Consider the following 72089-nt stretch of genomic DNA (forward strand, 5'->3'; position numbering starts at 1 on the left):
CACTAGACTGTTATCAAAACAATTCAATATGCATGACCCAAATCTATTTGTGGTTAAATAGTAAGGTCTGGAGGTTAATAAAAAGAACTGCGGCAAGCTGCTCACAAGATAATTCAAGAAACTTATAAAAGATCACAGAACTCCAGTCATTTTCCCATTAAGCTTAAGATAAAATGTCAATTCAAAAGGAAGGTGATTCATCTATATTATACATATTGAGAGACATTCCGTTGTTTTAAAGGTTAGGTGAGAGAAACAGGAACTGTGTGCAGCTGGTAAAAAGTTACTTTTTTCCAAAATTTAGCAGAATGTTTTTTTCTTCTCTCTTCTGGTAACTTTAAAAAACAAACAAACAAAACCAACCAACCAAAACCAAACCAACAACAAAAAAACCCACCCTGTCCTTAGCCTTGTGAGTGTGAATTGCTGCAGTGGGAAGGGGACATAAATCAGCTTCCAGTTCAGCATTTAAGCAAGCACAGTCACTTCTCAAGTGCTGCTGAGTGTCACAGCAAGACAGGGAAGGGAAGTGGCACTAAACGGCTCCTGAAAAGTCAGTAGGCTTATTAAGTCTTACTTAAAAAGTTGATTGGGGAGCTAATTTAGAGCTCCCCTGTCCTGCCTTTTAAGTATGATGAAAACCCTTAAAAGACTCTCAGTGGTGCTAACAGATTCAGAGTGGCATTGAGTGTAGACGTGAAGTGGGAACAGGGAAACACAAAGTTAGAAGAATTGGTTGCCTTTAGAGTCCATGCCTGTGCATTTTTCCTGAAGGAAAAGTGGCACGTGAGGGATATTTTACTATCTGTTGCTGACATTAATATCTTTTACTGAACAGTGGGCCAGAGTCCTGCCATCAGAAGCCTCTTTTCATCCTCTTTGTCTGTGTATAGAAACCTAATCTGGGTCTAAATGGCATGGCTGCACACTCTGATTTCATAAGCGGTATAAAGGGGCTGTGGGGTAAATATTAATAACAAACCGTGATGTGTGTAAGGGGCTTTGCTGGTGATAATGCATTCCCTTATTGTTCGTGTGGCACCTGTGATACTATGTGAAGAGCCAACCAAGCTATGAAATGATGGCATTGGAAACTGTTGTTCATGCTCTAAATTGCTTCTAAGCTGAGCCTTCAAAACTGGATGTCATTTAATAGCGAACTGCCTGCCCTTTTAATGGAAATGTCAGTCCTTTCGAAAGTTCTTGTTTAGAGGAACCATGCGGTAGACAATATTCCTAATGAAGATCTTCTTCCTTTGTCTCTGCACTTGCCCTCTCTTTTATTTTGTTTCATAAAGATCCCAGCCAGGACTCTTCAATTATGGGAAACGCTTCTCATTTTAACAACTGTTTTGTAGACATTCTTGCTAATGCATTTTGTCCGCCTTTGTTTTCCAGCCTCCCATTCTATTGTCATCTTTCAAAATGACAGGAGACAAAGCTTTTTCATTAGGAAAAGAGCTAAGACGAGACAGTACAGCTCAGGCTGTGCTTGGAAGAAAGAACAAAGGCTTGACTATTTAATTTTAAACTCACTACAGGTGCATATTCAACAAGTTATTATTATCTTATGGCCATTGAAAGTGTACTAGTTGGAATATTTTGAGAATATTTTTTTAAACTATGAACTCAATAATGTGACCCTCAACAGCATCTGAGATTATTTCATTATCTATGGAGTGTATACATGCTTGCTTTTATTCTCTCCCAGTCCAGAGTTAAAATACATTGTTAGTTTGAACTTCAGGGAAAGAAGATTAACATTAAATACAAGTGGTTTCCGCCTTCCGAGTGGAACAAGCTGAACAGTACATGTATAGGTAGTTATGGTACCTCTTGACTTCCTAAACAGACACAGGTGTTGTGCATCCTGTTGTGTTTCCCAGCACCATGGCAGCAGCAGTGCTGATGTTGGAGCTGACTCTGCTGTTAGAGCTACGTGCCTAATATTCATTTAGGCTAAACATTCGCTTTTGGACCCTGGAAAGACAGCAGCGTCTCTATCCTCACATGTTTCCAGATTTTCCTCTGTTTGTGATTTCAGCTTTCTTAGAATGCATCTTGTGTGGATATTTGTAGGCATTCTTGTCAAGTTTCTCCTCTCCTCTACCACCCTTTTGTTTTTTGTTCTTCATCAGCAAGTTCTGGGATCTCTTTCAGGCTGCTGTCATGGCCGCTGCTATAAATGGACAGGATAATCCCCTTTTGGACTCCACAACTTTAAATCCATGTCTTCCAGCAATCAGAAAACACGAGCATTGGTACATATGCCCCAGCTTTTTGTAACATCCCTGGTTACTATTGAGACAGAAAAACAATCCATAAGAGGATATTTCCAAGCATTACTGGAATCACCATCCCCTATTATTAAACAATGTGTTAACTGTCCAAAAGCTTTATTTAAAGAAAATACCCATCTCTGTCTTCCTTTCCCTGAGACAGGAAAAAACCAGCATTAAATTGTCTGTCCATGAGAGCCAGTGAAATGTAACAATGCATGTATATATATTCTTTTATATATATATATGTGGAGGTACACACAGGTATATATTTAGCAAACTTAGTGCTTGGCTCTGTGTTCACTAATGATAAGGCAGAACAAAGTGTGGTGCTATGTGTAATATTCTTGTCCAGTGAGGAATACCTCAGTCTTTAATTCTGAAATGCAGACCACTGTATATATGTATAGATAGTAAATGTGTTATTTAGTTTCTGGGGTACCAATAAGGGAAATAACAGGCTGACTCCTCAGATCTCAAAACACATACTCTTTACAAATAGCCATGTTATTAATGTTACCACTATGTTACCAGTCTTCCATTGTACCAAATTGTGTGTTAAATTCACTTTCTGCATGTCACTTCTGTACTATTATTATTATAATCAGGAAGTTGAATTGACTTAATTGCTCCAGTTAGAGCTTACTTTAAATTTGCAATATTATTGAACCTGCCTTAAAAGGCAGACAAACTAATTGTATTGTTAATGATAGGCTGAAATAGATTAAAAAAAGCGTTATTCTTTTGGTATTTCTAGTTAAATGCTCAGCAAAGTACGCTGGGTATGCAAGACAATCCTCTACCATTGAAAGCGTGGCTTCCAGCTGAGGCCAGTTTAGCACACACTCAACACCTGCTGGCTCACCCGGGGGGGCTCCCTTTTGGCTCCTTGGGCAGAGCTGCTGCCAGGGCACCACATGGATCCCATTCCGAGTGTCAGATGCAGCCGTGCGTAGGACAAACACCCAGCGGGACACCCTGCCAGATGAGGACTCCACTAATTGGTCGGCCTCCCCTAGTTTCTGACCACCCATTGACAGACACAATAACAACATCCCAAAAGGAGAAGTGGCTGTGCCAGGATGAAACAAACTCTGATGGCTCTCCCCAGTGATGTTCTGGCATTGTGGTTCATGTTTGTGCAAAATAATAATGGTTTGTGGACCTGAGCCTATAAAGAGCTGTTAAGCACTCTGTGTTACTGCTAATTTTGTCTAGAATCCAAGTTCTGTCATCGGTCTGAAATAAGTTAGTGCTTCCATGTTAGTTCCTTTCTAAAAGCACCGTTGTGTTTTGGAATCTGGTACAATTTAGGGAGAGTTATTTTGTTACCGGTGCCTGGCAGACTATTGTAGCATATGGCAGAAGTGTATAGGCAAATGTATAGGATATTTCTCCCCACAAAGCCCCAGAATTCTTTTATTATCAAAAGCCTGGCTTGTCTCTTAGTGTCCTTCAGCTTCTTCAGCAGCATCGATTGAAGTTTGGCTACTGGGCACAACAGCTGTTTAACAACAAAATATACTGTACTGACCTCATCATCAGTTTGAACAGATATGTCTCTGTAGGGAACAAAACAACAACACAAACAAACACGCCACCCCCACACAAACACACACAAATTCAAACCAAAACCAACACCAACCAACAACAACAACAACAAGAGTGAGGGTTAACTGGGTAAAGGCAGAAATGAGCATAAGAATACTTAGGTGAGAGACTGAGCATGGGGGAATGGCAGTGCCTCTCAAGAAAACACATTTATGAGACTAAAGGAGCCCGAATGTGAGGGAACTTGGAGCAGGGCAGGAAGAGAAATAGAGACCCTAAGTCAAAGACAGCAAAGAGTAACTGGAGAACTTAACTCTAGACCCTAAGCTACCCCAAAGATGGAATAATTTTCCTCTGTGAACTTTTTCATCTGGGTGATGTGTGGGGTTCTTGGGAGAGGACTTAGCCCTTACCTATGTGAAGAGTAAGGTTTGGAGAGAGCCAAAGCCTGGTGCTGCAGCTGGAGTGGGACTGCAGAAGGATGCCAAGGGAAAGTGTGGATTGCGTAAGGAGACAGTTTTCATCCCTTTCCACATTCTGACTTCGTGCTGTTGCCTTCTGCACTTGAAGGCAGCTATGGGAATTATCTGACAAAGTCAGATCATCTAAAGCTAAAGCAAGATAAAGAAATTGAACATGCCAATATGAAACTGAAAATATTCCCAAATAAAATGCTTTATTACGTTTCCTGATTTATACAATGGTGGCAGTGACACTTTACTGCAGAGGTAGAAACAGGTAAATCTAAGCAGATTCTGTTCTTTGGTCACCAGAGTATAGAAAATAAATATTCAGTTGCATATGTATAGGGACCAGTAGACTTCTAAAGCAGTGGATTTTTCTTATTCATTTATACCTGAGGGCAGACAGCAGTGAGAAAGGACAGTAGAGCAATTGTCTTTCTGGAGAAACAATTTTCAGAATTTGTAAAAGATGCAGGAACAAATGTTGTGTTAACTTTTTCAGGCTTTGCTGCAGTTTCTGTGAGCATTAGCTAAATATTAGCCTGATTACCACAGGGTAGGGTGATAATCTGGTACTGTAATACTGATTTAAAGAGAAGAATGAAACAGAGTAAAAGTGAGAGATGTTTAATATTCAGCATATTCACCAAAACTTTTATCACGGAACATGTGTTGCACAAGTGAAGTGACTGTGTGCGAGCGCTTGGCACGAGGGTACAATTGCTTCCTTCCGAGGTGGATTAGAATCATATGGGTAACTGACTCCCAGCTCGGTGCTGGGCTGTTTTCAATGTCCTCTGGTAGGTAGCCAAAGGAAATTTTCTTGTTGAAATGACAGGAATTCTTTGACATAACATGTTCTGTTAGAGCATATGTTAAAATGTCTATATCATTTCAGAGATGAGCTTCCTTTCTGGCACCTATCAATGTATGTTCATGGTAATCACAAGCAATATCTTGTCAACAGCTATCTACCATAAGTGATCCTAATCCACTTTGCAATCATTTTCAAAACCTCTTCATTTTCACTGAAAGGATTGTTTTATTTAGAAGAATCCTTACTAATGTGCAAAATTGCCCTTAGTTAAATCCATTGTAGGAGCTGAAAAGGAATACAAGTATAAACCTTCACAGCTGGAGTACCGATAGCTACTGTGGATGTAGCTTACGCTTTGCATTTTTCACATGCAGCATATGCTTGGAGAGTGGCAAACAGATGCAGCTAGTTTAATGGGGCAATCACATGCATCTTATTTTCATGACTGTGTTTGGCAAGTGCACTCCCTCTTTACCTATGCTTAATATGACTCCAGATTCATGTGAATAGCTGCGGTAGAGTATTGACATCGCTTAGTTTAAGCTAGGAAATAAAGGTTACATGGCTTTCCTGTTTGAAGTTCATTAAAATAGGCAATATGTGGTGTACAGGTGGCAGCAAAAATGCAGCCTTCAGTGTTTGGCCTGGGTTCAGACTGCTGATGCACAGGGAGGGCTTGGCGTCTGAAGGTGGTCCCTGTTATTATCAAGCAGGGCTGGAGGCCATGGCTTTACCTGCTGGTTTGGTCCCCTGCCAAACTCTATGTGGCACCAGTAAAAGTACTTTTCTATGCTTCTTTCTCCCCTCACTGGCTGGCTGCATTGCTGGGGGAAGATGAAGGCAATTCTGTCATGCTATGTGCAGAAGTTTACCAGTCTGGAGATGAAATAAGCAGCTGTACTGGACATGACTTCTGCTATTTTCAGCATCCTATGTGTGAAACACTCTCCAAACATCATGGCACGTGCCCATTTTCACTCCAGTGATGCCTCTTCTTTGTTTTGCTCATCTGGAGTGCTGGAGAATAAATAGATTTATTTTTTAACATTGCTGCCCTTCTTCCTGCAGTCTAGACATCGCATAGTATTTCTACTGGTGCAAAGACAGAATATCAGCCTTTTCTTAACCCTGTTTGAGATGTAGGGAAGCCAGACAAGTCCGTATTTTAACTTCACGCACTAACTGGGATTAACAGCAAAAAAATATTTATTCAAGATAGTATAGGGCAAACTTAGTGTCCTCTTCCTGTGGGGTTATGGGCTGATTTTACTGGTGCTTCTCTGGATTCTTTTTATCAATAGCTGATCACTGAATTTCATTCCAGCTTCCTCCCCTAAATTAAGATTTGTACTTTCATAAGGAGAGAGGCCAAATGGATAAGGATATGTTTACTAAAACTATGCATGAAGGATGATAAGTTCTAAGGAATTAGAGAAAAACAGATAATTAGAATTTTTTAGCCAACTATTGGTCTAAACAACCACATTTTTCATGGGTATTTTGGATTTAGGTTTTCTCCTATATTTGTTCTTGATTAGGAGCTAGTAACAGTGGAATACTTGAATGCAAAAATATTTTCTTGGCGGAAGTTCAAACATACATCTCTAAAATGTTATATTTTCTCTCATTTTGTCTTCTTTGCCTTCCCTGTTATTGATGCACATAATAAAACACAAGGAAAAAAGACAAATCCACCCAAAAGGTCAAAATCAATGATCCTTTTACAGATGGCACCTTTGGGAATCCTGGGGACTTTACCATCAGCTTGTGTTTGAGACTGTTACTTGAATACGTGTTTTTTGATGACAAAAATCAATGACTTCTTTAAAGAAGACACCCTTGGGGCTAGAGGGATGCAGACTTCGAAATGTTTACTAGTCTGTGTCTGTCTCTGAAATACTAATAAACATATTTATAAGTTTATGAGCTCCTATTTAATTTTATGGATTGTAAATGGTGTATGGTTTTGACAAGAATATTTAAGCTAATGCACCCCAATGAGACACATTCTGTATCACTTTGCAAATTTGCATAGAAGTTCTGATCCTAAACATATTGAAATCAACAGATATATTTACATTAGGTTTAAATTTATCCCTGTGAGAAAGCCACTGAAGTTATTGGAGTTATCTTGTTAATGAATTTGATCCAACAGCCAAATGCTAAATCAGTTCTCAAAATAAAATGACAGAAAGACAACTCACATAAAGATACAAAATCTACTTCTCTTAGCAAAGATTATTTCATTTATTTTTGTATACAAATATGTGTTTATTATTACTCTGAGCTGCATAAAGCATTTGCTTTTTAAATAACAGATACTTTTAAAAATCTTATTTCTTTGCTGTTATTTTAGCATTACTTTTATTTATGGCACCATAATTTACTTTGACGCCAGGGCAGATATTCCTTGATTTTTCTGAATAAGTGGAGCTATAACAGGCTCTTTTAATAGGACACTTGACCCTGTGAAGTGGTGCTGAGGCTCTGGTGCTGGACTCTGGATGATCAGTTTTCTCACCAGCTGTGCAGATACAGACTTTTCCGGGATTTTATTTTCTCCCCCAATTGAAGATGTAGAATTGTTTCAGTCTTGTGTTTTGCAAGTTGGTTTCCGGGGAATCAGCCACAGAAATTACTTTTGAAATAGCCTGGCAGTGAATAGTAGCCATGCAGTAATTAGAAGGACTGATTCGTATTCATTTTCCTTTGGCTCTAGATCTAATCAGTAAACAGAGTGATATAAAATGTCAGCCCTAACCAAACAAGTGCATTGAAAGGATAATAGTAGATAATGTCATTTATGATTTAAAACACAGGAACATGCATGACATTAAAAGACTTGCTGTATTGAAACAATAATTCAGAACTTGCATGAAGAGATGTTTTCACCAGGATGACAGTTAAACATCTGAACAAGCTGCCCAGTTCTGCATCCTTGCGAGTTTTCAGGACTTGAATTAATAAAACCCAGAGCAAACTGATCAGATCTCAGCTGACCCTGCTTTAAGCAGGAGGTTTGACTACAGACCTCCCCAGGTCCCTTCTAAACTGCGTTTTCCTATGATTCCTAAGATTACCCGCACTACAATATAAATCTGTATTGTAACTATGTATGTAGACAGAATCGCAATACAGTTTTGCTTTAGCTATTTTTCTGCCATTTTCCATGACAAGGTTTTGGTTTGGACTGCTACAGTTTTGTGACTTTGTCAAATCCTATGTGTTCGAACTCAAATTTGAGAAGGATTTATTAATTACTTGTACAGCCTCAGTCATCTGAACATGAGGTTATGACAAATACATTTTTGTACTTGTAGTAGAATGCCCTGTGTTCTTAGGGTGATGGGGACAGTAAATCTGAGAACCCTGCTGGTGTCAAGGTACCGTTTGACGCAAGGAGGAGGGTAAGAGCCTGTCTTCAAACTCTTGCTTGGCTTAAGCGTCATTAGCATGGAGTTTTATTTTCACACTTATTGTAAGATGTGAAAGTATAATTTTCTTGAAATACTTTGCTAAAATCTTAGTTTTAAGGGCTTTGCAACTGCAGCAGTAGTCTGTTGGATTTTTTTCAATTTACCATACAAAAGAAAAAGATGTACAGATACTTCTTGAACAGTTGGTAACTCTGATGCTATTTCACTTTAAGAGGAACAATTGGTTGAACTTGTTTAACGTTGGCAAGAGAGTCATGAATCCCAATAAGGCCATGAATACATTTATTATTAATTTTCTTCTCATTCATTTTTAATTTTCTGTCAGACAGAATCAAAGGCTGAATTGGTGACTTCAGTGTTTTCTACCTTGCTCTATTGGTTTCAGAAGTCCTTTAATAAGGCAATTATTTATTCTGGACATCACTGGGAAATCAAAGGTGAAGAAATTGGGGATATCTAAACCCTGTAGTGCATTAATTCAAACAGCACTCACATTGTTGGATAGAGTTCATTCCTTTGGTTCTTTAATGTTGCCTGGTTTGGTACTTGGTTCATTTTAAAATTAGCTGGAATCTGTAGAATGGAGAGTGAAGGGAAAGCACAAAAGGATTTAGCTTATAGAAGCAAGAATTACTGGAATCAGCAGGGGTTCTGGCTTCTGGATCGAGAGTAGGCTGGTTCATTGTGCTAAGAGGAGACAAGCAGAGGATCTTTGAGAAGGATTCAATGCAAGCCCACAAGGCTTTCATTAGGAAGTTGTGGTATAGCAGTGGCTATAAATGCCTATTATCTCCCAAAAACAAGGAGTAGATCTGACTTCACTGCAATTCTCTTATCTAAGGCATGGTATTAACAGTTCATTGAAATCAGTGAAAAAGTTTCCATCCATTTTACTGCATCATGTTTTCAAATATAATATGAAATGTCTATCTAACTGTAGTACATAGTTTGTACTTTTATTTCTGTTTTTTGAGTGAACAGAAAACAGAGAAAACAAAGCACAGGTAAAGAAATGTATGTGTGTGTGATTGAGGAGGAGGACTTACCTGTTCAAGACAGCCATGAGGTAGAACGGCTGAATTTATTGTCATTTAACAGACTTTAGTTTTACCTGTACAGACTTCCAGGTCTCGTACATGTGTGAAACACTTCTTCAGCTCCATGTATTTTGCTTTTTGTACATTATTGATTGGATTACACCACAAGCAGGAGGTAGTGTTTACTCCTTTGTCAGGGAAAAAACCTCTGTTACTCACACTGCTTTGCTATCAAGATGTTACTGCAGTCACTTGCTATTTTGTTTTTGCTCATTCTTCAGAATTTTGGCCTTCTATGAAGCTGACAGAACAAGAACTGAAAAGGAGACAACATATCAAACCTGACATTTAAAGGTTCAAACTTTCAGTGCACTGAGCACATAGTCTAAAGAAAACAGTTATGGAATTTTCTTGCCTTGTATCCTGAATTCTTCCCCAGACCTCCTTGACACTAGGCTGCCTTACCGCAATGCAATGTAGTTTAAATGTGATTTCATATTCCATGCAGAACAGCTAACACTTCGCTCTGGTGCTCTATGTTAAGCAAAGCAACAAGAGGGTATTTGAAAACATTTAGCCATGTGCTTCTCTCTGTCTAATCATTCTGCTGATCAGAATGCTTAAGAAAAGGAATATTGTACAAGTTGCCATAAAGTTTTATGAGCCAATTATTACAGATATAATTGTCCAAGGTTATAGAGGTCTATACATGTCGTATTTTCCATAGGCCAGTGCCCTTTTATGTTCCTCTTTGATAGTTAATGCAATGCCTCATTTAATAATTTAAAAATAATTTATTGGATTTAAATTGCTTTTTCAGAAGGCATAATCTTATCATTCTCATTTTTATAAGAAACTCATTTTAATTTGTTTGCTGTGCTATTCTCACATGAATTTAGGAATTTAATGGAGTGAAAATTGAAGGCTGATGGCATCAATGAAATTATTAATTTGGTAACTGAAAGATTTATTTGGTTGATTTAGATGGAATTTTCAATACCCAATTATCTTTGGACTGTGTTAAAGAATGAAGCCTCCCCAAATAACGGTTCTCACTCAAAGTTTCCCAGTTTGAATTGAAAAGGACATCTTCATTATTGCTATCGATGTTAATGTGGAAATCACTGTTAATAATCCTGAAGGACAGATAAAGGCTTATTTTTCCCCTCAAGAAGCTAGGTTCCAAACCCTAAAATGTTATCTTAGTGAATAAATATTACCTGCAGATAGCAGACTTAGCCATGCAGAATATTTTAATGGTTTACTTTTATCTCTACTAAGTCCCATTAGAATAATTTAGTAGAGGAAACTATCTATCAGTCATGCAAATAAGCTTGTCTGTTTTTTAATAAAGGTGGCAATATAACTATATAAAGACACTATCTGCAAACCTAGATATAAGCATACAAAAGAAATATTTAGTTTCTATTCTATTCCATAAGCCTTTACTTCTAGGGTTTTGAAGAACTCTTCTGTAAAACCACCGTTTCACAGATTCAGGGTTTTTTAGGATGATTTTAGTAGTACCCTTCACTATATAAACATTTACGTAATCAGCATGTGTTGTTTCCTGAAGAGAAGCAAAAAAAATCTCCAAAGAAACAAACTTTCTCTGAATGCATAGGTATGGCTTTCCCAAGGATTTGAAACTGTGTGCATATTTCTTGTTTATATTTCACTTAAGCAGCTACAGGACCATTGGCATGATATTGTCTATGTTTAAAACTACAAAATCTTTCAAACAACAATAGCCTGAGGCTTTTAATGTAGTACATACTACTTTTACTATTCAATGAATATCACTTTTACACAAAGTATAAATGTCAAAAATCAAAGGGACCAACTATTGAACAGATAGGAACAGAACTGCCATCCTGTGGACTCAATACAAGCCACCTGACACTTGTGGGAGTGGATTCATTCTTAAGAAGTGTTTTAAGACAGGTCAGATGATTTGTTTTCTATATATAGGACAGTGGGGAAAAAAAAAGCGTATGAGGCTTGTGGGGTTTTTGGTGGTGGTTCTTTTTGTTTGGTTGGTTTTGTTTGGGGGTTTATGTTTGGTTTGTTTTGAGTTTTTTGCCAAATCTAAAAACATTAGCATTTGGCATCAGCCTTGCAAAACACAATTGGCGTTGAGTGCACCTGTTTGCCCAATGCAACCCCAGCATTGGCAAGTGAACTGAACATGATGCTCGCAGAAGCAGTGGAAGTGCAAAGTGAAGCTTGCAAGTGTGAAATAGACACTGCAAGCAGTTGCAGGGCTTTGTGTGGGCAATTAAAGTGAGACTGATTATGTATGCCACAATACAGCGATGTTTCTTACATTATATGTACTGTACAATCAGGTTCACATGTGATGCCATGCCTATTAGGGACCGGATTTTTCAGGTATTTAGGAATTAAACATAGTATGAATGCCTAGTGAGTTTTACAGAAGCACCCAAGTATTGTTAATACCTAGCACACTATCTAGCCTTAGGTACCTAAGTACCTCAGCAGCTTTGACCCTAGGTCAGTTCATATATAAAGGAACTTCTGTCGCTAACCATATCTTAAGGCCTTTGTCATTTTTTTTTGAAGTTCTGACTGCCAGATGCGACATTTTCATTAGCTACTCAACAAAGGGACTACTCTTTCAACAAAAGCATGGGCAAATGTTGTTTCTGCTTTAGAAGGGCATGTATTTCCAAATGGCTGTGTGTTTGTGGCCTTTTTGTTGCTGGTGATTGTTCTTTAGGGCATGCTTGTAAAATGGTAGAGTGCTAGCGTCATGTTCATTTTGATCTTCTGGATGAAAGGGGTAGGGGTAGAGGATGAAGGTGAGAACAGACTAGGAGTTGCCTCAGAAAACCGACAGGAAAACCATACCTGATGGAACAGCATATTTCTCAAAGAAATGTGCTGCCCTTCAGGAAGAGTGTAATGAGTATGAAAAATGATGTGAATGTTAGTATTTCAGCTGTTTTAAGTTATACATTGAAACATAAAGCTCATATTTAAGTGACTGTCAAAGAACTATAAGGCAACAGAAGGTCCTCACAGTATAACTTTGGTTTTATACATGATTGGCCAAAAAGAACACGGGTCAATACACTGGTTTTGTACTGTTACAATACTGCTGATCATCAGAGACAGGATATTGAAGTTGGATGGATCCAGCATGGCAATTCCCCTGATCTAAAAGTTCAGGATACTGCAAATATCATTTGGGGTTTTTCATATCAATTTTGCAAATGGCTGAACAGATTGAGTAGCTAATGCTAGGGGAATCTTCCATAATGTTCGTCATCTAATGTAAGTATGAGCAAAACCCTCCTATAACTCAATATACCCAAATAAAATGCATATTGGCTATGTCCTTGAAGATAGAAGCTTTGTGTTCCCTTGGAATCTGAACAATGGATTTAATAATAGCCCTAAAAGATTGTTTCTTATTGCTATAATTTCAAGCATCAAGTTATTTAAGAGAAAAGCAATATTTTGTTTCTTTTTATGTTTCTCTTCTTGTCTCAGAAGGTATTTTTGTAGTTCAGGCAAGGCCAAAGACAAAGCAAAATAGATGTACTGAAACATATGAGTACCAGGAATGTGATTTCCTTGACAATGATAATCCTGTCACAGCTGTCAAAATTTACTCCTTTATCCATATGACATTTTAACAGGATGGAAACGCCATGTTAGAATAAGCAGCTATAAAAGACTCAGTCCAAAATTACTGACGACAGCAGGCTCTCCCAGGCAATATATTGTTTACAAATTTCAGATAAATTGCTTTACCAATATTACATTTGATTGTGATGCTCCAAAGCTTAGCCATAACTCTTCTCTTTTATTATGGCAAAGTTAAAAGAGGCAGTTAAAAATGTGAATTTAATTTCCGCAGGGATCTAGAGGAAAATATAAATGCAAAATTATTGTGCCAAAAAATAAACAGTACAGGAAATGTGATTCCTTAGGCTTCATGAGTAGTTTGGTTTTTATCAGTTTATTGTTGAGAGAGAAATCAGAGCAAATGATAATATTTGGTCCAGTTTGCCTTAGCTCCAAGAAAGGTAAATGCTGGAACTTTTGTATGTACAGATAAGATTACTGTTGTCTGTGATAGCTCAGCCCTTTGCAAAGCAGGTTTGCAGCGCTGCAATGTTGTTGCCATGTTGCAATAATGTTGCAATACTGGCCTTAAATGTTAGGCAGTCGAAGTATGGTAAATCTTCTCTTTGAATGGGACTGCAGGTGGAAGTTAAGAGATACACGTAAGGACAGGGGGAGACACCTCCTTGGCCTCTGTATCGCTTTGTAACATACATTTTTCCTTCCTGTTGTTTTCCAGATATGCTAATTGAATAACCTCAATTAGATAGGACTTCCTTGGTAATTCCATTCCCCGTCAGCTCTGTAAACTTAACATTTATTTTCTATGTTCTATACAAAGTTGTTGATAACATCCAGGTATAGATGTCCCTGATGACCTAGTTTATACTTGGATGGAGTTTTAAATATATAGCAACCAAGCAGCTTTCTGACAGGTACAGAGGAAACCAATTACTGTCTCTTCACCATCACTGCCCACTTCCCTTCTTGGCTACCCTTTGAATAATATGTTATTTTCTGTGTTCCCCATGAAGGTCTTTGGTCAGTATTTTATGCAGAGCCCTTTTAATTCATGGATTAAATATGACACAAAGTTATAATATTATCATTAGAGGAGGTTCTTCAGGCTATGAATGACCGTGCTGCCTTGGAGGTAAACCAAAAGTCCTACTCATGTACTTGTCACTTCTAGCATGCCTTAGCAGAAGAGTTTCACTGGGGTCATTGCCAAGCTAACAGAAGGACTTTAGATATCTTTGTAATTTCATCACATTAAACTTTGTTCACCTTAAAAGACTCCTCTCTATCCTCTCTGTGCAGCTCTAAAAACAAAACAAATTGTGAGTCTGTAGGTCAAAACATGGGCAAAAAAAGAAGACCAGATTTTAATGTTGAAATGCTGCATCAATTATGTAAATGGTTTGTTCCTCTAACTGTAAATCTGGCTCAGTTAGACTAAGCAATGTCTCAGGTGAACTCTTTCTCCTAGTGAGTTTTAATGCCAATTTCAATGTGGTGAAAGTAGTTTTAAAAGCTTCCAGCAAATAAAAATCCAGCAGCTCCTCCTGGCAGGGACAGAATATAGGTACATCTATGCCAGTCTGGCTGTCCTTTGCGGGAATGCCTAATACCGGAAACACCCAAGGCTTATGAAACTTGTGACTCCAGGTTTTGTCCTGTTTGGTCTCTGAAGTCATGGTATAAGTGAGGCATGACAAGGATATAATGATTGAAGTAATTGCTATTCAGGTGTCCAATACATCATGGTAATTCTGCAGGGCTTTGTTAGAAATGTGTGTGCCTTTTCTTGTCCTTTAATTTCCAAAGAGTTATCTGTCTGTTGCTGTATTTCTCCACACAGATGTAAGAAAAGTGCTATGCTTGACTAATCTGGCATTAATCAATATATTCCAGTGCACGCTTAGAAATCCCACTCTGTCTGGATCTTTTAACGTGTTTCTAATTTTACTTGCCCAGTGCTAATTCGGTGCAGTGCTAGTCATACTAGAGCATTCAGTCTTTCTTTGAAAGTATCTTCTTGATGCTGTATTTTTCAACAATGACTTTAAAATAATGCTAGTTGATTATTTTAATATTCAATTGTACTTTATGTATCATTAATATGAAGAAGACATGGTGTGATAGAGACAGACAGGAGGATATATGGAGAGGGTCACAGCAAGGATTTGGGAGCTTGTAGACCAAGCAAAGAGACTGAGAGGAGCAGAGGACGAGCATCCAGGTCACAGAAAAGACAGAAAGAAAAGCTTCAAGGGGCTTAAAGGGCATGGGTTTGAGTTCTCACAATTTGCAAGTCATTGATTCATTTAAAAATCAGGAGGCAAGATGCATCTGTAGAGACAGTTAATTAAGAAAGAGTTACTTATAAGCCCTTTAATTCCTGCTCTTTCTTCTCACTTATATTCTAATGAAATCTGACTTTTTTTGAGTGTAAAAGTTCTCTACGTTCTTTGGAAAGCTCAACACAGAAGTCCTAGGCACATCTTTCCCCAAGTCTAGGCCATTTCATGTCCGAAGATAGGAACTTATTGCTTCTGTGCACTTAATAAAACACTTCAGATGAAAAGCAAACAAAGAAAAACATACTCCAGAATGGTTCTTTGTTTTATAAAAGCACTTTTGTTGAAATTATGATGATTTAGTGTCTCATAGATCTGTCTGTACCTAATATTATTTTCACAGTGCAAATCTGTTCCATTTTTGTCCCTCTCACCTGCCCCACTGGAGTTTGGAGAAGCACCCGTCTCTCCATTTGAGAAATGAAGCACATCTGTGCCTAAACTGATGAGTAAAACATGGTCACTCGGCAGAACAAGGGGTTCTGTGAAGGGCCGAGCCTCTGGAAGTTGAGCAGTGATGGAACATGTGGAAACCACCCACAGACCTGTTATAAGTGGTGCTGAACTAGTCTGGGATAGTAATTCTGATGATTTATGGCTACCTGTTGGGCTGGAAGATAAAGCTTTCAATTAGGGAAGCTTTGAGTCACCATTAAAATAATGTAAAGAACTATGTAGTAGTGGATGAGAACTACTCATTTTAAATAACTTGCTATTGATTTTGCAAAAATTGGTGCCATCAATATGGTGGGATTAAGTCAGCAGCATTATAAATTCAGCAAATATTCCTGATGTAAACAAGCCCACAATGGACAGAGGCAAGTTATTATGTACATTTGCAGAGGGAGGAATCATTATAACTACAACCAAATTTCAGGGGGATCATGGATGACTTTTGGAGACGCCATGCTGATGGGTGTGATTGCCTGTAACATAAGCTTTATGCTACTTAAGACTTATTGCTGCCAGTGTTATTATTTATCTAAAATTGCTTGGAAAAGGGCACAAACTGTTTCATATTGAAATTGATAACTCTGGAGCCTTGCAGTTGGCTAACCACATTTCCAATACATGCAATTCATAATCTCAATAGTCAAGTCATTTGAATATTTCCCTATTGATCCAAATTTCTGTGTGAATTATATACAGGCTGAAAACTCAGTTGTTTTGCTTTTTATTTTTTTAAACTGCTATTAAAAAGGGAACAGTAGTTTAGGAGAAGCATGTACATAATACAATCATACAATACATCATACGGTTTCTAAAGGAATATCATATTTGCATTGAACAATGCATTTTCCTAGTAGAAGGTGTTACCTATTATTATATAAAGAAGCATGTTTGTCTTACAAAGCAAGCTTGTGTTGCTGGAGTAAGATTCCAAATCTTTCTTAGTGGCTAATCATTTCTAATTGAGAATTCTGCAGTTGCTCATATTGTTATGGGTGGAAACATCCCTAGAGAGCACATTGCATTGGAGAACTGGGATCAGTTTTTATGGCTAATCACAAAAGCTGTTTGTTCTTTTACTGTGTGATGAGCTGGATTCCAGGAAAGGAAATATTCCCAAATGGAAGGATTCCGGATGAATTACCAGCATGAATCTATCAGTCATCACACCTAATTTGCCTTTGCATGAAAGGGCAAAATGATTTTGAGCCAGTTTCAAGCAACCATTTTACCTTGGTAAGCCACAAAAATAAGACAGGGAAAGTAAAGAGAGTAAGTCTTCACATTTCCAATGACTATTCCAAGGTTTTGTATCTCCTTTTGTTAAACTCACTGAATTAAAGCCAAGTCCTTGCTCCTCCATGCAAACAAGAAAATCTGGTACAAGGTAGAATGGGGAAGAGATACACTATCCAGCTCCAAATGGTGTCCCAGTGTCTTTATACTGTACCCTTGCTCTGGAAATTGGTGGATGCTGATGTGCTGCAAAGATTCTATGAGTGTTGGCTAAAGGAGGGTGTGTTTCCTGCTTCTGCTTCATTCTGAAGTCAAAAATCAAGCCTCAAATTTACTTTTTAGAAGAGAAAGATGATTGGAGATTTTCTTTTCAACTTACAGAGGGAATACCAAAGGCTGATTTGTGACTGCTCATGACTGTATGAGTAATACATCTTTCCATAACAGAATTTTCTCAGTGAACATGTCTTATATCACTGTAATTGCCAATCACTGTGAAATGAGAGACAGTAAATTATTTGCATAGTCTGCTGAAATGGTAAATTGCAGGAACCAAGGAACCCTTACAGAAATATTTAAATCTTCTCTTTTAGGAAATACAGACTAACTTAAACTAGTTCTATGACCTGTCTGCATGTTTTGTCTGATTATAATAGAATTACTGCATTAGATTTCAACATGTAAAAGCTTATTCTTCTTGTAATATAGATTTTTGCCCCACCAAGAGCACTAAATTAGCTTTTTTTGTACTGTTACATATAGTATCACAAGATCTATAAGCTAGTTTATGAGCAATGGATACAATAGTAAGAACCTCTTCTGGCTATAAAGAACTGCAATCTCGAATTCTTTTCTATACAATTGTTATCCATGGTGATAGACACTCAGAAGAATGAGGTCATACTTAGCTAAAGTTTGAGTCCAATTTCCTACCTAAATGAGAAAGCGTTTCCGTTTGAAGGCAAGGGGGTATTATTATGGACTGTCTTACTGTTTTTCCTACTTGTTATGGTAGCCACTCTTCCCTTCAGCTAATGCTTTCAATGCATTCACTTACTAATGCAGTTCAGGTCTTCAGAACATCAAAGCCATAATGACAGTATCTTTTTGAAGTCTTTTATCAAACTGCTGAGGTTGACCTATCTGTTTAATTGTGCAGCCTAAAATAATCTGGATTGACTAGAAGAATATAGCTATTCTTTTAGGGATTTGATTTGTGCACTGTAACAGTTAACATAATTTCAGATCCTTAGGAGGTGTAAACTGGTATTGCTTAGTTAAATTAGAGACCGTTGTCACAGTTCCAGTAGTTTGGGATCTATTAATCCTGAAGAGAAGGCAAACATATTGATTGCATATGGTTTTCCTTGCTGCTTTATTTCGTAGTATTGCAGTGCTTTATGGAAAAGGCTATAATACAATTTGTGAGTGATATTTATGCCCATGATCAGTGCTTATAGAGCCAGTATTAGAAGGTTACTTCCTGTGATGATCTCTAGTATAAACATACTATTGTCTATTATTTTGTAAAATGAAAGTTTTATATTATATTGCTCTGGTGCAGTTTACTTATTCATATGCAGCATTTTACTGGTGATCAAAGCATGAACAGGATTTGTATCTGAAACTCATCCAGCATCCCAAAGGGCTGTAGTCACAGTCAAGTCTTATGGTCTACAGTTTGTCATTTCCAATCAAACTTAACTTGAATGTCTGCCAGAGCTTTGATCTCAGGCAAGTCGTGATTCTCTGAAATCCTTCAGGGATATTTTGTGTAGATTAAGCATATCAGAATTCACAAAATTAGAGCAGATTTTATCAGAATTAACAAACCCAGTGCTGACTTCTGTGAATGGAACTGAATGCATGAGGATCATCTACTTGAGCTGCTGACAGGAAGAAAATTGGTATCAGTCTATCTTTATAGTTGAGAGCAGAGCCAAATGTTTGATAGATTGGGTACAATGGCAACATACATAATTGCTGAACTATTTTGTTGTTGGTTGTGTGTGTTTTCTTTGCTTGGTTGGTTGTTAGTATTTTTTAAAAGTTTTTATTTAATGAATATAATGATCAAGGTAAGTGCAGGGATTTAGAGTTCTTATTCATCATTTCAAATTTTAACCCAGGTCAGCACAAAATAGAGCAGGGGTGTCAAACTCATTTCCACCGGGGGCCACATCAGCCTCGTTGTTGCCTTCAAAGGGCCAAATGCAATTTTAGGACTGCATAAATGTAACTACTCCCACATTTACACAGACTCAAAATTGCATTTGGCCCTTTGAAGGTAACAACGAGGCTGATGTGGCCCCCGGTGGAAATGAGTTTGACACCCCTGGAATAGAGAGTAATCACACCCATCTGATAGCTGTTGAAGGTAGGCAAAATGAATTGTTGGTCCCAGGATTCCCAGAGCCCTAAAACTGCATTAAAAGAATTTGGACAGATATTCACAGGCTGATATAGTGAAGCTATTCAGGATTCCAGAGATGCAAAAATGTTTTGCTGATTTGTCAGATATAATTGTCTGTAGTTAATTTGCATGCATTTTTCAAAAGATATTAAACAGTTTAGTTAACTCAAAAGGAACAACGAAAGTGAGGTGAGAATGAGGTTTAGAGGGTCAGAATAAACTGACTACTAAAACAATTACCCTTGGCAACTCTTCACACTTTTGGCTGGCGCGAGTAGCAAGAAAGAAAAACAACTTTGCCCACAATAAAGGGTGAAATAGCTGGGAGTGATATTCTGACTTTATAATTCCAAAGTTATGGCTTCAGTCTTGGAAATACTTTTTTGATGTATAACTTCACAAATCTAAATAATCCACTGAACTTCCAGGGACTATTTCTGCAAATCAAGTTCAATATTTTCAGGATTAAAGTGTGTATTTACTGTTTTTCTTATTTGTGTTTTACTTGTATGTATATGTATGTATGTATTTTTACCTGAAATACATTCAGCATGGTCTCCCTGTACTTTATTTCAGAGCATGTTCTTTGGAGGTTTGTATTTTTAAGGTCTGGATGTGAGTTGGAGGATACATTATGTTGCCTCTCTTTACTGGGTCAACCAGAGTTTGCCAAAGGTGTGTTCTCTTATAAACACAGGGAACTCACAGCGAAGCAGTTCCTTGACTTCTAGGAACAGAAGCTGAATGCACAGGACCCAAATGAGGTTTATATTGATCTGGCAGAACATGAAATCAAGCATAGGGAGAGAAAATGAAGTGAGGAGCGTAGTTGCTCTGAACTTTGTAGACTATGATTAAATTGTTATTGAGCACTGGAACAGGTAGTCCGGAAAGACTGTGGAATCTCCATCCTTGGAGATACTGAAAATGCAAGTGGATGTGGTCCTGACCAACGTGATTTAGTTAATGCTGCTCTGAGCAGGGGGGTTGGACTAAGCAATTGCTAGATGTCCCTTCAACCTCTACTCTTCTGTAATTTTATGGATTGCAATAACTGTGTTTGAACCAAAATATTCAGGTATCAAATGTTAGCTTTCTTGGCAGTTACAATTTTTGTCACTTAGCCTTAGAAGGTCCCATTTTCCACTTAATTACATTTGGTATCTATCCATAGTTTATCAAAAGATCTTTCCTAAAGCTGATGCTTTTTCACTGTGAGGATCAATTTTAACAAGTGATGTCCTCAGAGGCAGATATCAGCACCTCTCAATGTTGGATCCTGGAGATGAGAAGTGTTGTCTCCCACTAGGGAATCTCCCGTGGGCAAGCTGTGGAACTCTTGCAGCAACAGATAATGCTTGCTTGGTTGTATCTATGTGTGAGAGTATTCAGATAACACGTATTAAAAGGTATCTGCAGTCCGACTTACTTGGAGGTGGGATGTGGGGCAGTAATATTTCTTAATGTGGAAATGGCAAAGGCCCATATCCAGCACACAGCAGCCGTGTCACTCTCCAAATGAATGCTCATATTCTTCTCCAAGATGCACAAGCAGGGCAGGACCTCCAGCCTGTGCCTGATCTGGCAATCCATGGTATCTGAGACTATAAACTACCTTTTTCTCTGAGCTGATTTATCATGGCAACCACACTCTTTAGTCAAGAGAGCACTTGATGGAGTTCCTCTCCAGAGAGAGGGCAGTGTCCGTTTTGCTGCCGTTCTCCTGGGGCTTTTGTCTCTCCTGGAACAGAGTGGGGTTTGTAAGGAACATGTTCACATTGCAACACTTTATTATAATCTTCCGTTCTTCCCAGTGATCTTTGTATAGTGATCTAAACAGTGATGGGTGTGTTGCTGATGCTTGAAAAAGAGGGAATATCAAAGGTCTGGGTACCTGTGTTTTTTGTCTAGTTAGTGAGGTAACAAGGTAAGGACAGTAACAGCCAAGAAGAGAGAGAAGCGCTGTTGCAAAAACAAAATCAGCAACAAATTCACAAAAGCCTCATTTACCGTTTCAGTTCTTTGTTGTTTAAAGGAAAAACAGAAATGATGAAAGTCAAGACTCCTCCAAGATTTTTAGGAAACCAGTGGAAAAAAGGCAGCATTATTTTAGAGGGCAGAAATGTCCCTGCACAATTTAGCAGCAGATGCACTTAGAGCTATAGTAAGAGACTAATTCCTGCTTTTTGTCATTTCATTCACACCCTTAAGGCACTTATCTTCTCCTCCATCTATATGCAAGCAACTTCAGTTAAGATGAATTGTGAATGATTCTGAACGCCAAAGACATAATGTAGCGCTTAATTCTGCCTTTTTGCTGTAGTACATAGCTTGGTGTTGTGTTTATTTCCACTGTGAAGATTCTGGCACTGCAGCATTCTGACCTCGTGCATTGTCTCTCCCAGGGATCTCTTTTTGACTGCTGCCTTGATGTTTCAGACAATTCAAGATTTCTATTGGAAGCAGATAGAGTTTTGAGGCTTTTGTTAAAAAAGCATGCTTTTCATCAAGACCCAAAGGACAGAGAGAATTTCTTGACTTATTCTTTCTTCCAGATCCAGTGAGTGAGCAGAAATGAATTTCTTGTGAGGCTGTTGATTCCTAAGTATTAAGTATTGGCATTGAGAAACCTTTTGCAGTTTGGTACTTTGACAGCTGGCTTCTGAGGACCCCTGTTTGTGCAATGGAAAAAGCTTCGTATTCAGATTGTACTGGATGACTGTGGCTTGCAATATCTCATATCCAGTGGGATCCAACATACAGCGCTGTATCACTGCTGAGACCTGTTGGCCCAATAGAACATTAGACATCCTGTCCAGTCCCGTTTCAGTAGATATCTCAGTGACGGCTTTCTACTCTATTACTTTGGAGTGCCAAAATTCAATTATTCTTTGGTTGTTTGGTAAATCATTTTATCCAAGTTATCATTAATAACAGCTAAAGTCAAACTTAATTGAGTGCATTCCCTGTTGAATATATGTTTTAATCCCACTTGCAAGGATAGAAACTGCTTAATCAACGTGCAGAAGATCACAAGGGAAATCAGTACCAAAACCTAAAAGTTAACCTAGACTTTAGTCTAAAGGCTCCAAGCACAAGATCTTCTCTCTTCAGTTTCTCTGTTCTGTAATTATGACAGGGGAAAATTCCAAAAGGACACCAAATTCTTCTCAAGTTTTATAAAAGTAAACCACATTCTGGATAGTACTAGTTAAGCATATATGAGAATTTGGGGGTTTTGCTGAGTCATCATCCCTTTGCATATCATTTTGCGTATCCCTTAACGCCCGAATTATTGGGCAGAGGGCTTTCCTAAAATATTTGTGTGGAATTCCAGGCTCTGTAGAAGCCAGTAAAAATTTTCATCCTGTCCCCAGCAGAGAGAAGTCAAAGTATCATCATATATAAAATAAATGATGAAGGTTTTTATCCTCTTCACCTGCTTAAATCTGATTAATGTTAGCTTCATGAGTGAGAGAATACGGCTGGTGGCTCCAGACAGTGATGATACATTTATTTCAAGTCACAAGAGCCAAGAAACTGTAAGTCCAAAATCCCAGTGGGATGTTCTTTCATCCTAACTACTTGTGCCGTGTATCTCTTCAGCTGCTAGTGACCTTGGGTCTCCCACTGGGGCCTTTCTAGCTGACAGCAGCAAGCCACATAGTTTATATTAAAAATTGTAACAAAAACCCAAAAAAAGTCAGGGGGAGTAGCGGGGGTGAGAAGGGGGCAAAGAGAAAGAAGAAATCCGTTTCTTTGATTAAAACTTGGGCACCTTAACGTTTCTGGGAAACACGTGAGAGATGAAAACTTTTGTTAAGGAATGCAGTTGTCGGCAGGTTGACACAAGATCATACCCTTAGCACTACATTTCAATAGACAACAAACTTTAGGATGAGCAAAGACAAAAACAAATTAGTGCTGATGACATTAACACTTCAACCAAGTGTGGTGCTTTATGGGTTATATATTTAGCACATTTTAGCCTTGGCAGTTTAAAAGACTGAAGTTTTACTTTAACCAAGACTTTAAGGGGAAATTATAGTAAGGACATTCAATGATTCAAATTCACTGACAGTACTGTTGGCCGCATGCTGTTTTTTGAGGATTTTCTGGTTTATCTAAAGCTAGCAAAAGTTCTATCAAAAACTTTCCTTCTCCCCCTGGCCTCCCCACCAAAAAAATAAAGAATAAAACCAGACAGATAGTTTCCTGGCAGAGTATGAAAGAGGGATTTCTGTGTTTGCTATTAGAGCCACCAAAACAGTTTGCACAGAGGACAGTACATTTTGTTTGTGCTGTGCAGACGTTTTGAACCAGATGACAAGTCCAACAGCTTGGATTCTCTGGAAGGTGAGATTTCAGTGGCTCCAAATGAAAATGAAAAAGCAAGACTGAGGGACACCAAAATGAAAGCCTCTTGGATGAGTGACAAACACAAATCAATCAACTTTATTATGGCCTGTTTCTCCTGTAGAGCTCTGGGACCGGCAAGGCAGAGGGTGCGTGACAGGTATATCCAAAAATGTCAACAAATTTACTGCCTTCAGCTCTTCTCTGTGTTACCACCCAACACAAGCATCGCCAACAAAGAAATGGCATGTCTGCATCATTGCTGGCATATTCTGGGAAAGCAAAGGCATTACCCTGGCACATCTTGCTTCATTTTGATCTGATTGTGCCATATGGTGGCATTTTAATTTTGTATTAAAATGTAACAGTTGTTGTCTCTGCCCCCATCGTGCAGACTCCTTTGTGAAATTTATAGCTGGCGAAGAGGAGATTGGAACCAAGAAGGTGGGGTGAGTAGCGGTGGTGTCACTTGCACGGTGGGGACAGTGCCTTGGCGGGTCTGTGGGATGAACAACTGCACTAGGGAAGCTCAGGTAGCAAGTGGTAGGATTTCTCCAAGAGAAACAGGTGGAGATAAGCGGAGTAAGGAAAGGTGGAGTAGAAAAAGGTTGGGTAAGGGAACATCAAAAGAGACTGAAGAAGGGGAAGTGGGAGGATGCATTTGTGCCAATAGCTGGCAATGCAGAGGCAGTGCAGGCTATAAGCTGTCAGAGGAAAAAGAAAGGATAGATAATACAGTCAAGCAGTACCTGAAAGTTAGCCCAGCCGTGGATACTTTTGTATAGAATTTGGCAAAATTTTTTATTTAGAGGAAGAGGTGAGGGGAAAAGGCATCATTATAGTGGTTCTTCAATGCTAGCTAACTATTTGAAGAGCCATACATGGATTTATTTGTAGAGAGAGATTTTAAAACAAGAATTGGGGAATATTATGCTAGTATCTGGTACAGAAACAGCAACCAGTCCCTACCATGTAACTGTTCTGTGTAAGAGCATCAGAAACACAGGCAGAAAAGGAGGCAGAGCACAAGGAATCATGCAAGGAACAGGTTCCTCACCTATCTTCACAGATCTTTGTGCAGTGGGTAAATCACTGAGAACTGAGTGAGCTATTTTTGAAATATATTCTCCTTCAACCTTCAACACATTTCTCTTTATGGAGCCACATAAAACCAGAGGGATCATAGCTACTGCTTCAGTAAAAGGAAGAGACCCCCAAATAATATTTTTTGTTTATTTGCTTTGCAAAACAATACAAGTTCCCTCCTCATTGGACAGCTGCGTTTGGAGCCAGAGGTTTATTCAAACCAGCAACAGGAACAAATGTTCCACGGAGATCCTTATCACTTAAGGCAGCAGAAACCTGATGTTCTTCATGAGGTTTCATAAGCTCTTCACTAACGCCTATAAAAGTCTTGTATATAAGACTGAAAATTTTTGATGGCTTTTGGCTGTCTAGACTATAATTTGGGTTTTTCTGTACATACACAGTACAAATTCAGTGATGTTCTGGATCTGGATCAGGTTGTTTCTGCCATTTTTGTTGATGCAGGGAATAGTTTGTTAGAAGGGCACGTGTTTGGTTTATTTTTGGCTGTGAGTTTGTTTCCTGTCGTTGCAGAAAGGTGTCCTTTGCACTCCTCCTCAGGCTTTCACTACAAAGGAACCAATAACTCTGCTGAGTTACTGGTCTGTCATTGCATAGGTGCAACGCAGTGTAACATTCCATGAAATCAAGAAGTATATTATGTACTAAAAATGAAAGAGCTTTTCTTCATTCTCCTTTTTTCCTTTCTACTAAGTGATAATATAAATCACATTTTGTCCTTATTTCAGGAATGCATGGGTTTTTTTTCTCCCGTGATGCTAAATAAATCTCTACATTTAACCTGTCCTCAAAATATTTGGGGTTTTTTCTTCTGCTTAGCATACAGACTCAGCCCTACGGTGGGCAAATAGTCTTTTTGTTATGTGATGAATCTGCAGGCCCTTCACAACAAAAGATCTCCTAAAGCAGCAGGGCCAATCCTTTAAGTTGAGAAACAGTATATCAATAAAGGTCAGTGTGACAATGTGATTTATTGAAATCCTGTGCTGCTCCTAGCAGTTAGTATTTTATATTATATGATACACGGCAGGTATTTTTATTCGTATTTGGGTTTCCCACTGAAACCTTGTTCAACCTGTTTTATTATTTATTGTTGCCTTTTGGAGCTGAAAGAAACCAATTTATTCAGCTTTCATAACCATTCCTAACAGGTACAAAGAGGTTAAGGACTAACAGGAAAAATCAATCAGTTAATAAAACAGTTAATTGACTAAATGCTTCTTCCAAGAGGCCATGAATGCAGACTGTGCAGAACCAAAGGAGGTTGGTTTAATTATAATGGGATCTCACTGCATAAAAGCCTCCTCTGCAGATAAGGTTTTCAAATTTGAGTGTGTTTGTTCCCATTTTTTTATAGTTTACACATGCGGCAAATACAGGTACCACAATTAATATTTTCACAATTTTGATATCTGGTTTTTCTTTTTATGGTCACAGAGATGGTAAAATTACAATGGCAGCATATCTAAACATTGAAAGATCAGTCGACATGTTCATTATGGATCCAGGCAGATTTTTAAGATGGATGTAAAAACCAGATGAACAAGTACCTCCCAATTCTGTCTCATTCTACTGGACTGTCTGACAGGTTTTTTTAATTGGTTTTATGGTGCTGTTACTTATGAAATCCAGGATTTTTAAAAGGCACGAGGAGGTGGAGAGGGACTCCCTTTAACTACTTCTGAAATCCTAGCAGAAAACCAGCTAAAATTGGTTTCGGGCACAGTAATGCTCGCCACTGAATGCCTTTCAGACAAATACGGAGTGTCTGCAACTTGCTTTGATGCAGTATAGTCATCACACTCCGGGAGCTGCTTAGCATCTCAGCTCCCCCTATTTTCTTGCTATGTTTCATGTAGTTATAAACACATTTTAAAGTGATGTCTAAGGCATACCATTAAAAACTTGAAACATACTTGACAGTAGGTAAATTCATTTTTTGCATAAATGTTACAGCTTGCCAGTACTGTAAATATAAATATATATATATATTTATATATATATATAGTTTCTTTTGAGTTTTCTTGTCACATAGCAGGAAAGAGACCAAAGCATGTAACATAGGATCTGTGTCAGATACTTTCCTTGGCTAATCCTCCCCAGTCCTTGTTTCTGGACTCGGAACCTGCTGGCTCACAGTCGTTTCCGTGGGGAGTGTTGGGGTTGCGTGACTGAACATGGAGAGGAAAAGCACATGATGAGGAATGTCAGGTTGTAAAGGGGTTAAGGAATAATGATAGTGACTAAGGTGATATTCAAACAATGTATACACAGGTAGTAAGAGGGTTACTGATTGATTAACAAGATACTTCAGTGGTGATAAAAAAGAGCATTTTGAAATGTATTTGTATCAGGATATGAATAACCTATATACATTTTTCATCCTTATATACTAAGCCTGTTTTTTCCTGCATAGTGTTGTAGCTCATTCCTTAATGCAGAATTTCCTGTATGCTTTCACATTTTCTGGGGTGAGGATTGCTTTCACTGTCAGAAAAACCTACTGGTGGAGTATTGGGGATGCTCTAGCAGCTTAACACCGAGTATTGTCAGCACCTTGGTTATCCTCACATACCATGGGAAAACTGGGGAAGGAGCAACTGAGCCATCTCTTGGTCTCTTCCTTGTAACCAGCATCGTGACTGGAATTCAGAATGAAGGCTGATATTCACAGCTGCTGAGCATTATCAGTTCTTACAGACATCAGTAGGAATGCAATACTTGGCCCTGGTAATGCTTGCAACAAATGCTTCTGTGCCTCTGTTCGTTTGCCATTAATTTTCTAAATATCATCATTATTGTCCTTTTATAAATAAAATACCTCTTGAGGGTAAAAATCCTGTATTCCATTCCAAAGATAACAGGTCTGCTTTTACTTGTGTCATAGTTATTCAGCTCAGTTACACATAATGGCATTTCACAGCTCCCCACCTCCCCTCTGCACTTGCCAAGGTGGCTCTAGTTCATGGAGTCTGTCAACAAGCTTCACATTTAATTGATATATTTTTATATATAAAAAAAATCTTGTGATTTCAAGAATATAAGTTCTGCTGTTGTCACTTAGTGTTTCATTTGCCTGACTGCCAACAAGTATAACATGTTGATAAAGGACACGGTGTGAACAGCAAGGCACTCTCATTGACCTTCACTGTTGCCTCATATTGACATTCAGGCAGGAGAGACATTCAAACAGTTAAGGTTAAAAGAAAGGAGACTTTGATTAACAGCAAAGTAATGCATTGAAATTCCAAATTATGTAGGCGTCTGTTCAGGCTACAATTTGTCTTGTTTGTTTTTAATTTCAGATTCTATGTCAATGCAAGATTTTAACTCACTGGTTAGTGTCTTTATCCATATAATTCTCTAATGTAATTGTGATATCATCCTCAATTTTATTAAGAGCCAAGTTAAAAAACACCAATGTGTTATTCAGAATGTTACCTTCACTGGCAGTTTAAGCTGGTATAATGGCCTGGGAACTACTTTTGAGGAGAAGGTATGTATTTGCTTCTGCTATAGGGGTGGAAGTTGAAATAAACTCTACTGTTAAACCATCAGCAAAGCTCCTGAGTCAGAACACTTCATTTGTACAGCTGTAAAGGTGGATTTATGTTAAAATGTCAGGTTCTGCATTGTAAAGGCTGAAGGCTGAGCACACATCTCCTCCTGCTGCGGGAGAGCTAAACTGGCAGAGAGGGCAGCTGGGGAAGGAGCTTCTAAAACCATCATAACAGGATTTGTTAGAGCTTAGATGTCCATGTGTGATGCCCACCATTGTAGCACCTAATGCTTTTGTGGGTTGCAGTTCAATAACAATGACAAGAAATCAATACTAATTTTCATTTTACTGCTTTAAAAAGTACAGCAAAAAACGGCTGGTAAAAATTTTTCTAAAAAAGCACATTCACGTCTGTCTTTATGAAAATTGAACTCATGACAGGCTCTGTTGGACATGGTGCTTTGTTGCACTTAAACTACCCTGGCGCAAAAGCTGAAAACAGGACTGGCTTGAGATGTTAAATGCTGAAATCTTTCTCTTTTCCTGGTGGCTTCCTTGTCCACAAAATACATGCACCAACATTCTAGCATATGTTACTGAGAGGGCCGTTTCTCCCACGTTCAATTCTGATCCCAAACAAACAGCTTGAGATTTCACGTTGGATAATTGGGCTTTAGCTACATTTTAAACAAAAAACCTTGTGCTTTTATAAACTGCTTGAGTTGGGATACATGCAGAGCTTTTGCTGAAAGAAATGCATTAATCCTTTTAAGTTTGATAAAAGGTTCTTTTATACTACATTGTATAGTTTCCTACTGTGGGACCACATTTGTGTAGAATCTCCATTTGTGGGGAAAGAAAGACAGACTCCTTCTAGTGGCTTAAAGAAAGACTGATAAGGGAAAATAACACACACTTGGACCTAAAATCGAACGAAATTCAAGGGAAGTTTATTACACTAATTGGAGTTAATGGACGTGGTCTGTCCCTTTTCTTTGGAATCCCCCAGTGTACTCACAGGAACTGTAGGTGATCACCCTTTTTTTGAGGCTGGCATTATAGCACGTCCAAAATTGATCTCTCTGCAAGGAGAGGCAAGGCCCCACCATACTCTGTTTTCCTTGTTCTACTGCTATATCCACTACAGGTGTAAGTCTTGTATCTGACAATGACAGCGTAAGGCATTTCAATAATCTACTGCCAAGCCAACAAAAGAAATGCCTCATTTCTTTTGTTTCAACCCCCAACTGGCCTGGATTTATTTTGGCACCTCTGATATTTTGTTATTATGACTCCAACTAGTGCTGGTCATTGCTGGGCAATGTGACATTCAATATTCTTGACTTACTATATCCTACACATCAGCAGTGACTAGTGTCAAGCCATTTAGATTGCTACTGTTCATTGATCGGCTATTATTAGGTTTTTTATTTCTCTGTCTCCTTTTATTTAGAGCATTTCACTTTTACCAACCTACTGGGGTAAAATATTTTGACCTTCCCTTTGGACAAGGCATTATGTGTAGAGCAGCTATGGTAAAACACGGTACAGACCTTGTAGGACCAGTTCTCCCTGAAAACATTTGTATTGCATATTTAGCTTGTATCTGAGTCCAAACTCAGTCCAATTAAGCCTTCTTCCAAAAAAAATGTAGGCAAAACTTTTACGGATAAGTTCATATTTTATGGTATAAATTCATCTAATATAAACAACAAACTCGTTGTAGCATAACAAGGAAATGAGATCCCACTTCTTTGCTTCTGTGTTGTAGAACATTAGAGAGTGCACAAAAATGCTCAAGACAAGGTCAAACAGACAAAATGTTGGGAAACAGTCCTGGCTGCAAGGTCCACTCCAGTAAACAGAAGCTAAATCTAAGCAGATGTCTGCTGTATCTTGCGGTGCAGGCTCTTCTCAATCCTCCATTTGGTAATTGGGAGTCTTCAAAAAGGTGCCTGTGTGTCTAACTGCTTTCATGATGTTCATTCTGGGCTCACATAGTTTTGTGCAACCTCATAAACCAAGCACTCTCCAGATTTGTTATTTTTTCTGCTGCTTATAGCTAATACAAGCTGTCGAAAATCTTTTCTCAACTGCACCCTGAGCCTGGGATCATCTCTGAAGTCTTGGGTTTAAGACACATCGTGTTTTCCATGTGTATTCTTGTGCCATCTGTATTGTAAAATCTCACACTAGAACGCACAGAGATGTGCGGTCACATCACATCACATAGTATTACTACCTGTAATTCAACATGGCCAAAGTGAGACCAGGTTTGACAAATCCTCTGGACTGAAGCTTAATTCAGAGCAGAAGATAAAGTCTGTTTCAGTATCTTACGAGTATGTTATTTTTGACAGTAGCAAACCTATAAGGATAGGAATGCATGATGGCATTCTTTAAGGACATCCAGTCAAAGCATTAATGACAAAAAATGTACTCCTAAAAAATGAGCAAGGTGCATTCAGATGCTATTAAATACAAGAGTAATAAAGTCCCCTGACCCAGAAAACTGTGGAGTATGTAAATTATAGTTCCTGTTGAAGATAATCCTCTTCTGTTATGTCTTTGATAAGACACCATGACCACATTTTTTTTGTTGTTGTTTATAAAGCTATTCAATTTATTATATTATAGATAACTATGATAAAATTTACACATTCTCTCTGGGCAGTTAAATGGCTCCATAGCACTATTTATACAAAAAGGAGAGCCGTGACTTCATTAAAAAACAAATAGACTAACAACAGGACACTCTTCTTTATACATTGGTTAGGGGGGGTGGCTGACACAGCAATTAAACCAAAACATTCTGAGGATCAAAAATGATTTGTGAGGTCCATTTGGGGAACAGGCAGTTTCTCAGAATACCCCAGGAAGCACAACTGCCTACCAACTACAAGCGTTTTGGAATCTGGTCCTTCTGCTGAACTCTATGAAAATGTTCCCAGGCAATACAGAAAAATTGAGCTTCTTTCTATATGTTCTATATGTAGAAATAGTATGTACAAAATGAGTATTAAAGTGTTTCAGGAAGGCTGTAGAAGCATTAATGACAGGCAGTATCATATCCTATGACGACAGTGTCCAAGAATTTATAGTTTTGAAGAGCCCTGCAAGTGGATCTTGCAAAATCTGCATTTTGGGCATCTCCAGATATTGTCAGATGATCTCTCACTGTATAAAATATGTCGTTCCATTTAGAGGGTGAAATTGCATGGAAATATATCTGAGGTGTCTCATCATACATTAAAAACAAATGTTGCAGGAATATTCATGGACACTATTTTATAAACACCTCCAGTTCATCTGAACTCCATGGGATCCACCTAACACAGGCATGGCCTTCTGCCTTTATGAGAAACATCCTTTCTCCATAGATATTAATCACGCTGACTTACATTTTGTAGTGTTAAATTCATCGCGCCTTAACATCACAAATAAATTTAGTCTTTGAAGGTGATACTAAAAGACCCCTGGCCTTATAATCTAGATTGCAATGCTCTAGCTAGAGCTAGTTTGAACATTTTCCCTTTACATGTTTTCAGTTGAAAATGTGACTTTGGCAAAATAAAATTTTAAAATACGCATGAAAAAGTCCATTTTGTCAAAATGTGATCCGTGAGGGCATCTGAATGAATTTCAAAAGCAATAAGCTAGCTTGGTATTTAAAGGAGGTTTTTATTATTAAAAGCTTGAGGGATATACATTTTTGCACCATTCATTGAACTGTGGGTGCAATTCATTTAATAGATACACATTTTGCCAGGCAACTTACGCCACCAGAAAAGGATTTCAAGCCTCAGCCAAGTGGAAAATATATCCCAAGGTATCCGTGTTGCCTAGTAAAACTAGGAGATTTAAACAGTCAAGATACAAGCTAACTGTGAAAGCACCTACCACTAATATAAAACTATGCGGTTCTAAAATGATGCTGACAACCCTCACAAACCTTTAAATAGCCATTTCCAAGCTGGCAGATCTAAAGTGCAGGAAAACAAAGTAATCACTCAGCGAATTCTTCGTGAATTAAAACGGTTCCTTGTTGTTGCTTTGTGTTCTGGAGCTTCACAAACAATAATACAGTATCAGAAGCCATTTTCCTACTTCCTTGTGTATCAAGTACTTTTCTGTCAGCAATGAAAATAAGTTGTTGGTAGATAATTCTAGGCACAAAAAAGGACGATATATTTTAAAGCCGACTTAAGAAGTACATAATGTATTTGTGTGTGGCATCTTTTAATGTAAAGTAAGAACAGAAGTTACTTGTGCTTGTGTAACTTCTGGCCCACTGTAACAGTCCAAATGACACCTTTGCTCCGTTTGTATTTGTGTAAAAGCCCAGGTCAAGGTTAGTGCACCATGTGAGATACTGAGTAAGCTGACAAAGGGCCCAGGGATTGTGCTGCCTCTCCACAAATGGTGACATACAGGGAGCCTCTTCAAAATAGAAAGAAGAGTGTCTCCAGAGTGCAAACACCCCTGCAGATGCTTAATAACCTGGCATTTGTGGCAATTTCTAAAATAAAACTGAACTCTGATAATTGTCTGCAAGAAAAGAAATGCTTACAAGCGTTGTAATTCATGGTATGAAGTAGAAGTTTGTAGACCAGCATAACACAGCATGAAATTAGATTGGGGGCTGCAAAATACAGATCTAAAAAACTCAAGAGCTCTTCAGATGTTTGTCTGGCAAAGAGTCTGAGCCCTGGCATGAACTGAATGATGGCAACTGCCTGTGCCGGAGAGTAGAAGCCATGCCCATCTGAAGGATCAGTGCTTCTTGGACCTCCGCAGTGACATTTCCTCGGTGAAGCCATTGATGGGATCACCAGTCTTAGTGCTGGAATGTAACTGCTACACCCACGCAGGGGGGTGGACCTGCTGGTGCCTTCCGACAGGCCAGGATTTCACTCTTGCTAAAGAGAAGTGAAAATATTGCTCAAAAAATGTTTGAGTAGGAATATTTTTTCATATTCCTATGAGGAACAGGTGCTGTTCAGCTCAATTACGTACTTTGTTACTGAGGTAGAAGAGCAAACTTTTCTTCAGGGACTGAAAGCCGGGAGCTGTGAGGTGCTGATGTCAGAGCCTTCCTACGTAGATATAATGCACTGTAACATAAGCTGGCAATATGGTCTTAGTGTTGTGCGGCAGGACTGGTTGAACCTGAAGCAGTATTACTTTTCAGAGGCTCAAGAGACAATTCTTTTAGTTACTATCGTGACCACCATCCCCTTGTAGCTGAGGAAACGAAGACCATCCAGAAAAGAATCAAATCTCTGGTGCTCAAACAGCACCAGTGGCCTTCAAGCCCGGCTTCCTGAGCCTGAGCGGCAAATGGCTCAGCGCTGCCTGGAATGAAAGGGTTCGCTCTGGGTGTCAGTTCTGCCTTGAAAGACCTATTTCCATTGCTTCCTTTCCTTTCCCTGTTGCTAAGGTCATAGCATACCAGATTAGCACAAAATTTGTCCTCAGCATTTAATATTAAAATAAAATGACTCTCTGTGAATAACTGGTTGAATCCCTGGTTATGTATATTAATACAGTCACCATTAAAATTACACAGTTAAAAAACAGGTGTATCTGCACAAATATTTTTAGGGTTCCATTAAAGAATCCACACTACTTTCTGCTTAAATCCTGAAATTTCTCTATTCGTTATGTGATAGTAGCAATATCTGAATCTTGTTACACTTGGTAATTTTCAAATAATCAAAAGCTTAACTCAGAGGTAAAGGGCATATATAAGATCTTCATTGAACAAAAGAGTGTTCCAGGCATTGTACCATATGGAAAAATCTCATTGATGCAGCTGGTAACTGTCTGGTTGAGATGTATGAATAGCTGAAATAAAACTGTTTGTGGAAATGTTAAACTAGGATCAGCTGTGCAGAAACACTGTCTGCCAGGGTCAAAATTACTGGAATAATAAGCAGGAAGTGAAGAGAAAGTATTGTATCAACTACGGTATCCCGAGAATATTTAAGGGTCTCTGAAACCTTTGAGGAGCCAGCTCTGCTACCTACTAATAAGTTAAAAGCAAATGATCTGGGCTGGAACATCTATGTGTAAATAATTAGTGAATAAAGTAAAATATACGCTAGCTGTCTGGAAGCTGTACTTTGTGGGGCCTCGCAAATAACGAGCATCCAGTTGTTTCTAAAAAAGAAAGAGACATGCATATACTGTTTAACATTGTAATTCACTGACACCTGGCTTTACCTGATCTTTGAAGTACCAGATGAAAAGCCAGGCATATGGCATAATTTGGTAACTTTCTCTGAGCTGATGTTTCAGAACATCAAGTATTCAATTCTAGTGCTAAAAAGGACAAAGTATTTTGGGGGCTGCATTTAACAGGATGTGTCGCTGGGCATCTACCCAGCACCAGCTGATAACAGTAATGTCATGACGACTCTCTGGTTTGCTTCTCTCTTCTGCATTCCTGGCTGTGCTCTGAAGGATATTTTGTGAAAAAGCTCACCTTTCCAGGAAGATGAAAATAAGAGAAGAGGAAGTAGGGGAGGCCCTTTATAACATGGCCTTCAGCCCTTTGTTTTTGATAGGATTTGTCCTCCAATTGATGTCAGTTTGAGTTAGAAGTATGTTTTCATTCTGCCCTTGAGATGTGGTGCAAGTACTGATGAGAGCAAATATTCATCTCTGGCAAACATTTCACTGAAACGAGGGACTGACAATTTATTAATGCTAATTTCCGAAGTCACATCGAAATCTCTTCCCATTCATTCAACAAAATATGTAGTAGTTTGAGATAAGTACCAGTACAAAAACCCTTTTAGCATTATTGCTCTTTTCACTAGGGGAACACCATAGTGAAATAAACGGATTTTTAAAGACGTGCATTACAAAGACTATTGGTGGAACAGCCTAAAAATAAACATTTTGTTGGTTTGCAAATCATAGTTCTGCCAGAGATTAACAGTTGAGGGACGGTTTATTAAATTAATAATACCAACTAATTGCATCAGCTGCTCTCTCTTGAATAACTTCCTAATGTGATACAAAAAGATTTACTAATGGGGCTTGAGGCAATGTTCTCTGTTCATCTTGAGTTGAGCGTATGTGTGCTGCAGATGTTGCTGTAGGTATATGGCTTGTCTTTGAGCCAGGAGCCCTGTAGCTGACCTAAGGAGCAACACAGAACCCAGGACAGGAAAACTGTTCAAGTGGGTACCTAAACCAGGTCTCACAGTGCACACTGCTGAACTGTGATTGACCTCCAGACTCTAAAGTTTTAAACTATCGTCTCAGGTATGTGTATATTATGATACAGTACATTTCACTCTACATTATGATGCAGGAATGACTATCAAACATTAGAGAAACTATATGCTTGGAAGTTTTTTGCAGTAGAGATCATGTGCTGGAAAGAAATTTGTTTTATTGCTGCTAGTAGTTAAAAATCTGTCATCGGTTTGGAAGGGACAGAAATATGCTTCTGAGAGAGTATAGTTATCCAGATGATGCCAAAAGAACCATTTTAAACCTTTTTGATAAAGACACTTGCAGAAACCTATGCAGATGATAGTAACAGCGATGATAAACTAGCATGAGAATTGTTTTTCTTATACAGTGACATATTGCATTTTTATTTATATGGGGCTATGATTTGACATGATCCATTTGGCCATTCTCATTAACAACCTAGTGCAGCAATGGAAAAATGAAACACTGAAAATGTGTAATGAAAGATAAAACAGTATGTAACTTCTGATAAGCGTATTATAGCTCATCCGTCTTGGGCAAAGCTGAGTTTATGAACTTCTTTTCAGCAGCAGGGGTATAAGAGTTCTGACTAATAATAAAAAAAATGGAGTCCAATTGCCCCCTCCACAGAAGATATATAATTCAAAATTATCTAACCCAACGAACCTGCTTCACATTGCATTTATTTTCAAAACTACTTTTTGGAAAGTCACATCCTGAACCTAAACATTATCTTCTTCAGCCACTAATCTCCATTTCAAAAGCTCCTGCCTGATCAGCACAGGTTCATCAATATAATGATTGTATATATATATTTCTATTGACACTCTTCAGGCTTTTTTTCAGCAAATGGCTTTAAGGTAAGTGTATATTGTCAAGGTTGTTGCCTGTTTTGGTTACTGAGAGGTAGGTAATGGTTCTTCTCAACTAAGAACAAAAGAACGATCTCAGTCTCTTGTCCTTCTAAAAGGATACATATACCCGTATACATTTTTTTTAAGTGGATGTTCTTGCTGGAGATATAATTAACATGTCACTGAACTCTCCTTGGTGCGTGTCTTCAACTTCCAATGCGTCACATGAGATAAACTTAGAGTGTCACCTGAATGATTGCGAGGCTGTATCGTGTGACATTTGAAATTGAGAAGGCTGGGCATGTGTGGCTGGTGGGTTGTTTTTGTTTTTCCTTTGCAAGAAGAAACAAAAATCAATTTACAAGCAGCAAATATTTTCCTTCACAGTGAGGACACCTCTGGCCCTAATTTGGGCAGCTGGCCAGACAGCAGCTACTAGCTGAGATTTATAGCTGCACTTTAATTTCCTTGAGTAGCACACACACAGATTTTCCTGTATGAGCACAGATTCTGTTCTGTGGGGAGCTATGGTTTAGTTAAATGGGCATGGCATTTGGAGGCAGGAGAGCTGGTCTTAGTTCTGATTCTGAGACTAACTGTCACTTTGGGAAAGGTGCTTTGTGTCTGAGTGTCTGAACTGGAGACAGTAGTATCAATGTGCTTTACCTATAAATGAGCAATTAAAAAGTATTAACATCAAGTAAATGTGGCTAGTAATTTCAGTGTAGATGTATCATTCCCTGAATATGACTAATTATTTTCCTAGTGTCAGACTCTGCCTCTTCTCCATTTTACTTTTATTGGCTTTGTCATTTTCTAGCTGTATTTGGTGGTTCTGATTCAGCTGCTGTTAAACTCAGTTTTCAAGTAGATCTGTGCAGTAGACCTTGTAACACTTTGAAGACGTTTTGGTCTTGGCTGTGATTTGGACAGCTGGGCAGCTGCATTTTCTGCTGGGGCACATCACAGGGTAGGATTAGGGCCACACTCTGAACCGCACACGCCGTGCTGGAAAACGATGCTGCCTCACACAATGAAACGGTTGTGGTACTAAAGAGCCTCTGTAGGGGTTTTATTGTCTGCTTAACTGCAGAGATTAATGGGAGACTTTTTATGCCTAATGCAAGAAAAAGCATCATTAGAATAGAAATAAATATTCAGTGGGAATTTTACTTAGAAGAAAGAATTTAATTAGTTAACAATTTTGATGCCAGAATAAAGGACAAAGTGTAAGCTGAAGATAGGAGAAAAATTCCCTCCCCACTGTGGCTTACGTTTTTAAGAAGATTTTGTTTGTTTAAATCCTATTTTATTTTCCTCTGTGTCTTATGAACAAGATTTTGCTATAGGTCAAAGCCAGCGAACAGTGCTTACAGCTTGAGAAACAAGAAAATCAAAGACATAATCATTTATTAGACCCTTTTAGTGGCATTTCTTATTTGGCTGTTTGCTCTGCTGGCATTTACCATTCTTGTGAGCTTAGTCTTTGTTTTGGGAAGAAGTCATTTGCTTCCTCAGGGTTTTCTTGTACCCTTCTAGTACACTGGGTTTCTTCACAGCGAAAAACCAAATTCTGTTGCCCACACTATGCACAGCGTCTTTTAAAGAAACTACAATTTTAACAGGTACTGAGCATGTTCACTTTATCCCTTACTCTGCTGTAAACCAAGAACGTCTCAAAATATCATCTTTGCAAAGCTATTCTAAATCTGAAATGACAATATTTGGCTTAACTGACAGCGTTTCGTCACTTGTTGTGTATCAGTCACCTTCTGGATGCTGCTAGAAGAATCCAATACAAGGCAGTTTTGCAAGATGGTTCTCAGCATCTCTGCTGGCGTTTGCATAGAGACAATCAAAACTGGCTGATTTAATTCTCCTGCCTTGAAGTTATTCCAAAATATGGGCTTTTTACTAGTGGGAGCTGGTTAAATATTTTAATTTAAAACTATTTGTCACAAGTTTGATTTTCTGATACCAATTTATGTCTGAAAGCTGCTCACCTTCCATATAAGATAAAACATTTTCTATGGGCAAACAAGACTAAGTAGTCCTCCAGATTTGCTTTTCAAAGTTTTTTTTTCATTGAGTTGTGGTATTTCTTTTTTTTTTTAATTTCATTGGGACAAATAATATAAAATAATTTCTATTGAAATTCAATACTAATTAGGCCTGTTAAGCATAATGGATCTGATTTTATGTCAGTGGTTTCTGTGAGAGGAGAACTGGGCTATCAGTTACCTCTGTGACAAGATAAATACTCTTTTAGGAGCTCTGATGAATGTGGGACATAACCAGTGGCATTGGAATAATAATAGGAAAATTTCAGTGAAGAAAGAAAAATGGGTTTATGAGAATCTCAGGGGAAAACTTGAAAAATGTTCATAACAACTGTCAATAGAAACCCTGATGCTCATTCAGTTTGTTGTTGTTCTGTTTACAAAGTTTTAAGTTATATGATGAAATCTGATAAACTCCTGTTAACTCAGTGAGGATTTCACAGATGGTTTATTGGGCAAAAGGAGAGAAGAGAACGGACAGGACCAGTGGCAGAGACCTGTCACATACGTTGCCTTTGTTTCCTATGCTCTGAGCACTGAAGCCACAAAGAAGTTGATCCAATGCCAGAACGAATGCGGCTGTTACAAAGGCTGTCTCCCGTGGTCACGAAATGTTCTTTGCAGAGATTTAGGATGTCCTTGCGTGATTCAAACCTTCCCTGAACTGCGCACCACAAAAAGTTTATATATACGACACTTTTTATTGGTTAAGAATCTTAACTTGCCAGGAACTGCAATCAAGTATTTTCATTGTAATTGTTATATTTTTTCCGAGCTCATGTGCCTCATTGAAAATTAAGTGAAACTGGAATAAATGGCTTTGTCAACTCCACAATCCTTAAGTAAGTTTAATGCTCACTACTACCATTGGTATTCAATATCACTAGATATTTTACCTTGAATAATCACTGATGGACATTGATTTTGTCTTTGCTCTTCACAGCACAGCAAAATTAATGTGAAAGTCAGAGTTAAATGAGTCCCAGCGGTGTCCTCCACACTGCTGAGAGTATGTTTCAGATACCGAAGAACTAGCAACCAGCTCAAATCTACAGTATCTTGTATCTCAACAATTAATGGGTATGAATAGTCCTCACAGGGGGGATTCAGGTTACCTTTGGCTCGACTTTAGAGGTTAGACTCCTGAAGCAGACAATGAGGTTAATGTACGGTACTTTATGAATTGATTAATTCTCTTCTTTAAATTCAATTTACAACTTTAGTTCTTTTACCTTCCTTTCTGAAAAATATTCACTTGTAAAGTGTCAACAATGGGAATTTAAATTATTATAAAGTTTAGGGTCAGAAAAATATTATGTACTGAATAGTCTATTTTTCTGATAGTAATGAAGGGGTTGGCAAAGCAGTACTTGCTCCTCTTTTTCCCGCTAAGTCTAGAGTGTGTTTGCTGGCTTCATTTAGGTCATGATCACATCACACAGCACAAAGTCTGTGGTGGCTGTGAGGCCAAGGTGAGGCATGTGGATATGGCAAATGCATTATTAAAAAACCCAAAAATGTAACTGAGGAAAGCATCTGGTTAACAGCTTTGAAGTCAAAAGTCGTGGTATATATGAGCACACTATGGGACAAATTTCTGCTTTGCTCCTCTGCTCCAGTGCTGGATGGATTGGCATTATATCAACTTCAGGAGGTTTCCTGAGAAGAGACCAAAATGCCTCAGGGGAACCAGAGAGCAGCGATCTCAGTAGCACTTTTCACAGCTGCTTTGTAAAGAGTAAGTGTTGTCAGATGCTAATTAATATTCAGGGATAGGTACAGAGGGGTGGTGTGTGCAGAGCAGCCATTCTGCCTCCTGTCTTCACAGACACTCTAGGGAGCGGTGAAAGCACCGGGCAGGCTGCTGAGCACTGGTCTCAGTACTGCCAGCTACCACAGCTCAAGAATTATAAAGCAGCTCTCCAAAGATTGCGAGATTTAGAAAGAAGGAATACAGGATATTTCCAGATTTTCAGATTCCTCTCTACTTTGTCACTATATCAAAATATGTGGTAATTTCAACCCAAACAGTTTATTTTTAGGGCATACAAAGGTGCACACAAAAATGCATTTCAGAGACAGCCAAGCTTCCTCACAGTCCACACAGCAAAAGCTGCACTGAGAAGAGAAGTTAGCTGGACCTAGGGAGAAAATGATAGAAATGAAAACAAGAAAAGTGGGGAAGCAAGGTTGCAGGGTTGGGTACTGCAGCTCTTGCAGCAGGTGCTCTCTGATCCTGCTTATCCTGGCTTCGTGATGCTCAGGGATTTTCTTTGCTACTATCAAAGGACCAGGCCTTATATGAAAGCAGTGGCTCAGGCTGGAGCAAGGATTCTTGCAAGGGCTTTTATTCAGCACAGGAGGCATCCTTAGATCCGAGAGAGAAACCTCTCTCAGAGGAAGAATTCAATCCAGTGAAAAAATGCAGAGATGTTTTAAGGTTCAAACACATTTTTGTAGCCTTGATTAAAAAGTTTCTTGAAATCCTGCTCCTAAGAGATTAGCGTGTTTCGGTGTGAGATCACCAAGACACGCTACTGCAGAAAACATCCTGCCTGCAGGAAGCACAGTGAGCGTTAGAATGCACGGGATATAAACTCTGCTTTCAAACTTCTGCTATTGTTCTTGACAACCTCCTACTTTGGCAGAAACTAATATGAGGTGACAGGATATTTCTGTCACTGATTTCTCCCTGCTGCCTGCACAGCAGAGGGAGGGCTCAGCGTAGCACCATCCCCAGCACAGAGGAGGAAGAGCTCAGCGTAGCACCATCCCCAGCACAGAGGAGGGAGAGCTCAGTGTAGCACCATCCCCAGCTTTCACAGTTCCACTCAATCTCTCTCACTCTTTCCTTTTTTTTTTTTTTTAAGTTTTCAAACTTCTCTACAAGTAAATGATTGGAAAGTTAGTGATATGTGCAAAGAACATTTTTTCAATTAGTGATGCCCATTAGCTGAATGAGTATGAAGGGCTGATATTTTCCCCCTGAATTAGCAAGTACACATATGGAATTTGGGCTATAAGTCATTATTTAATAATTCACTGGAAAATAAATATGGCATAAAAGATAATTAGAGATTTGTACCACTTGCCTTCACCTTAATTATGAATGAAGGATATTTGGCATTGTCTGCAGGACTGTTAAATTTTGTTATATTGAGATGGGTCTGGAAAAGGAAGATACAGCAAAGTCATTTTATGGAAGAATATAGCTTCTGGCAGAGTGGGTCTTGTACATCATTGCAGAAGAGGTATCCAACAGTTATGATCTTAAAATCTAAATGCAATGTGCTGGAACAAGAATGGTGAACAGGTTTGTTTTGCTATTTCAGTAATGACCTGTTGCCTGGCTCACAGAAACACATATGCCAGCCAATTTCATTGGAACAAAATTAATATTATATCTCTGTGCTGTAATAATAGTTAACTTTGGCAGAGCAGAAACAGTTGGATATACTTTCCTGTTCTAGGATTTGCCGGAGATACCTGGAGATATAGTGTATACTGATCATTTAAATTCACAGTGGATTTAAATACCACAGTATGAAACACGGCTTTTTTCCTTGCCTAGGCTTTGCTAACTTTAAAACAGGGGACAGACTTTCAGTCCTGCTCTGTTGCCTTTGCTGCTATTAAGCAGCTGGGTAAGAATTCCCCTTGCATAGCCAAGACTGTAAATAAAGGCATTATTGTTGCCGATGTACTGCACTTCTTCTGTTGCTGATGACATCCTCCTCCAGCTTAAGAGATATACAAGACACATGTTAACAAGCTCAGCAAGCATGCTATATACCTCAACATGCACAGATGATGGAACAACTTCACTGATGACTTATTGTCTGAAGAAATTAGAGCAACCTTCAAGCTGCCTTCTCTTCCAAACCCAGAGCAGTCCTACCTGCTCTGAGGACCAGGGACTACAATGGAATATAGGTGCCAGCTGGCTTGAGGGGTAGGAAGATCTCCAGTGTGCTGGTCTAGTTCATATAAACTAACGTGAATGTGCACTATCAGTCCAGAATTCAACACTATGTGTCATCCAGGATGGACTGAAAAAAGGTTCACCTACAGTCACCTCTACACTCCTGTAAATAGTAACTGAGAGATGCAGAAAAAACAAATGCTCTTTCTGCTATAGGTCTGTGTTTAGTAACTTAGCACTCAAGAGGGCTGTTCCTTTAGCTCTGCATGTTTATGACCATACACAATTCCTGACAGACATAGCAAACTTCTAAAAAAGTAACCATCTTTTCAGATCCTGCCTGCTTCAGTAAAGAGACAGAACTTTGACGTGAGCCTAGTGGATGGGGAGACACGGGCAGATGGGAAGATCTGGACCGTTATGCTATCTTTCACTCTCGCTGCATCAGAAATAGGCCACTGAACTCTGATTTATCTGCAGTTTTCTTAAGAACTTTGGATTAGACCCAAACAGACTGAATTAGAGTGTATCAGCCTGGAACAAAGACAAGCCAGGCCATCATCTGAGAAGATTAAGAAGAGCCTTTCTGCTGGCTGAAGATGAAGAATTTTCTTCTTATGATTTTGACACTACGAAGGCAGTATGATGCTCAGCATGAACCAGTACCAATTGCTGCTTTTAACTGCAAAATCCAGAAGAGATGAATGGTGATATTATGCACACATTCTTTAAAACACATGATTCTGTCAGGCTTTGATTCAGTCAGTTTTTCCTGATGTTTTTCATTTTACTTATTTATTACTCAGACTCTGATGTCTGCCCTTCATTGAGATGGCACAGTCAGAGCTGGGTAAGGAAAAAAACGAAACAAAACAAAAAGCCAAGACATGAGTGGCCTGTCAAAGACATGTTGACAGTTGCTTTCAGAGTATCCCTTGATGGCTCTACAGAGGTGTCAAGATGGAGTGGCAGGACCGAGCCATGGCAGTTCTGCTTGTCAGGGTAGAGAGTGTGCTTAGGAGTGATAGAAATGATAGACAATCTACTTACCATACTACCAGATACCATAATGGAGGCAGTGAACAATCCCTAGATTTTGCCATAAAATGAAGAAACAACTTCCTATATACATCTACCACCGAAAAGAGAAGTAAATATTCTTGTAGGTCAATAAGTTATAAGCCCTACTTTCATTATAATAGGTGGAAATACTTAAAAAAGATTGAGAGACAACTGTTTGCTAAGGCAGACAATAATCATATTGACAAGTAACAGATTCTAGAGCTCCAGCTTGGTTTTCATTGCAGCTACAAACATGATGCTAACTACTTTAAATACAGTAATGAAAGCTCCAGGAGTATTTCACTGTGTCAAGTTTCCCTCGGAGGAGCTCATGGAGTCACTAGGAGGGCAAGAGGCACTCAGATGTGCCACCTGTGCCTCACAGTAACCAGCCAGATTGCAATTCCCTCACTGGTACTGATGAGCAATTATTCGTGTGGGTAATTCTGTTGTCCAAGGGTCCTAATTGTACCAAGATAATATCTCTGAGTCTGGCAACCACCACCTGTGCGCTTCCTCTGTGGCTTCATTTGTCCTTTCTGCATTCTTACCCTGCCCCAGACTTCCTCGGTACCCTTACTTATCTTCACTGACATTGCTTTCACAAGGATGATCCTGGGCTGACTTACCATTAAGGACTCTTCAGTGTGGCTGCTTCTCTAGGGAAAGCACAATAGCAGCCACAGCTATAGGCACCCCAGCCTTACAAGTTCCACTTTACTTTCCCTTTCTTGGATTTATCCTGACTATCTCCTCCTCTTACATGACTTGCATTTTTCCTCTTCACCTGTGCTGCCAGTTTGGCTCTCAATATATCAGTGCATCAAGTAATGGAGGTAAAATAATAATCCGTAAAATCAACATAGTGTTCTGGAAGGAGGTGTGGTATTGTTCAGTATTCTCTGTAAATAATTTCTTCCAGGTTTTCCTTTTGTTTTGCTTTGCTGTTGTGGTTGTTTGGTCTTTGCTTTTTTTTCCTCCCATTTCTGCTTTTTGTCCTCTCTCCTTTGATATTATGTTTCACGTCATATGATCCTCACAATTTCTGACATAAAATAATAAAGTGGGACATTAGTCACCATGGCAGACAGCCTTCAGTTCCTTTTTCAGTAAGCTAATTCCCTGTGTTCCTGACAGTGGCCTGTAGAAGCAGCTGGAGTATATGTTCTTAACAGGCAGAGCATATGCTCTTATATATAATGAGCAGCCTTCTTTTTCTCTTTCCTCTAGTGTTGTGCTGTGCATTTGCAACAAGTAGTAGCAGGAGGATGGGAAAACCCTGTTCTACAGCAGAAGGAGGATGGGAAGACCCATCCTATATGATTTGAAGTGCTGAAACACAAAAGAAGTAAATATCAGATTTACTATCAGTAAGAAAGGGCTGCCAAAAAGACTAGGACAGAAAATGATCTCTGGAATGATACTTCTATTTCTGCGTTGCTTAAAAATGATGCACAGTTACTGCTTAGTCTTAGCTTATGATCTCTTGCCAGTACCAGCTAATTTTCTGAAATGGAGGATAAGAGATGCTGACAGCTGTGCCCTGTATGGAAACTGCCAAACTGCAGCACAATCTTGTCAGGCTGCCATGTGGCTTTAGGCCAAGCAAGATATCGATGACACATTTAATGAGATACTAAAAGAAATAGCATGTATCATAGATTCTAAGGAGAACTGGCAGAGCACAGGGATGGCCTTATGTTCCTAAACATAGTATAGTGTAGTACTAGAAGGCGAGCTCTTTATTATAACCACATTTCTGAACCCAAAAGAAAAAAAAGCATGAAATGTAGTAGCCTGGGTAAAATGAAAAGCACAGTGAGTTGCACCAGAGCAGTCGTGCTGCAGTGACACCCGACTATGCTTTACAAATAGGGAGAATGGTCAGTGGAAAAGATATGGAGAGAACCCAGTGAAAGGTACAGAGAAATGACAAACAAGCAGAAGCACAGATTCAGACTTGGGTGTTAAAGGAGGGGAATGAGAAACTGCTGTGCTACGATGAATCCAGCCATCTAAGTTAAATAACCTGGGCCGCAAGAAAAAAGGAACAGAATGAGTTTGGCAAATGAGGAAGAATAAAATCTTGCAAATGCTAACACGGCCTGGAAGATGTTATTCTTCATCTAAGTTAGATAAAGAATGTATTGAACTCCTGACAGATGGTCAGAAGGAGAATCTGAGAAAGTGCTTGGGAAGTGATAGTACACTGAAAGGGTGAGATTTTTCTTAAAAAAAAAGAAAAAAAAGAAAAAAAAAGAAAGCTCAATTTTCTCAATTTTCTCTGTTTATATTCAATCTATATTGGGTCAACAGCATTTGCAATTAGCCTGACTTGGAATCCCGTCCTGTGGCCAAAAGTAAACAAGGGTCTTGTTAGCTGCTGCTGCCCTTGCCTTTTAAACAGTCAGAGCCTCTCTGTCTCATCCTGAAATGCCTTTTGATGGCATATGTCAGTATGTCAGGATTCTGAGACAACTCGCTTAATTTAATACCTTTGCTCTTTGGATCTTTACAGTTAGGACTCTCTGGCAATATGCTTCCCTGGAGTGTTTGAATTCCTTACTGTCTCCTTAAAGTCTGAATTTCTGCCTAGTTCCAGAAATTCATCTCTGAAACTTTACCATCTCCTGAGAGATCTACAAGAATTATACATGTACTACCCGTGTTGTAACCCCTGTGGCGTAAGAGACTGAATTGGCTGTACTACAGCTCCTTCTAGACGAAGGAAAAAAACCACAAAAGAAACGCTGGCTATATGCTCATTGGCAGTGGACCAGAAGCCTTGGCAATGCTACCTAATCCAATGGGAAATTCTTATGAAGGGACCACTCATCCATTATTGCTGAGTTTCTTTGAACTGGGAAGAGGCTTGTAAATGCCATGGATTTCTTTCTGCTCTCAGTAGTCTGTCAGAATACACTTCTCTTAGCCACCTTGCACATATGCCAGAAAATCCTCAAATAATACAGTCTGTTTCTCCTGTAAAGCTCATTTTTATGATCTCCCTGCTTCAAAAAATCTGTACTGCTTCTCCTAGGAGGAAACGGGCCAGAAATCATGCTAGATCTTCTGTGCTGTACAGAACCCGTCAATAAGCAGATCTAGAATTTTACTCCCAAGTAGTTTATTGCCAAAACAGACATCCCTTTGTCTAGTGAACCACAGATGCCACAGACTCCTTTCTTTACAACCCTGCTTTGCTGGCCATGACTCAATTCAGGTTATACCTCTTATTTATAAGTAAGCATTCCCATCACAAGTGCTGTGTTCCTAGTCCTCTGTCTTGGGCTGGGTACCTTCGGTAAACTTCGACTCAGCTACTGGAAAGGTACCATATCTGTAATGCATGTAAGCAAATACCTCTCCCCTTTCTGCATGATTTTACATCCCAGATAGAATTCACATGATTTTCTCATCCTGTTTCTTGAATAGCTATGAAACCACCATGTCATCATCAATTAATGGGCAAAACCACATCAATGGGTACATTACCTCTACATTTATACTGTGGCCATGCTACAGCCTTTTCTGTACAAATAAAAACAAGGACCCTAAGGTGGCCCCTGCCACACACGAGCAATAAATTCTTCTAGGCAGATCTTCCTTTTGAGCTCGTGCTTTGCTTCAGTAGGTTGCTGTTGAGATGGCAATTCAGAGCTGACAACAGGTATAAAATGTGAGACTCAACAGAAAACTACTATACAGCTCGTGGCTCCTGTTCTGCAGAGAAAACAGATGTCTGAACAGGACCAGTTAGTCCAGTTTGTTAGATAACCTCTGATTTGTTTTAGATTCCCTACTTATCTTTCTTCAGGACAGTCATGAATTTATCTCCTTTACACACACAAACACACACACACTTTCTAATCTGGAAATGAGCAGAAATAATTTACATATCTTATGAATTATACATATTACCTCTTTTATTCCTTTTGTACCTTATGCATTTGAAATTCTCTTTGTAAAAGAGAGGTTATGGAACGTGCAGAAAGCTGTCTGTGCTGCTTCACACGGTACAATGGCTTCACAATCGCCTCATGTTTTTTACAATACGCCTTATGTCCTGCCAACAGATTCCTTGATAGGGATCTACGTGTGGAGGTGCTGCTCTCCCTGCAGCTTAGTGTGGTTAAGCTGTTACTGCATCCAGCTGCTCACTGCTGCTCTCCCTGTGCCTCCTGAGGTCCTATTCCCTTTGGCACTGATGGCATAACTGCATGTGTGGTTGCTCACTTGTCCAGTTTTGTTAAAACGGTCTAATTAACTACACCTGACAGCAAGGTTTTTAACCTGGTTCATTTCTGCACAAGTGGGTTAGGGAAATTGTTTATGTATTTAAATCACTCAATATGAAGAATACCATTTTCGAGAGGGAATGAAGACTATACATGGTAGATGGTTGGCAGCAGCAGCTGACAGGGGGAAGCTCCAGCTGAAACAGACACATCTGGCCACTGCCTGAACTGCCACAGCAGTTCAGTTTCCTGTGGCAAAATTATTTTGCTGTGAATTTAAATCTTTCTTTTGTACAAAGCCATGAAAGGAAACATTAAAGGATCTTCCCAATAAGTCTAACGTAGCCTCTGAGCAAAGCATAGACTCACAGAATCAGAAAACTGTACATTGGAAGAGACCTCTGGAGATTATCTGTTCCAACCTCCTGCCTGGCACAAGGCTAGTGCTAACATGGGTCAGGACAGCTGCAGGTTTTTCTGGCCAAGCCTTGAAAGCTTCCACAGATGATGATTCTCCTTTATCTGTGGATAACTTGCTCTAGTGCTGCAGTACTCCCAAAGTGAAGAAATTTCCCCTAATCTTCAGCTGGAGCCTCCCAGGCTACAGTTTGTGGCTGTTGCCCCTTGCTTTACCATCTGGCATCTGTCTTTGTAATTTCCTTTGAAATAGTTATAGGCTAGTCTTAGATTGCCCTTTAGCCTTCTCTTCACCAAACAAGCCCAGCTGCCTGCATCTCTCCTTATTGGTCATACGTCAGAGGTAACTTTGCTAACAGTGTTTCTCCCCAGTTTCTCGACATCCTCCATGAACAAGGCAGCCTTCCAAAATCCCTCCTTCTGCAGCTGGACAGAGCGTTCCAGGTGCTGCATTACTAGTGCCAAGTAGAAGGGAATAATAACTTCCCTCGTTGTGCTGGCCACGCTCCTGCTCATACAGCCCTGGATGTAGTTTGCATTGTTTGCCATGAGAGCACACTGCTGGTTTGCACTCAGCCTGGCAGCGGGACCCTGCTCCTTTTAGCAGGGCTGTGCCCCGGCCAGTGGGTTCCTGGCCTCTAATGAGGCAGGTGCGAAATCAGATGACTCCCCAGGTGCAGAATTTTGCACTTGAACTCTGTGAAGTTTCTGTTGGCTTCATCCTCAGTTTTCTTAAGGTCACTCTAAATGGAAAATCTGATGTTTCGCATGCCACCTGAATCCTCCAATTTAGCATCATCTACAACTGATTATTATCTTTTGAGCCCAGCAGTCCAGCCAGTTTTCAATCAATATAAAGTTGATTAGTCCACTTCAAACCAAAATACATGAAAATACAAAAAATACTAAGTAAATTATTGGGAATAGCAGAACGCGGCAGCGGTGTCCAATATTCTGTTTTCAGTGAATTCCAGCGTTAAGCCTACCTTCCATCTAAGCTAGTGCTTAGTGTGTATATGAATCCTTCTATTGCTAATTTTGCTTATGCTTAAACAATAAAGGCAAATAAGCTTCTTTCCCATCACCCCTAAAAATACAAATTCTAACTTTGCTTTTCTGTCCAGGATTTTTGCTTTCTGTGCAAATCTGCCCTTCCTCAGGAAAGTGGGTTTTACTTTGTCTCAGTGATCTGGCTGACAATGAAGAATTTCCCAAAGAAAAGCATCTCCTTGGGACAACAGATTTTGGTTGGATTGACAGACTCCATATTGAAGACAGCAAAGAGGAAATTTAAATGGGACCAGATTTCAAGAGCATTTCATCAACTTCTGTAATGTTGGGACCCAGTTCTGGGAGTGGAGACATCAAATCCAGTTTTCTGAGATGTAATGTGTGTCCAGCTGAAGCAAAACCCCTTGTGGTAACAGACCCTTTATCTGCAGCATTAGTAAATCTTGCCTTCAGAATAATGGCTTTAATTCCTGTTGCCTAGTGCTAGGAGACTGCTAACAAACTTGAGAGGTTTGGAGGATGAGTAACAGAAGCTGTAAGGGGATTAACAAGCAAAGATTATGAGTACTAAATATGCATTGCTTGGTCAAAGAATGACTTAGGGGGATATACTAATTATCTTCTAGCATTACATAGCTGTAAACTTCAAAAAAGGAAAGCAATTGTTTAGCACTGTCACAAGGTATATAACTAGGATTAATGAGGTTAGATTTAACAAAGGAAAACGTCGGCAGAATATCTCCCAAATAAGATATTAGTCAAAGGAATAGTTTGCCAAAGAATGAAAAGAGTGGAATCTTACCTCTAGCATCAGATGAGGGCAAAGTTAGAGGTAACAAAATGAATTACTTTTTCCAAAACTGAAACTTCTCTCTAAATTCAAGGACTATGTATGCAATCTATGCCTTAGAATTTAGGGAGGAATGTGAAAGTTTCATTTATTTTAAAACTTTTCCATTTCTTTTGTTAATAAGAGGGTATGATAATGACATGCTTAATCCTAAGCAACTATTTCTGTCACTAAAGCATGTAAAAATATATGAAATGCATAGATGAGAAATACATTAATTTCATCCCTAGACTTGTAGAATGTCATAGAGACAATTGATTTCAAGTAAGGTTGTATGTGGCCTATTGTGTAGTGTAAGATAGATATAGATATATATATATATATATAAAATAACAAAGAAAAGAAAAGAAAAAAGGATTAAATAAATTGGTCTCTACTACAATGTTACATATTCATTTATTTCACAATATCCCAGTCTGATGTAACAGATCTTTCTGGAATGCATGAGGCTTCAAATAGGGTAAAGCCATAAATCTCTCTAAAAAGCAAGTTTGAAAGGCTGTGACATAACAAGCTTTGTTCCTTAGGACAGAGAAAAGTGAATTGCACTACTCAAGTCTGGACATAATGACAGCACGAACAAGAATACTTGGCATCTGCATGTGAGACCATACATTTTAATCTGGTCACATCCCTAAAGTGGTAATAAGATAGCCTGATAATGTGTCAAATGTCAGCCTCGATGCTCCGTTCCTCATTGAGCAGTACATCTAGGTGTTTGACCAAGCAGACAAGTGCCAGCGATTGAGATGGCAATGTGAGAAGCATTTCTGAGCAGGTGGTGAGAGCGAAGCAGGACAGCAGACTTACCAAAATTAAATCTGTGGAAGTTAAAGGACATCCCTAATTGAAGCTCCAACAGTCAATTACTTTCTTAGAAAAGGCTAACGTGAAAGCTACTGGCATGGGCAACTACATTACTTATCTTTCTCCTAGCAATGCCTGTTCAGAGCAAAATGCTTCAAACTGTGACAGAGCAGCAGATATTCATATAGATCCAAAGCAGAGTGCTGAGGCCAGTGCAGTACACATGGCCAGAAACAATGTAATAGTCATGTTTTTCAGGATAATTGATGTGAAACTCACCCAACTTCCTCAGGCTGCTATCGGCCCCTGTGCAGTGATAACTGTGCCTTACATGCCTGCTATAGAAGAAACATGTATCTTGAAGCAGTCCCCAAGAACCTTTGTGTGAATGAGGAGTAAGCACTTTAAAATGATGTAAGTAAAGCTATGTTATGCCATTTAAAGGGCCGAAGTAAGGTTGAAAGGACAATTGAACAAGTGGAGTAACAACTTGCAAATGTTTGATTTCATAGCCTCAGCTTTCCTTAAATATATTTTGTTTATATGCTATATGAGTATGTATATAAAATGGTAAAATATTTTTTATAATGCACTGATGGTATATAAATCAGTGATACACTTTTACAACAGTGATAAGAAGTTATTCTCATGGATGTTGAATGTTTATGTATGCATACATCACTTTTGATGTACAAACATAAAGCAGAGCTGAGTTTAAGAGGGGTAATGAAAAAAACATAACTTAGCTAGTTGAGACTACAGAGAGAAGGAGTGTGGAATGATTTACCAGGATGTTGGAAAGTAACTTGCTTTTTGCAAAAATATTCAAGTTATATTTAATACGTTGGAGCTATTGGGACTTCAGTTTTACCAGAAACATCACCTTGCTCGTGGATCAGTGCTTGTTAATAGTCCACAGAAATGCTAAGCTGGTCAGAGAGAAGTTTCTCCACCTTAGCAGTGGTCTCACTTTTAAAGTGGAGAGAGAAATTGGAGAGGTCACACTAATCATCCATTCAAGTTGACTTCAAGGGAAATGGCTGAAATGAAAGAAAATGGCAATACAAATATGATGGTTAAACGTGACTATTGCAAGAGAAGGTGAGCTCTTGTACTCCTTACATAGGGCAGTTTTCCTGCTTTGTAGTAGTTTGCTGCTTCTCCATCAGAAACGGCACAGGCTGTGGATAGGGCCTGCAGGCTCAAGTGCTCTCCTAGAACATACCTGAACATTGATGTATTGGTTGAGCATTGGTTAGAAGCTTCAGTTACAAATTCAAACGTATCAATAGGTCCCATACTTTCTTCTTTTGTAAAGACAATGTTTTACTTGTGATTTCAGAATGGACTTGCTGCCCTGTAAAATACTTCAGTGCCAAGGATCCTTAGACAGTTCAAGTTCCACTGTGATCTGTCAGCATCCAGACATGCTGCTCGGCCAATAATGTGTGTCAAGGTGGAATTGGCTGCATGAAATATTTTCATACAGCTGAAGTAAAACAATAAGCTGCTTATGGTCAGAGCAGCTGAGCAGTTCACCTGAATAAGAGCAAAATCTCATTACATGGAGATAGCTATGAATAGAGAGAGCACAGACCAGGTCCCCTGAGCTTAGAGGGCTATAATGCCAATTTTGATCTGTTGGCTCACTCTTGCTTTGTACTGAGACACCTGTCTTCAGGTGGAGGAGCAGGCTACAAATGGCTGCAAAAGTGGTGTAGTTACACTAATGCTGAATTCTGCCTAGCCTAATATTTCCTGCTGAGAAGGCGGAAAAGCACTATACTATGGCATGTAAATATACCCTAGGCAAGCAGAGAAGTCAAATTTTCCTCTAAGGTAAAGCATAATTCCCTCTCCCCTGATGATCTGCAGAACATCTCCTCTGATTTTGGCACTGAACAGCACAGCTTATTGTATTCTTTTTCATCAGAAACTTCAGGACAAAAGGAGAACTTCTGTTTTTATTCGCTGGAGAGATGCTATATCAAAATTTAAAGCTGTAGATGTTTGTTTAACGTCCGATGGTTAATTGGAATCTGCGCTACTTTGGTGTTTTGCAGAATGTTGTGGGCCAGCTAGAAACTGTGGAATAAGCTGCGTTTCAGAGTTTCTATTCATGCGTAGCTTAGGAAATATTTTGGGACCTTCTGAAAGAAAATGCTGTGCATAAAGTGAGAATTGATATGTGAAACATAGAAATTAATCTAAAACCTAAACCCTGAAAATTAATGGCTTATAACTGACCCAGTAACAATTCCTTCATGATTGCAATGGGTGATGAAATAACAACATGAAATGTGAAATTTATTATAAAACATAAAGCAGCTAGGAATCAGATAACCTGCAGAACTCTTTTCAAACATTTAGCACAGTGCTAACTGGTTTGGGTTTTTCTTCCATGTCCCACCAACACACCTCTACCCCAACACTGTCTTTCTAATAGGACTCTCAGTAGAGAAAAGGAAAATTCTCATCCCTGGTGTGCTTGAAGCACAAATGGAAGATCACTGTAAGTAAATGCCATCCTATCTTTCGATTTTAAGTACAATGAATCGAATAGATAAACATCAAATGAAAATAAGGGTGTCATCTTCTTTCAGTGTGGGAGCTGAAGCCATAGAGCAGATTTTGGATGAGGCAAAAGGCTTGAGCTGTCACAGATTTGTGGCTTCCCAGAATTCCTCTCCCATTTCCCAAGGTTAAACGCGTTGCCTCAAGGCAGCTGCTTAGAATGATAAAAGGGGCACTACAGGACAGCAGCGCTCTTTGTAATGTTAATAAACCTTGATTTTGATATCAGATGCAACCCTGGGAAAACCTGCCAGTTTTAGACTTAAAAATCTAACACTATTTAGCAGAAGTTCGTGTAAAGAAGTATTAGTTTGGGAATGGTGATGGACTAGTCTGAGTGACATATGAAAGCAACAAATACACTCTCTTCTCTGCCTTGTCAAATCTTACTGTTGTTTACCGAGAACAAAAGGAATTGCCCAAGCTCTAATTAAACTGAATGCAGTATTAAAATGCACTGTGAAGTTTCTGCTATAAATGCAGCTTTTGAGGTTAACTGTCAGCTGAGCTAGAACTCCCCCGAAAAAGGAACGGGGTGTGCTTTGCCCAAGCTGGGTGCAGCCAAACCCAGCACTGTTTTCCTGTGCTACTTAACTGATAAACCTCTGACAAGAGAATCTGGAAATAGTTTGTTGCAATAAAGGCAAAGCCATAGGACTGTAGATTAGATAGTGTGAAGTTTTATCGAGAAAGAACGTGAACTTTATTAAACGCTTCTCTTCCTAGAGCTCCGCTTAAAAATGACAAAAGTCTATATTGGATTGGCCATTAAGTCAGGCTGTCATTGTTAGCTAGATATTTCTGCATCAACAATAAATATGTAAGTTAAAACTTCAGGGGAGTGACTCAATAAAGTAAAATGAGATATATTTATGATCAAGGCAGCTAGAAATGAACAATGCATTTTGGTCATGCAGAGTCTGGCAAAATGGAGCTCCAGCTTATCCTCACAATGGAGCTCTGCCTCTTTGAAGCCATGACAAAACTCCCACCGACTTGAAAGGGGTTTGGATTTCACCCACTAAGTTGTGCTGAAATCGGAACAAAAGCAAAAAAAGACTCTCACAGTTCATGGGATGTGAAACTCTGTATTCTCCTCCTTCAAATTCACCAGCAAGACCTGTTCTCTTAATGGGTACTGAAGAACAGTGCCCAAAAAATGCAAAAATAATATAGTAAAGAAATCTGAAAGTGTGAGCAGTGCACATTGTTAGCTGAAGTAATCACACTATCGTACAGCTACCATCCTGTTACCCTTTTCTTCTTAAAGACTATTCCCAGTGTCTGCCTGGGATATCTGGGACACCGCTACGCTTATCAAATAACCGGAGCTGGTGAGGTTGAGGGAGCAGCTGGAGCGGGGCCGTGGGCGCTGTGCCTGCCCGCTGGAGCCGCAGTGAGTGAGGAGCACAGGGCTCCAGGTGTGAGCAGAGGGGGGTGGCGTTTGCTGACAAAAGTGTGTCTTGGCTTTTTATCCAAAATTTGTTCAGGGTAATTTTACATAATTCTTGATTGTTTCCTGAAATATATGTGTTTTTAAAATATTTTTAGTTTAGGAAATGCTTGCTGTACCAAGATTTTTCACCCCACCTTTCCAAGGGAATAAGTAGCAACAGGAAGACAAGTAGGGAAAACACTTTGATTTCTATTATATGATTTCTGAGTTGTCTTCCTATAGTACTGAACTATTTATCCCAATTTTTCATATGAAACATCACAATAGAAAGAAACTACATTGAAGGTCCAGATATTCTAAAATCATTCTTGAAACATATCATTAAAGCAATACTTCAAATCTAATCTGTTTTTTTTTCTTTTGATAGAAGTAGCAAAAATTTCATAAGCAAGTGATAGCTATTACCTAGTGATATGAGATTAGATTTATAAATGAGGTTGCTTTCCTTTTAACCACAGAAGTGAGTTATGCTTGATTTAATTAATAGTTTCATTGGGTTCAGATGCCAGTCCATTACAACAGAGTTTCTTGGCTCCTGGTATACCTTAAGTATGTGTCCAAAAATTATGTAATGATAATTAGTAGCATGCCATCTTAAATAAATATTAAGACAGGTTAGGATTTTATATCTAGTTCCTCGCACAAACAGTGAAGGATAGTGGCTTAACCTGGGAGAGCACACTGGGTCTTGCGTGGTGTGTTTGGGGGTTTATTTTAATCAAATCTGTCAGGTAGACCCAAGTGTTCCCAGAACTTGATCTGGTGTTTGTAATTACAGAAACAGTCAGGCATTAGTTTGGAATTTCCCTTTTGCTCTGGAAAATTCTGGCTGTTCATTGCTAAAAGCCAATGTCTACCACAACTTGTTTCTTTCTTGTGTTTGTTGTTTTTTGTTTTTCTTTCAAAACCCATTTTTTCATCAAAACATACCTTCAACTGCCTTGTTGAGGCTTCCCCCAAAATGGCCCGTGGTTCACATCCCCCATCAGCGCTGCAGCAAGTCAGCACCCAGCGAGAGGTGCGTGATCCCGCGCAGCTTCAAAGATATGCTAAAATAACATCAGACACAAATCTATTAGAATAAAAGCTCCTCCTTCATTCTGGAAAAGCGGGAGCTTTGCTCCAAATGAAGGTTACGCTCTCATCTCACGCTCTTTTCTACTGTTGAAACAGCAGGACACTCTGGTTAAAGCTGCTGTGCTGTTTGTACTTAACACGAAGCAGCACTTTAAAACATCATCAATACAGCGGCCTACCTCTCCTTGGCAATACCCACAGGTGAACTGCTCTTTAACAACTCCTTTAATGTCTCAAAAACATCAAAGCCTGTTTCTCAGCACCCGGCACTTTTCGCTGAGCACCTCATTTCTCTATTACTGCAGAATGCTTTTGTAGTATATACGTACACATTCTGGCATGTATTGTTATTTATTTTAGGTTTTTCCTTATTGTTTGGGTTTTGCAAAAGTTTATCACTGAAAGAGAGCTTTATTTGCAGGTAATTTGAGAACAGTGACCATCTAGAGTTGCAGTAATCCAAGCAAGTGGAAGACAACCAAAGAGAGAAAGACAAAATAAAAAGGAAACAAATTTTCTCTAACAATACAACAATCCAGCATGATGTACATGATGTAATACGATTCTCTCCCTACAGAAAGGAGTAAGAGTGAGATTCTTATGACACTCTGAGTGCTTGTGACAGTATTTAAAAATAAACTAGATGTTATTCAGACATTACAACTGCAGGAGAACCTGCAGACCTCAGAACAGAAGGGATAACAAATTCCAGGTTATCAGGAATAGCCCTATTGTGTGACGAGAGCATGTGAGAAATCTCCGCTTGTGGAAATAGGGGGCTGCGTTTTCACATGTAGCGTGACTATTTATGATGTTATTCTCTCGTGTTTTGCTCCACAGTTGCTATGTCTGTCTGCAACTGTCCAGCATGGAGCTCGTTCTCACCCTGTTCTTGCAGGGCTTGCAGTTTATTGGAGTGAGAATTCAGGTCAACGTGTAAGACATAGGAATGATCAAGTCTGAGCTTGAGCCTCAGGGTAATGTCCTATTTCTCCAAGCAAAACCTCTTTTCTTATGAATTAATGGTTTGTCTGGTCACCATCGATCTTTCTTCAGCTGATTCTTTCTTCATTGATCTTTTCTCAGCTAGAGCAATGCCAGTCAGCTAATACACTGATCTTAGAGACGAGTATAAACAGAGTCAGTGTCTCATGCTCTTTTTTGAAGGGTATTTGGCAGTCTGTTCCATCAGCATTTGTTCTATATGTTTTCCATGCAGAAGAGTTCTTGAGCAGTGTCACAGATTTCAGGAAAATTATATTAAAGTATCTGATTCTTGGTTGAAACTCATATGGTTCTGGTATGTGAAAAGGAATGAAAAGGGGTGACTGTCCGGTGTTATCTCAGGTATCTGCACTGTGCTGTTATTTCAGCTTGCGTTTGAGTTTCCTAGCTATACCAGACTAATATTTTTGTGGGAAGCTGTGGGCAAAACCCCCAAGTTGTTACAAGCGAAAGGTAGTAAATCTGTTGAGCTAAGATGACTCATTGACTTACCTTGGAGCTCTTTTGAGTATTTAAATAGGAATGAAGCACAACATTAAATGTTTATTCGCATCTACATTTTTTCATCTTCAGCTAAAATAACTAAACCAATCTGAACACGCTTTACTTTCTTTACTTTCTGAAGAGACACCTATAAATTAGAAGGCATTCTAAAAACCATCTCCAAATGCTGTATTATTATGTTTATTGGAATAAAGTTCTCTAGTAGATATATGGAGAGCTACCATATGTATCACTAGTACAAAATAACAATAGTTCTGTACAACTGAACTCTATTTGACCATCAGAGGAAGAAGAAAAGGTACAACGCACCATTATAGCAGATCTCAATTCTTTTTTTTTTCCTATTCCAACTTTAGTAGTTTAGTGCAGAGATAGCTCCATCAATCATTTAAAACCACTGACCATACCTTGCTCCAGCTAGCAACCGTAGTTCATACTGAGCTTTCTGTGTGCTCCAAATGGCTTTACATTTTATGTGGAAAGCTGGGTGGAAAATTTATAGTTACTTTCCTTCTGACACCTGGATTTCCCACCTGGAAAATAAACTCCTTTAACTACTTTAAATCTTCATGAATTTCTTGCTGTCTTGATCTCAAAGGGCTAGATCGTGACTGCTGCTGCCTGCCTGTGCCATGAAGTAATAATCCTATTCCACTGTGTGTGAGTCTAGCTGATTCATAGGCTCAAGACACAAAGCAATAAGCAGACACTGTATCCCCATTTAAACCCAGATTCTCAAAAACAGTTAGGAGTCTAACAATTCAATTTCAAGGGGTATTTTATGCCCAAATGGATCTGAGAGTCTGGGCTCTACTCCTTGCCCCAACATAGATAAGTGGGGACAAGAGCAAAGTGCAGGTGAGTTTGTTAACATCTGTTTCTAGCCAGCAGAGTATTGTGATTTGTCGTTGGTACAGGCTGGGAAGAAACAATTTGTTTCCTAGTGTTCCACAATGACACCATTCGTTTGCTAGTATTCTTCAGAAAATCTTCCATTGGGTTATCTGTTTCAGGGTCAGAAGACAGCTTTTTTACCTTTCGGTACCTGTCTGTAGAATTGTTCCTGCTCCTGGATACACCCTAAGCCTCACTTACACAGCTCTATATAGCTACATGAGTGTCTTTTTTAGAGGCACAGGTGTTTTTAGAGAGGGTTGTCCTTGTCACCAAACCTGTCTCAAAACTCCAGCCAGAGTACAAGAAAATCCTCACAGACATACCCATGGAGGGGCATGAGCAAACAAAATGAGTCAGTCAGAACCGGTGAGTTGTGGAAAAGGTTTCATCCTTAATAATGCACTGCCCAGATATTTTAAGTGAGATTCTTTCTCGCCATATCTACTTGGGATCCAATGATTGCATTGGCCCATTCTCAGCACATCCAGAGGAAGATGGGAGAAATGTTTTACGATGAGGTCCAGGTTGCTCAGAGAGGTTGTAGATGCACCGTCCCTGGAGATATTCAAGGCCAGGCTGGACAGGGCTCTAACCAACTTGATCTAGTTGAAGATGTCCCTGCTCATTGCAGGGTGGTTGGACTAGACCTTTGAAGGTCCCTTCCAATGCTTCCTACCCCAAACTATTCTATGAAATGGAGGAGCTTGGCTGTGGAATGGCGCAAGCTTTCCTCCGTTCAAGGCCAGCAGTTTCCACGTTCTGCATGTGGGAGCTCCTCTCACGTTTGCAGAGGTACTGGGTGACAGTGAAGGAAGGCTTGGAAGATGTTATCAGAGTCTCTATGTTATACTCCCACAGAAAGTGTTTGAGCTCATTTTTGCCGCAGAACTTCAGACTTAGGAGGTGTACTAATCAGCTGCCTCAAAGGGCCGTAAATCCACTGTAAGCATTACAGAGAATGAAGCAAAGTAGTTACTAAGATATTGGCTGATCTTGTATCATGTGCTTTGAGGGTTTAAAGCGGTGCTCACAGAAGTACCTCCTCCAAATTTCAGGTATTATTGTGTGTTGGCTTTAGTCAGAAGGCCACCTCATTATGTTCAGCTGGAAGTCAACCCAGATCTCATGCACTGGCCCGCTGTCTTTAACACCATTTACCTACAGCCTCATACCATAGAAGTTAAAAATAAACCACAGCTTATTCTGCTTACTGAAATGTCAGTTCAACATGTCATGGGGCTTATTAGCACACTGAGAATGTTCCTCATGCCTTAATACTAGGGCATGACTCTGATGTAAAAACGAAATGGAACTATTTAAATTGACTTGGATACTTATTAAGGAGGGGGTTTCATTTAATTCCCTTTTCTGTTTTTCTTTCCTTTGTAGAAGCAGCCATCTGGGCTTGATAGGAGGTAGGGCAATGACAAGTCTGTTCTGTGAAATACACTGTAATTTTTAAAGCACTATTACCAAATGAGACTCAATAGACAGAGTATGTAAGTGAAAAGTGATTTGCCTTGTGGAAAAAACCAAAACCCAACAAAAACCAAAACCACAAACAAAACCCACAACAACAAACAACTCTTGCTCTGTGCTATAGGGAATCTTATGATGCTAATTGGAAAACTCAAATTTGTAGCCATTTGCAAGTTGAACAGGTGACAAGAACTGGTGATAACCAAGGACTAATTATGTCAACTGGGAATTAACCGTCAGGTGTTCTGAGCCAAATAAATGAGGGGGGGGGGGGAAAGCAGAAGTTAAATAAAACAAGTACTCTTTAGGCTAGTATTGTGTTGGACTGCTGTGGTTCCATTTCTTAAAGAATTTCAGAACTTTTAATGGGAAGAATAGAAGGAAATAATAATGCAGAGCTGTATGATTTGCTTGCTAAAAAAAGAAATCTCTTTGTTCTCCTGTGAATTCTGTTAAAGTGAAAAAAAGGTAGGTTAGCAGTTCTTAAAATTCAACCTGTTTGCTTAAAATTGTTATTATCTATTATTGTAGTTTGAAATGTACACTGTGGTATAGTTCAATGGCTAGGATAGATTAAGCTATTACAGATTTCTAGAAAAAACAGAGGCAGTGAGATATGAGAATTAGGCAGAGCAAAGTACAGAGCAGCCAGAGTTGTGTGTGTAGGCATACCTACTACAGGTTTCAGAAATTCATAGCTGGATACAATATACATAAAGTGCACACTGTTAATTCCACCTTGCCTCTAACTTCCTTTACCTTAATGCTTATTGTAAAACTTAAATTCTAATGAGTAGGGCTGAAACAAAATAGGGCCCTGGAGGGTAGCGGGAAAATGATGAAACAGCAAATGAGCTATAGAAAGCTGACTCTCGAGTATATCACCTTTTCCCTTCTTTCTTACGATCAACGCGAATATTTTTATTGTTACATTTTCTTTGTCTAATGTGCTGTGTGAACAAAAGTGACAGCACTTTAAAAATAATATCAAATGCTGAAAGCACTCAGAGCCTTAAGTTGGAATTCCAGTTTTTGACATTGGCAACAAACACACAAGACGTTTGTTAGTATTCTGCATTGTGCAGATAAAGACTTAGACTCATAGCAAATTCTTCTGAGAGACATGCCTGATAAGATTATAAATTAGGTTCTACAAAGAAAGTGCACTTAAAGAGAGATTTAATTGTTTGCCAATAAAAATCTCATGTTGCATGGAGATTTCAGAGCTCATTCTAACAGTTGTTACTATTCAAATGGCTTGTTTTAACGCTTTAGGGTTTTGTTTGCTTGTTTTGCTTTAATGAATTCATTGTTCTAACTCAAAACTTCACTGTTCTTCTGACTTTTGTATCTCATTTAAGATTTTACTTCCTTTTACAAAGTCTGTATTGCTGTACAATAGATGGAAAATGTGCTACATAAATACAAATCTTTGACTTGTTAGACTTAAAGTTTAAGCGCGAAGGTCTAAAACTGTGTGCTCAAGGTTGTCCGCTGTGTATTGTTGGGCAGCTCACCCATGGGATGCTTATGGCTTCTTTTTGTGCATGTAAGCTCTGATGTTAGAGTTTTCTGCTCATTCCAACATTGACAAAGTCCAAACAGCAAGGCAGGGGTACATAAGAACGTGTTCGTTTTCATTCAGGTGTATAGATGCCTTGTTAAGACAGTGCGTAACCTCAGCTGAATCTAAACCGCAGCCACGAATGTGAATGGAGCTGTATCAGAAATCTGGAAAAAGTTCTGAAACATTTTCAAGTTAATATTTGGATAAATTGAGTTAAGAACCCAAGAATTTATATCTTTAGTTCTACCATTCAGCTTTAGGAAATTGGTTTTGAATGTATAGGACAAAATATTTTTGAGTTCTCCTATTCTGAAGGACCAGGTGCCAGTGTGTACAACCTGCTCTAGAAGTGGGAACCTATAGGTGCAGGTAACACAAGTGCCCCTTTATTGGAGATTAACGTCTGAAGGTCTTTTCCGATTTCCATTGAAATTATGAAAAAAAACCCGACAGGTCTTTGGATGAGGCCCATTATGAATACCAGTTCTTTAGGGTTCATATGCCACAGATTGCTAGCAATTCTGCTTGTAAATATAATTTCCATATACATTGACTAATCAGCATTGGTAATCTATTGAAATCTCGATGTCTGTAAACTCCCAGTGAATGACAAGGTCGCTTTCTAAGATGTTAGTCAGATTCTCTTCACATCATCACTTCAGCCTTATAGTTTCTACATGTTTAACCTTCTGTTTCTAACAAACATCAGCCTTTGCATCAAAGGGCTTTAGGACATCTGTTTTTTGCTGACATACCGGCGCTGCGCTTTATTTATGCATCATCAAAGTACGGTCCTGCCCAAAAGGTGAATGACCTGTCTCCCCTTTAACTCATTTCCTGAGTAGACCAATATCATCTAACTTCAAACACTGACAAATGTAAATTGAGGTCTGTGAAATTAGAAAAGTGCTGAACTAGAGTACACAGGAAAGTGTGACATTCTCCTGTTGTGAATAACAATCGGATATAATATCTCCCATAATGAGAAACTTGGATGTTGGATATGCTTTACCTATTTGTGATGTACATAGTAAAACCTTTCTAATGCTCTTAATGCACAGAGTAAGTGCACACCCCGAACTCTATTAATGCTACTTTTGTATATCCAACAGTAGTGAGAATAGAGTCTTCGCAAGGTTAAACTGGGGGTCAGAACACTCTTCTGAACATTTTTGCAGTAGTTGCTCACAATACAGCTACGTAGGTGGTGGCTGTGTAATTGCTGAGATACTGAATTCCTGACTAGATACTTAGAATTGGAAAACAAAAGCACAAGCTTCTTAAACATCTCTCATAGCTTTCAACATAAATTATTAAAGAAAGAGGCTTCCAGAATTTTAAGACAGCAATATTTTTTCTGCATTAGGAGATTTATAGGAAGTAATGAGAGGTCAGCTGTACCTTATATCCATTTCAGAGAATTCCTGATAAATCTTCAAATAGCTTTTTCTGGTGATTGTTTATATATGAGTGTCTTGGTCTATGAGAAAGTGGCTTTTTACGTTGTTTTTTTAATATATCATGATATAGTTTTCAAAAATGCTCTGCAATGTTTGCAATTAGCTCAAATTGAAGGAAGAGGGAAAATGGGTGTTAGAGAAGCCACTGTAATCTGTTTCTAGTCACATCTTTTCTGCTCCACTTTTGACTGAAAACGGACCGGCTTTCACTTGGAATTTAGTAGAGATCACTGAGCCATGGTGGAATTGCAGTTCATTTGGTTTATTGATAGTTTAGGACAGAAAGTAGTAAATTATTTTGATCTTATTTTGTGTGTCTTTACACACTTTTGGTACAGAGCTAATTAGCCCAATGTTCAAGCTAAACTTGCTAAAAAGAGTGGTCTTTTGTTCCCTGTGAAACAGGCAATTGTCCACAATATGTAGATCAAGTAATTAAACACCCAACACGTGGTCCTGATTCTGGGAATACTTAAGCATATCTCTAATTTGACATGCATGAGAAGTCCTACTGACTCTAAAAACTCCTCCTGTCAGTAAAGTTGTTTTGGGGAGCAATCTTAAAGTGCATTCATTTAAAAGATGAATTTGCAAATAACTTGAGTTGCTCGTGAACAGTACATCTACAGGACCACGGACTGAGTTTGTAACAGTCCTCGCTAGTCCATACACAGATATAGGTTCTTTTTCCTCCTAAGCAGGTGGCTTCCATTTGCCATTTCATAGCATTCCAGCAGAGGTTTATGCTGGCCAAGGTAGCAGGTGACTCCACACAATACTGTTGTAACGTGTGCTGTATCGTCTTTTGATGCCCTGGATTTTGGTGTTCAATGGGAAACAACAATAAATTCATGGAGCTTTACTGCCTCTGCCAAATGTGACATCTTTCAGAGTTTAACATGCTGAAAAGCTTGCACAATCTGTGCCAACTTCATGATTTAGCTGCTATAAAATTCCTCTGAATCAAAACCATTTTGATATAAAGAAGAACCAGCCTGAGAATTTCATTGCACTGTTGGATATCCACTCAAAGATCAATCACCTGTCCTCATTCTGTATTCCTGCTGTATTTTTCAGCTTAATCTTTTCTGCAGCTTGCCTATTTCATTAAGGCTGGAATTTTGAAAGACTAGCAATTGCATGCAGAGACAGAGAGTCAAGAGTGAGAAGTGTCGAATCGGGACAGCACAGTTCTGTACAAATTGTACTGTGCCATTAGAAAAGGCAATCTCTTTCTTCCTTTTTTTGTTTCTGTGGGACTCTGTAATGCTCAGATATGCTCAGTAGAAGTGTTTCAGGGTTTGGCATCCTGATGTTCCTGAATTCCATCCTGCTCTGAGACCAGCTAGGTGCAGAAAACCAGGGCTGGCTGCTGGAGAAGTGGTTAGTCCCTCTGATTCTATGCAGTTTTCCCATCCAGGTAAAGTTTTATATGGTACTTCTCAAATTTCAAAAAGCCAGTGGATGTCCAACCCTGGATCTCAACCAAGAAGCGACTTGTTCCCAAATTAAATAAAAAGAAAATCAGATGCTGTTTTTAGACGATCCTTTTGAAGCTAAATCTGATCGCCTAAATTTTAAGGAAAAAAAAAAATCACAAAGAAAAATAAGAAATGCTACCTTTGGGGATGGTGCACAAACTAACTGATGGTGTATCAGCAAGGAGCTTTTTGTGTGTAGGAAAGTTTCTTGTCCATTGTACTGTTACACTGAAAAGGTGTTTAAACAACACAGAGTGATGCATTATATTTAAATCATGCAAAAAGGTTATAATTATTATATTAATTTGTTGGTTCACTCTGTGAAACGTTTCTAAAAAATCCCCCCTAGAACAGACTATTAAGATGATAAATTATCATTGCAACATCTGAACAAGAATTCAGAAAGTTAATTAATGTTCCTTTTGTCCTAATAGCTTATATAATGAGAGAGAAGTTTGCTAAATTAAGCATAAGAAAAAAATTTTGTCACCAATTTGATGTAGGTTGGGTTCATGTATTCAAAAGTTGTTAGAAGATTTAATAACATGGAAATGTCCCTGTGTGGACTGCTCGTATTCATGTGCGTATGTGAGCGTAAAATTCTCCTGTTAGACTTGTGGGGTCCTATGGCTGTGATTTTAGCTGCTAGCAGTAGTTACCCAAATTATTTGTCATCATGTATTTAGAATATTTGATTACAAATTTACATAGGAAAGGCAACAGCCTATAATGAGAATATAAATCACCTTGGAACAGTGCTTTGACTAGAATGAAAGTGAGTACCCCTTGTATTCACCCTGAGAGCATGCTAATAGTGGTGCATATTTATTTCTTGGCCATGTAATTAAAAGCATTTTGAAGAGCTAGTGTTCCAGCAAGTAGAATAAAGACTGGAGAGTGAAGTATGGATAAAAATATCTCCTTCCTTTTCATGATGACGTGTTTGATCTTGACTTTCTACTTTTCTAGCATTTATTTTATGATGACCTGGTCCTGAGTCTGTCATGAGTACTTCTCAGAAGCTAAACATTGTCCCCTTCCTCTTTCTTAAACACGGCTCTGTTGAAAGTTATTTCTGTCCTTGTGGCCACAGCAGACAGAAAACATAGGTGAAATGGCAGTAGATGGCAACTGAAAAGTACATATTAAAAAGGCCATAAATCAGGGATCATAGAAGGCACTTGGTAGTGGTAAGTGACCCAAAAGGGAACATGATTTTCCAGTGACACAGATGGACCAACAAGCACCATTAGGAAAACACTGTGCTGTGTCAAAGACAGAGTGGTTTCATGATCTCCCTATGCACCTCAATCAACTTAGTAGGAATTTGCCTCAGACTGAAGTGAGGGGAGAAGGTGACACGAAGCACAGTCCGAGTGTCAGCCCTTGCTCCTGTGACATGTGGCTTCAATGGAGAGACTTCAGTCAGAGTCACTGACTGCAAAATGTTCTGATTCAGCCCCCAGTGGTGTCATGTGTTTGTCAGGTTGCTAAGAGAGAAAGAGAGAAAAATTAATTACTAACTTATTTCAGTCAATGTTTCAGAAACGACTTTCAGCTGCTTCCCACAGAATCTACAAAGGTTCAGTGCAATGCAGCTCATCACAAGATGTCTAGCAGGCTTCTGTCTTTATTAATTTGGCTTGGGTCATCACTGCAGCTCAGCCTCGGGACTAAAGCAGACCATGTAAATGGTTTAGGTATTGAGCTTCTGTAAATCTAAGTACCAAAGCAACACTTAATTTCAGAAAGATGAGTTAGTGTGCGGCTATGTCTAAATAATGAATCATTGACTAATTGAGATGTATTATGGTCAAAATTTAGGCTGCATGTATAATGTACTCTCATTTGTAATGTCATTCTACTTGTACTGGTGTTGTGTGGATTAGAAGAAAACATATGTATAGAGAAAAGGCTGAAGTTCTTCATTGAGTCAAATCCATTAGGAAATTGTGTGACACACTGAACGAGAAGATTCCCAATGAGGAGTCCTGGCTGGCTCTGCCTGTGATGTCCTCATGGGGACTGTCCTGAAGGCTCCGAGCTCAGGTGCAAAGTGAATCTGGGTAATGTCCCGAGGGCTGAGCTCACACCGAGCTGGCACACGGGCTGGTTCCTCTCTCTGGGGGGAAGGATTGTGAGCAGTGAAGTGCGGGCCCTCGCAGGCTGCCCAAGCGACCAGGTGGTGAGCGTGGACCAAGCCTGACGTGGTCTCTTCTGCTCGCCTAAAAGGGATGTAAGTCTTCTCCAAAAGGCAGGACAGGGGTTCCCTGGCACAGAAGAGGTGCTGGGGTGGTCTGAGTGGCTGCAGGAACGCACAGCATTGAGGTGGCAGAGGGCCGGGGGCCTCCACCTGCAGCACAGCTCTGCTCAGCCCACCTCAGGATGGTGCTGGCAGCCATTTTGGCCCCAGTAGGCCAAGGGTTAGGGGAGAAATCATAAGCGATTTTCTTTAAGATGTGGCTCGGTGTGTCCAGCATTTGCACAGCTTATCATCATGTGGAATCAATGCTGATGGTTTCAGCTTGGTTATTGGTCTTGGCAATTTCATAGGGACGTTTTTGTTATTGCAACTAATTTTTCCCATTAGATTTTGAATAAGCCTTCATCCAGATGCAATACTGTTTGTTTCTAGTATGCATGGCTCAGGATTTCATCTTTTCTTGATTTTTTTTTAAGTTTTTTTGGTGCAGCACCTCCTTACTGTATGATTTTAAATCTGCCTTTAGAGATTTTTTTTCCTCCCTCATTTCCCCCTTCTAAGCAAAAGAAATAGGTACATTTTGTTCTGTCTCTTAATGGCTGTTTTTAGTCTAAGTATTTATGGCCTTTACGGGAGCAGAGTTAATACTATATGATGTCAATATTCTTCCAACATAGTTATGCAGCCGTCTTACATTTGTGACCTTTTCCCCCTGTAATTAGTTCCAGCTGAAATTAGATTCAGTGAGAGCCTTGCTCCAATTACAGCCAAATCTGAATAAAACTGATCCACTGCAGTTGTCTGAAGAAGAAAGAAAAAAATAAGAAAAGGAGAAAAATCTCTTTCCAGTTTCACTGTAGATAACTAAGTCTCGCATCTCTGCAGTACATCTGCACTTAATACAAGTGAAAAGGGTTTAAGGGCCAGCCCTGTAGAGAGCAGAAAATTCTCAGGTCTGTCAACAACTTTGAGCAGAAGTCCTCTCAGTTTTTCATGCCAGCTCTTGCTTGTTGTTCGCCGTGTCTTCCCTGGGACAGGAACAGCCTCAGTACACATTACTCCCAATGTCTCAGGTGTTGTACAGTGCATGGATGTTTGCAAAAAATCTTTGCTCTGATACATGAGGTAACTTGGGACTGTGTTCGCAGTCACCGTATCTGCACCACGGCGCAGGGACGTGTTGCAGTGCGCACCCGCAGCTCCTTGTTCCCGGTGAAGATGGGCTTGGATGCAGTTGGCAAGCAAGCTGGGGATGTGTGAGCTACCTGTGCATCTTCCCTTTCTTCGCAAAGAAACTGGATGCATGAGGACAAAACCAAAAGCCCCAGCACCCCACAGTGTATGTAAAAGTCAAATGAAGTGATTTTGACTCCTAACAGCCTGGATGAGTCTGGATAGTAACCCTTTCATGCAGATTTGCCAGTGTGTCCAGCACTGCTATAATACAAACAGTAGTGGTGAGTCTCGAGATCCTCACACAAGTTTCCTGGGTGCTGACTGACACAAAGAATTACGTGAGAAATGTAAGGTCTTATTTTAAATTCAAAGCTGTACTTTGTGTTAGCCAAATGCATCAAAAATAACGCGAAACCTTTTTGCCATTATCTGAGATATTTAGCTGGGATTAAATGTTTGTTTACCTCAAATGGGTTTGCAGCCAAGTTTATACTTTTATCACCTCCAGATTGGATTACTATAATCCTTTATTTGCACGTTATCCTCAGCTCTCTTTTTTCTTTTTCCCTTCTTTTTTTTGGCAGCTGGGTCAGTACAGAAAACCAAAAATTGATTTCTGGCACCCAAAGGAGTAAATTACTCTTATCTGCTCTGAAATCATTGTCATATTGAGTTCTGATTCCAATCCAAATTGATCTTCAAATTAGATTTTGGATCGATAATAGCGTTATAATGGAATGACACTGTTAAGGCTCCTACCAGCTGCTATGACCTGTAGAAGCGGATGAAAGAGTCTCATCACAGTGTATAATCTCAGCAAAATTAATGCACATCCAGTTCCATTAACTCACTGCTACCTTTTCCATGGGAGCAATAGTGTGCACAGGGTCAGCGCTGCCTTCAGCCGTGTTCGTGTGGCCAGTTCTCCAGTTCAGCTGTGGCTCCCTGGCCCTACCCCGAAAGCTTTGTAGGTTTTGGCAAGGGATAAATGTTGTGTTTCTAACCCTGAGCCTTCAATTCCAATTAGCTGCCTTCTGAGACAAAGTGAAATGGCCCTGCAACATGAAGTGAAATGAATCTAGAGATTAATTAAAGTTTTATATTAAAAAATTACTATTTAAGGAATAGGCATAAACATTTAGAGAACAGAAAGAAGGTCCAGTATTCTCCAAAGCCCCTCCAAGAAGCAGGAATTGCAGCTAAGGTGCAATTTCCCTGCAAACTTTTCCAGGCACTTAGTATTTCAGAAATGATTTATCTGGAAATATGTGTGAGTTATTTTGAGGCTGTTATGATTATATCATTTGATGAGATTTTTTTCTTCTCTTTTCTGCACTGAGGACTTTAAAGTGAGAGAGACAGTCTGGAGATAGCTTGTGATTTGTTTAATTAACTGGCTTTCTTTTTATGGATGGTTGCTTGCAAGGCTGCTCTTTCATTTGGTGATTGTTTTTGTTATTAATGGTTTCAGACAGAGCTCTTCACATATCAAGTGCAAGTTTTTGCAAAGTCAATGAAGGAATCACATGAGAGGGGTTTTTTTCCTCCTTTCCTGCCGCTGGTGTTTATTTCTGTGGTGCTGCTCTCCGTGGTTTGCTGTTAGCACTTCGCATTAAAAAAAGTGTTCAGGAGTTCAAAGCTTTTTCTCTCAAGTTTGCAAAGGGATGTTTGGTTTGCAAAGGTGTCAGGAAACATTTTAAGTTTTAAAAATTTATGCTAACATAGTATGTTAATAAAAATTAATGACATTCTTACTCTAAGAGGGAGGGGCAGCATAGGATAATAGGTTTTATTATCTTCCGTGACCATGTAACTTCAGAGGTATTAACTCTGAGGCTTGCCCTGTTATTTCTCTGTGGTAGGAGGGTCTCTGTGTTTTCTGTACCAGGGGAGAGTAGAAAGAGGTAAGATGGACAAGGAAGGGAGTCTTGTATTTGTATGTGACTTGAGGGGTCAGAAGGGCTGGGGACTTCAATAATGCAGGTACTGATTAACAGCCGGGATGTGTGTGAAATAAATGTTACGTGCCTCCTCCAAGATATTACATGATTTTCTTTTACTAAAGGGAGCTGAAAAGCAGTTATTCAGGTGAGCCCCTCTTGTTACAGCCATCCTGTGCAGGTCCAAGTGATTCCCCAAAGAGTCACCCATTCTAATGGCTTATTTTCACCTGCGGTATAAGTCCATAGCTAAACAACCACTTTCATCTGACTGAAATCTGTGCCACTACTGAAAGAGCCAGTTCCACAATCTCCTTTCTCTGCCTGCTCATTACCAGGGCTTTTCTTCTACTGGAAGTAGTATTAATGCAGCCACATCATGATTCAAACAAAAGAGATCTTATATTTTCAGGAAGATCAGCTCCTTACTCTGGTCCAATCTGCATGAGCACTTACACGGCAGGACTGAGAAGAGGGAGCAGGAAGGCGAACGAGGCAGGACTGCATTTTTGGTGGTAAGTAAACTTTTGTAAAAACAGAGGTGAAGTAGCAAGAGTTTCAGGTGGTTCCTACCCCACCAGAACAAAGAGAGTAGTGTTTAGCACAGTATGTATGAGGATAGAAAGCATCAATAGCAGCGGTAGCTGGTGTAAGAGTAAAGGTTGGTTTAGGACCAGTACAGTTAGAATCGCGGTATGTTTTGTACGTGTCTTTCTTTGGAAGTAAGGCACTGATCTCTTAAGTATCTAATACCTGCTCAACTCAAAAGGAGTTTGTTTCAATAAGGCCTTAAGATCTTTGTGTGCAACGCATGCTGAGTCGTATTCTAGCCCCATACCTTTGAGTATTTTACCCATTGCGTTTATGTCTTCTGCTGTTAAAAATCCTTCCCTTTTTCTTGTTAACTCAGTGTTGCAGGAGGGAAAGTAAATACAGAAAAGAGAGCATAGGGACCATTTCAGGAAAACAGGAATGGTCAGCTATTTTTATCTTTTCTTTCTGAAGGGAACGACGTGACAAGAAACTCTTTAATAGGGAAAGTTTGTTTTAAAACCATGTCAGATCATGTGGGAGCACCACATGAAATCTCTCCTCTCTTCTCATGTGTCCGAATCATTCCGTTGTGTCTCCAGGTTCTGGCCTTAAACATTTCGTTATTACATGAGTGCAAAAGAGCTGAATCTGCTTATGGTTTCTCATTGGAATGCATTATAAAATCTTTGGTAAATGTGTGGATGTTCCTTGCAGTTAGAGGGATCCAGGGTCCCATTAAAACAAACAGAATACCCCAATAACTATCGTACAGACACTCGAAACATCTGTTCCTTGATACATTGTAGAGCTTGCACTGGGGAGTTACTTAATAAAGGTGACTTGGATATTGAGACAAGAAGAGAGGATGCAGGCAATATAATTTTAGAGGCATATAGAAACCTTACATTCATTGCTGCTGGTGGTAAGGAGGATTAAATTGCTGAAATAATAATAAGGAGAGCAAGCATAAACTGTGACTAGAAAAAGCCAAAGCTGAGGACTTCTGGTCAGGCAGTAATTTGAGACAAAACTTTTGGGATACAGATTTCATAGGAAAACAATTATATAAAAAAGAGTAAAGAAACGTTGGGTTGTTTTTTGTTTTTTGTTTTTTTTTTTCTCTTCATGCATATAACATGTATTTTAGTGTGGCAAATGATAGTGGCAAAGTACCGGTCCTTTGTCTGGCAATGCGATTTTTCATAACCCCATAGAACTTTCTTTCTTTGACTATAGAGAAACCACTAAGCTCTTATTCGTTATTCTCATATTTCAGCAACACTATATATGCAAGCGGTAAATTTTCACTGGCTATAGTGAAATGAAAGGCATCTTAAGAAAGACCAATACTGTGCTAAATCATGGGGGGAAAGCATCAACGCAAAAGCCTTGTCCAGCCTATATTGTTTCCTGATTATGAAGCATTTTAATAGTTTTCTTTACTAGTGAATAAATGAAAACTGTAAACATTAAAGGTGATTTCTTGCTGTAATTCCCTCCTTTACAAAGGTCTGCCATAAGCTGTTCTATCAGTAGCCAAAGTATAGCATGCGACACTAATGAAACACTGAGAAAATCAAGGTCAGAAAAATGTTTTCTGATAGTAACATTCCCCTTTGTCTTACCTAGATCCAGTTGGGCTGGGAATATTCATCCTTGCAAATCAGACAGTGACATTTTTATGT

The sequence above is a fragment of the Streptopelia decaocto genome, assembly GCF_964273445.1.
Source record: "Streptopelia decaocto genome assembly, chromosome: 11".
Classification (NCBI taxonomy): Eukaryota; Metazoa; Chordata; class Aves; order Columbiformes; family Columbidae; genus Streptopelia; species Streptopelia decaocto.